The following is a 59408-nucleotide window of genomic DNA, read 5'->3' on the forward strand; positions in this document are numbered from 1 at the left end:
TGGACTTCATTTCCAATGAAGAATCCCGTGTATAAAGTCTAGTTGTGCATATTGTGGGCACACTGCACACAGACTGTTTTTGTGGAGTTTTGGTTTAAAGTCATTTTTCAGAAATTGTCATCTGGATTACTTCTACTATTGATGGAATTGTATTGAAACTAAATAGGAATGATCTGAGGCAAGCCTGGTTTAACATCATACAAGCTTTACAGTTGAATACCTTTTTCTACTGCTCTAAAAATCAGAACCATTCTGGTCAATAGGAACACACAAAAAACATCAAAGTGAATGTTTTTACTATGTTTTATTAATTATTGTATACAAACAATACATTTCTCCCTAAACATACAATCACTGTTAAAGTACACATTATATGTAAATATATAAAAACAGTCACACAAATTAGATTTGCTTGTATATAAATCAACAAAATATATTTTGAATCACTAACATACTCTCATACACTGTTTTTTTTTTGTTTTTTTTATTTTTTTTTAACTGAAATTATATTTCATTTTAAATACACTGCATAAATTAATTACATCTGTGAGAAATACTCTCGAATCCAAATAATATGCTGTAGTAAATGAAATGGCACTGAAATATCAGAAAACAACAAGTGAATGAAGTATTGCCATGCAATACAAAGTCCCCTACTGGAAGGCACCTAATTTTCTCTATTGCAGTATAACATAATGAACTGATATCTGTCAATGATGTATAAACAATATTGTACTATATATACAATATAATATAACAAAGCACTTGGATTAAAATTTGCATATATAAAAACGTACAGTTGTTTTCATTTGGAATTTTTTTTGGCCGATTATACAAAAAGTTATCATAAAAGTTATTTATAGTAACAACAAAGTGAAATTAATCCTTAAAAAAAAAAAAAAAAAATTCTATAAAATGTAAGTCCACAAGAAAATCTTTACCAGGTAGAGATAGATGAAAATACACCTAAATATTGGATGTTACATGCATGTTGTACCAAAGAAAAGTGGTCTCGATTTTACCCTACGGCCAGTAATAAAAAAGTTACAATGTAATCTATTTATAGTAACAACAAAGGGACGTAATTCTAAAAAAGTGTGCCTCATGGTGGTGAACATTTGTGCCAAATTACATCAAAATCTCTCCATGCATGAAGAAGAAATGCTCCGGACAAAGTCATTCTTGAATTTGACCTTTGACCTCTAAGTATGACCTTGACCTTAGACCTAGGAACCTGGTTCTGGCGCAAGACAATTTGTCTCATGGTGGTGAACATTTGTGCCAAGTTACATTAAAATCCCTCCATGCATAAAGAAGAAATGCTCCAGACAAAGTCATTCTTGAATTAAACCTTTGACCTCTAAGTATGACCTTGACCTTTGAGAAAGGGCTCCGGGATTTGTGCATGACATGTTGTCTCATCATGGAGAACATCTGTGCCAAGTAATATTGAAATCCCTTAATGAATGACAGAGTTATGGACCAGACATGAAACAGACCCTGTTCATGCCTTGTTAACATTTAACTACTAAGTGTGACCTTGACCTTTGAGCTAGGGGTCTGAAAGTTGTGCATGACACATCGTCTTATTATGACGTACAATTCTGCCAATTGATATTAAAATCCCTTCATGGATGAGAGAGTTATGGACCGATCAGGAAAAAAGCCCTGTTGACCTTTGACCTCCAATTGTGACCTTGACCTTTGAGTTAGGGGTGCGGGTTTTGCGCACGACATATCGTCACATCATGGGGAACATTTGTGTAAAGTAATATTAAAATCCCTTCATGGATGAAAGAGTTATGGACCGGACACGAAACAGACCCTGTTCATGCCATGTTAACATTTGACTACTAAGTGTGACCTTGACCTTTGAGCTAGGGGTCTGAAAGTTGTGCATGACACATCATCTTATTATGAGGTACAATTGTGCCAAGTGATATTAAGATCCCTTCATGGATGGGAGAGTTATGGACCGGACAGGAAAAAAGCCCTGCTGACCTTTGACCTCCAGTTGTGACCTTGACCTTTAAGCTAGGGGTCCGGGTTTTGCACATGACACGTCGTCTCATCATGGGGAACATTTGTGCCAAGTAATAATAAAATCCCTTCATGGATAAGAGAGTTATGGACCGGACACGAAATTGCGGACGGACGGAATGACAGAATGACGGAATGACGAAAAAACGCATTCCTATAGTCCCCGAAACTGGTTTTCAACCAGCAGGGGACTAATAAGCTCTAAAACACAGAATTTGTTAAACAATTCTCAGTTCTAGTAAAGAATATATATTGGGACTATTTGTATGTATTTTATTCTTGTGTTACTAGATGATTTCCAGAAACTGCTGCACAAGTCTCAAAAATAAATCATGAAGGAGAGTTTTGATTTAATATCACCATTTTCATGTAAATGCTTTCCTCTTTAGAGATTTCTGTATATAATTACAAAAGGAAGTGCACTATTTTCTTGTAAATGCTTATCCAATATCAGGAGGCTAGCAGGACTTGATCCTATACAAACATAAGTTCAGTAGCAAACTTCAGCACTAAACATTGTACTTCTACACAAAACAGTAGCATTTATTATCTATTAAACAATAACACAAAACTTACTTACTGAAAATGGTACAAGAATATTTTAGGTATATTTCAGATGTTAAGGTAGCTGAAGGCAATCTTTCTGCAAACCAGCCTGTCTATAAAAAATGAAAACTTCAAAATAAGCTATTTATTACACTTAAATGTTCACAAGAAGAGTGTACTGTAAAAGCCAAATTTACAGCAAAATTTCAAAATTTTCATTCTTTGCTCATGCTGTTTCTGTAATGTCTTCATTTATCCAAGCTTGTTTAATTCCTCGTTTCCAGGGAAATACCAGTAAGTGCCTTTCACATTCTTGGTCAGTCGCATCACATCGTCACAATAAGGGCCATCCTTCCCAGCGCCCACCATGTTGTCCAACATAAAGTTTAGGTTGTCCGGTGATGCGGAGTAGCCAATGAAGAAAAGGCCACAACCGTCATTCAATGTTCCAAACGGCATGGACTGTCTCACAATCTCAAACGGTTTCTTCTGCTGGAACCCATTACCTATTCAAATAGTTGAAAGTAATGGCTGTTTTCATTCAAGGTTATGGTACTAACTGAAAATGAAGTCTGTTCAGACAAAGTAGATATAATCAAATTCTTTCTCCAGGTATATTTGTTTGTTTGTTTGTTTTGGGTTTAATGCCGTTTTTCAACAGTATTTCAGTTATGTAACTGCGGGCAGTAAACCTAACCAGTGTTCCTGGATTCTGTACCAGTACAAACCTGTTCTCTGCAAGTAACTGCCAACTTCCCCTCATGAATCAGAGGTGGAGGATGAATGATATCAGACTTAATGTCTTTTATCAAATCATCACAGAGAACATACCCCCTGCCAGCAGATCATACACAAAACCCTGCGATCCGTAGATCTCCAGATGTAAGTGTAAATCTGTACAAGCTGATGGTCATTGTGACTAACATGCAGGGTTCAGCCTAGATTCGACAACTTTTTTTTTTTAATTCACTTTTAAACTTTAACACTTCAACAGTTTAAACAAAGTAAAGGCTCCTAAAAAATGTTAACGTAATGTTAACTGCTATCAAAGTGACAAGTGTGAACCAAACTCTGTACAACTTATAACACAAACGTAAAGAGACATTCACTAACTTACCTCCAGTCATTCTAGCAACGTGTGATGTGATAGATTTGCGTGAAATTTCTGTGCTATCGGACTTTAGTCTTCCCACCCATCCTTCTGTTACTTTATCTGTAAAATACACATTGAAATCTAAACAAGAAAGACTGTAACAGTAAGGACACTTTCTTTGTATGGGGTAATAAAGCGGACACGTTACACTATTTTAGAAGTATACTTGTCTCTTACTCTGCAACTGGACAGAATTTTTTCTGGATTCAAAGCCAATAATATTTTTATTACATGCAGGTACCTATTTAAGCTTATGGATAGCATAAGAAAATACCGAGGGTAATTAAATTCTTAGTGCGAGTAATTACACAACATACATGAAATATACAGGCCAATAGAAAAAATTCTTTACATTTAAGGATCCATGTATCTTAAAGGAGTTATAAAAAGAGCTGTCTGTAAGATAGCACACTCGACTTTTCTCAGTGCCTGACACAGGGTCAGAGTTATGGGGATTATTTCTCCTGGTGTAGACTTTGATTGTAAATAACTGTTATAAGTTTCAAAGCTTTGATAGTAACAGAAATATTTGACTTCATCAAAAAAGGGGCATAACTCTGTCAAAATTCAAACCAGAGTTATGAAGACTGTTTCCCCTGGTGTAGACTTTGATAGTAAATAACTATTTTAAGTTTCAAGTCAAAAGCTTTGATAGTAACAGAGATATTTGACTTTATCAAAACTTTTAACCAAAAAATTCTAAGTTAAAAAAGGGGCATAACTCTGTCAAAATTCAAATCAGAGTTATGGGGATTGTTTCACCTGGTGTAGACTAAGATAATAAATAACTAGGTATTTTAAGTTTCAAGTCAATAGCTTTGATAGTAACAGAGATATCTGACTTTATCAAAAACCAATGGCGACGCCGATGCCAGGGCGAGTGCAATGGCTCTACTTTTTCTTCGAAAAGTCGAGCTAAAAATAAGTATGTAGAACTCAGTGCACATACTCTAGTAAACATGCGCATACATGAATATAAATATACACCAAACATATAGGATCTTACTGTCAATTTGTATGCGATAGTCAGTACATGTGAACTTTTACTATCAATTTTACCTTAAATCATGCATATATACAGCATACAGAATAACTAATAAAAAAAAACTATTTCACCATCTTTATCAGAACCATGTGAATTTATTAATGAGAATAAAGGTGTTCCTACAAGAGTATGTTGTAATCGTCAACTGCTATTTTTCTCCTCTATTGTTTTTTTTCTGACAATGTTATTCATAAGTGATTAAAAATATAATGTATTATGTATACTGTGACCCTGACCTTTGACCAAATGGCCTTGAAAACAACAGGGGACATCTACTGATTACCAGCAACCTTCCTACAAAGACTGACAGCCAAAACATTCTTTAAATACTTAGTGGAAACAGATTTCAAGCTAGGCGACTCTGACACTGACCTTGACCTACAGAACAATAGGGGTCATCTACTGACACAGGAAATCCTCCTATGAAGTTTGATAGCTGTAGGCAAAACATTCTTAAGTTATTCGGAGGAAATTTATTTTCGGTTTTAACGTCACTGTGACCTTAATCTCTGACCTACTGACACCCAAAATGAGAGGGGTCACCTACTGACCATTTTCAGTCTAGAGGTCATCTACTGACCAAAGGCAGTCATCTTACTGTGAGACCAACTATTCTCCAGATATTGATCAGGAACCAAATGGTCTAGTGACAGACAGACAGACAAACACAGTAATCAGAACAGTGTAAAAGGGAAAATTAAATGTACTTATTTAGTCAGCACAGTAGGATTTATTGCTCATGGCCCCAGGTTTTGTTAGCTTCGTATGGAACCAGCAGGCCACAGATCTGCTCCTTTTTGAAGTAGTTTTATAACTAACGGGTAAAATCATATCCACAGGAAATATTACCTTTCTCACTTCCAATCACTTTCATATCATGAATCCATTTCTGTGTTATCTGTAAAAATCAGAATAAATGTGGATTCATTTAGAGCTGATTCATTTATGTTCACAATGTTAAGAAACACATTTCATATCTATTTCCCACTCTACACAGGACACCCTCCTGTCCAGAGTAAAAGTTAGGTATGGAGGGTTTTTTGGGGTTTTGTCAGTGAAAGATGTGCTACATTACACAAATAGTTATACAATTACCTAGCAACATGATTAATTTCAAATCCTTCTCTTGTTTAGGTACTGTATGAAAGAACACCATTTAAGTTTTTTATGGACATATGCTAACAAAATAATAAAGCATATTTTGGTAGTCATGGTAACAGGTAAGTGCTAATCTGAGATAATTTATCTGATCGGCAATTTTTGAATAATTTGTAATCTTTATTAATGTTAGTATTTGTTTGTTTTCGTATTTATATATGTGGTCAGATTTCGGGAACACAAAATTAGTTCAGTTTGGATCGACGAGTTTCCAGTCTTCAGTGGTTCCGGTTTAGAGAGATTTCCTCTGTAACAGTACTTAGGAACAAACATTTATACTGAAATATCTCTTCACTGATTACCATGCAGAGAGTTTAGCTCATATCAGTCATAACATCAGCCAATCTGTTGACTTGCTGCACATAGAAAACAGAAATTTTATATACATTTTCCTATGTATTCTGCTTTTTTCTCTCAAAATTATAGCAACATCCAATTGTCTTATATATCACTTTTTCAGAATTTGGCCAAAAAAGTAGTGCTGAGTGAGAAGTATGTTACACATACCACATAACTACCACCGGTTTCTTTTTCTACGGCAATTTTCTCTCGGCTTTCATCATCAGCAGCATTCTCTGTACCTGAATAATGAGTGAAATTTTTGAAGTTTATACGCTCTTTTAACTTAAACTTCATAACATTTTCAAACATCTAGCAGATATCATTCCAGAAATGCTATATAGTTTTGAATAGATTTTGAGAGAGTTTAATTAATTGGATATCTGTTCTTCATTACATTTTGGTAGATTTAATAATATGACTAGAAAATATTATTACAGGTAGATTTTAAATCTGAAAGGTAATATCCACTGGGCAGATATATTTACCATCAATAAATCCAGAAAGATCCCTGCCATTCTTGTAGACAAAGCTGTAGATATCCTCAAAGTTTTTTACACTGCCCTTTGGCATACCAGCAAGAAAAACCTGCGCCAACTCAAACAGTTTGCTAGGTGTGTTGCATTTAGCATGGATAAAAAGATCTCCAGCTGAAAGACAAAGTGATATCTTTATTGAGAATATAACCTCCTGTTGTAGGCCAAAACTCAATGTATCATAGAATCCACCATATCATAGAACCCAAGTTATCATAGATCTAAAGGTATCATAAACCCTACCAAATCATAGAACCTACCATATCATAGAACTCACCATATCATAAAACCCAAGGAATCATAGAACCCACCATATCATAGAACCCAAGTTATCACAGATCTAAAAGTATCATAAACCCCACCATATCATAGAACCCACCATATCACAGAACTCACCATATCATAAAACCCAAGGAATCATAGAACCCACCATATCATAGAGTTTAAGGTATCATAGAACCCAAGATATCATAACACCCACAATATCATAGTCTTAGGTATCACAGAACCCAAGATATCACTGAACCAACCATATCATAGAACCTACCATATCAAAAACCCAAGATATCACAGAACCCATCAAATCATAGAAACAAAATATTAAAGAACTCATAGTATCATAGAACCCAAGATATAATAGAACTAAAGGTATTATAGAACCCATATTTCACACAAAAGGGTCATGATGACCCTGGATTGCTCATCTGAGTAACATGAGCTACATGTTTCAAATGTCAGACTGACGCTAAAATATTAAAAAGTAGGTCAGCAGGTCAAATTCATGGTCACTAATGGACAGTGTTACCATCTGTGTGCAAAACTGTATATGTCATCCAAATTTCAAGGCTTTATCTTTAAACAAGAGGGCCATGATGGCCCTATATCGCTCACCTGTTATCACTACACTTGAGGACAACAAGGTCCTCAGAAAAAATATCTAAGTCCATTTAGGACAGGAACAACAACGGGATGAAATTTAACCAAAAAGAAAAAAATTCTTACAAGGTATAGATATGTCAAAATACACCTAAAAATTGGAGGTTCCATCCATGTTGTACCACAGAAAAGTGGTCTCGGTTTTTCCCTACGGCCAATAATAAAAAAGTTACTAAAAATAAGCTATTTATAGTAACGTAAAAGGGAAGTAATTAAAAAAAAATAAATATTGTAGGTGAACAAAAGAAGGATCTGCCAAATAAATCTGTTGACATAAATGAAATTTCAGATCAGTATCTTCATTAGTTATGGAGATATACCCATTTTAATTTGAAATAAAGGGAGGTAATTTGACATAAAATCAGTCCATAGTTATCTACCCTGATTGTCTCAGTCCAATTAATAACAATAATGAAATTTCAAATAAGTCCTATAAGTACTTACTGATATAAATCCATCTTGTTTACAATCAGGGGAGGTAATCAGATATAAAGTAACTATGGAACGTATGATTGGATCTGATTTGTCATGGAATCCAAGATTTATTGTTGTTGAAGATATTTTGGAAGTTTGTATCAAATAAAACAATAAATGAAGTCTCTATGTGGCTGCAAAAGCCAAAATAGCCAATTTTGGACCTTTCAGGGGACATAACTCCAGAACCCATGATGGAATCTGGCCAGTTGAAGAAAGGAAGCAAGATCTTGTGGTGATACAAGTTGTGTGCAGGTTTGGTTAAACTCAAATCATAAATGAACCTGCTATTGTGCAGACAAGGTCAAAATAGCTAATTTTGGCCCTTTCAGGGGACATAACTCTGGAACCCATTAAGGGATCTGGCCGGTTCAAGAAAAGAATGGAGATCTTATGGTGACATAAGTTTTGTGCAAGTCTGATTAAATTCAAATCATAAATGAAGCTGCTATTGTGCAGACAAGGTCAAAATAGCTAATTTTGGCGCTTTCAGGGGCCATCACTCTGGAACCCGTAATGGAATCTCGCCAGTTCAAGAAAGGAACCAAGATCTTATGGTGATACAAGTTGTGTGCAAGTTTGGTTAAAATAAAATCATAAATAAAGCTGCTATTGTGCAGACAAGGTCAAAACTGCTAATTTTGGCCCTTTCAGGGGCCATAACTCTGGAACCCATAATGGGATCTGGCCAGTTCAAGAAAGGAACCGTGATCTTATGGTGGTACAAGTTGTGTGCAAGTTTGGTTAAAATAAAATCATAAATGAAACCACTATCGTGCAGACAAGAAATTGTTGACGGACGCACTTTCCTACATATGGATACTTATGTGGCTACTCTTTTGTTCTCTCTATTGTTCTTTTAGCCACGTAAGGGAAAAATAGCCACATAAAAGCCTTACGGAATGAATGACATCAAAGAAAAAGTACAGTTACCTATTGTTCCTATAGCCACCTAAGTATGCAAATGTGAGCTCGGACAGATGCACGACGGATGAAGGGTGATCACAAAAGCTCACCTTGTCACTATGTGACAGGTGAGCTAAAAACAAGAAAGTATGTCAGTAGGTCAAGGTCACTAATTACTTGGGGTCATACACAAGTTTTCACCCCAGGGGCATAATTTGAATAATCTTGATAGAGAACCACTAGGCAATGCCACATACCAAATATCAAAAACATGAACTTTCAGACAAGAATATTTTTCCCTATATACAGGGTAAGTCTGTGTAAAACTTGGTACCCCCAGGGCAGGGCCTCTTTTCACCCCAAGGACATTATTTGAACAACTTTGGTAGAGGACCACTAGACAATGCAACACACCAAACATCAAAAACCTAGAGCTTGCAGTTTCAGACAAGAAGATTTTTGAAGTTTTTTTCCTATATAAGTCTATAGTATGTAAAACATGGGACCTCAAGGGCTGACTTCTTTTCACCCCAGGGGCACAATTTGAACAATCTTCAAAGAGGACCATTAGATGGTGTCGCATGCCAAATATCAAGGCTCTATGCCTTGCGGTTTTGGACGAGAAGTTTTTTTAAGTTTTTCCTTTCAGTTGCCTTGGCAACCAGAATTCTGTGTGGAATTCAATTCATTGAACAGCTTTTGAAGAGGACCACCCAAGGAATATCCAGGCCAAGTTTCATCAACTTCCACCTAATGGTTTCAGAGGAGATGTTGTTTAAAGGAACGTGTGGACGGATGCTGGACAGACGCCGGACGGTGAGCAATCACAATAGCTCACGCCCGAGCACTTTGTGCTCAGGTGAGCTAAAAACCCAATGTATCATACAGTTCACCATATCATAGAGCCTATGATATCATAAAACCCAAGACATCACAGAACCCAACGTATCATACAGTCCACCATATCATAGAGCCCATCATATCATAGAACCCAATATATCATAGAATCCACCATGCCAGATAACCCATCATATGACAGAACCCACCAAATCATAGTACTAAAGGAAACTAGTATACAATGACAAACTTTAAATGCAAATGACTTTTTCTAAGCATTTGATAATTTATACGCCACCTGAAAAAATCACAAAGAGTTCAATACAAAATTGGTCAGACATATATAAAGTAGGGCTGTCATCGATAGAAACGATATCGATGTATCAACGATATTTTTTGGTTGATCGATTATCGATTCCCATTTTAAAAAATCGATATTTTACGCAGAGAAAAAAAACTATATAGATAAACACTCAGACCCTCTAAAACAACTTCACTGCCTGCAAAAATGCGCCCTTAGTAACGGAAGTTGTCAATAAAGGTCATGTCTAAACTTATACCGTAGCAGTCTTTTCCAACTAGTCGGCACTACCTGTATGGGGAAATACATAAATACAAATAAAAAACATGAAAAGCAGACAATTAAACTAAAAATAACATTAACAAGAAGGTATATAGCATGTACATGAACAAATAGGTTGTTAGTCTAACTTAATAATCGATATATCGATGTATCGTCGATATCTGTCTTCCGATATATCGATATCGTCGATATGACAAAGACCCAATCAATGACAGCCCTAATATAAAGCAGCGGTAAGAAATATAAATGTAAAATGACATGAACAAGTGTAACAGCAAAGGGAATCTTGACACTTCATCGTCCCTTGAGACACTACATTTCTTACCTGAACTAGGCATCTCCCCAAGGTTCCCACGTCTATGTGCGTATGTGAAATCTTGCTTTACACGACCGCCTGCCTGAAATAACAGTTAACATTTTCACAACTTTTTCCCCCCATTTAGCTCTTGTAACTGTCACTTGGACAAACATCAATAAAACTGCTGTTCACAAATTATTACGAATGACCAATCTTTATCTCAACTTTAACACTGAAAACTTAAGGTTTGACAGCATGAATTTTGACTTAGACACAGGGGATAGGAAATACTATCCTTTCACAAAATCTTGTCTTATTCAATTACTTCAGTAATCAGTTTGATATAAAATTTACCTGTTTGTAAAAATTTGGGCTGAATCCAACCCCTGCCCAAATTTCGTCTTCTTCATCACGCATGCTTGGGTCTGTTACCTGGTCAACCATTTTCTGTAAGGTTTTTGCATAACTGGCAACCTGTTTGGGATTTGCACTTGGTTCCAACTCAATCCAAAGATACAGGGCGTGATTCTTACCTTGGGAAAACACCTAAAATAAAACAAGAGGTCCTGAAGGCTCTGTGACTCTCGCCTGACCTAATTCTTACCCCAGATAACCTTGTATCTATTTTGGCCAAGATTTCATAGAGAAAAAACATTTTGACCATGTTTTATGTAAATCATGTAGACCATTAACCAAATTTTTCAATGATTTGACCTAGTGAAGTTATTTTTAACCTCGGCTACCCCACTTCTGAACCCGACCTAGAATTTATAGGCAAACATTCTCACAAAGATTTATGATGATCAAGTTGGAAATTAGCCTCTACAGTGTTAACAACTTTTTTCTCTTATTTCACCTAATGACTACTTTTTTTCCAAGTGAACTGGTTACAAATTTATTCTAGATTTTAGACAGACAAACATTTTGAGCAAGTCCAATGAAGAACATGTAAAAAAATATGGCCTTTTACCATTTTTTTTCTATGATTTGACACTGTGACATAGCTTAAGGACAAACATTCTGAAAAAGACTGAGGATATTATCAAACAGAAAACATGGCCTCAAGAGAGGTGTTTTCTGTGATCTGACCTAATGTACTATTTTCTGAACTCAGGTAATCAAATTTTGAATTAGACCTAAAATTTTTACAAGAGATTCTTATAAATAACCAAAAATATTACGCAAAACTTTGAGAAGGTAGTAAACTCTTGCAACACTTTTGAAATAATGCAGAAATTTATATTCTTCTTGCATTTTTACCAATATCTATAACTTTTAATTTCACCCACTTTATCATTTTTCAGTGTCATATAGATCTATGCATTCTATGACAAAACTGGTGGAAATAAGCATGATGAAAAATTTCACCCGAACAGTGGGCAAGTAGCTTTATAACATAGTGGCCAAGTTTCTGACTTCTAGTAACCCAGTTTTAAACTTGACCAAAATTTCATAGCCAACAACATTCTATATATAGTTTTAATAAAATCAAACAGATCTCTATGATCTGACCTACTGACCTAGTCCTTGACCTGAAGTAACCCAGTTCTAAATAGTTCACATTACATAGAGATAAACACTCTGAAAAAGTGTCATAAAGATGAGGTAGAGAATGTAGCCTCCAGAATGTTAACAAGGTTTTTCTATAAAAAAGACCTAGTGTCCTAGTTCTTGGCTCCAGATGACCTAGTAACGAACCCGTCTGAGATTTTATTGAAGGTAATATTGTAACCAACATTCAATAAGATACAGCAAATATTGTGACCTCTAGAGTGTTAACAGTCAAATTATCGACCCCCGCATGACAGACACAGGGTAATCACAACAGCTCACCTTGAGCTTTTTGTGCTCAGGTGTACACACGAGAGCTGTCCGTAGGTCAGCACGCTCGACTTTTCTCAGTGCTTGACTTTGAATTAGAGCTTTGCCAGTAAAAACTTTAGCCAAAACGTTCTAAGTTAAAAAGGGGCATAACTCTGATAAAATTCAAATCAGGGTTTGTGGATTGTTTCTCCTGGTTTAGACTTTGATATTTTAAGTTTCAAGTCAATACCTTTGATAGTAACAGAGATATTTGACTTTATCAAAAACTTTCATAAACAGCGATGCTGGGGAGAGTGTGACAGCTTTACTTTTTCTTCAAAAAGTCAAGCTAAAACATTTAATGTTAATTATGTGAAACAAGAAATATTTCATCGTCTACATCACCATGCTTGCTAACGTCTGAGCACAAGGGGTCAATGCCCACAAACATACATTTACAACTTGCTCTGGTGTACATTGCTCGTTTACCCTTTAAGGCCTGAGTGTACTTATTTTTATTGAGAAACAGTTTCCTTAGCAGACAAAGTGCATTGCAGTCAGACACCAAAGTTTGTTCACAATAAACAATAGGTAGAACATGGTCTATTTTCAACCCTTATCATGCTGGACACAATTAATTCTGCCTTTGCGACCAGTGCAGATCAAGATCAGTTGATCTGCACTGTTCGCCATTCAGTCAGTATCATTTTGGTATGCATCCCTTTTAACAGCTAATGATACTGTCCAAATTGAAAGATGGACATGTTCATTATAGAAATTTAGCGGGGTAAGGGTTAAAGATAATCAGCAGATACTGCGACAGAAATATAAACAGATCTACAAGCACATGATAATTTTTCAATGAGTAATACAACTTACCGAAGGCTGGCTAGTGGGTCCACTGGCTGCAGACACCTGTGGGACAACACTGATCGCCTCGGTCAAATCAACCATTGTATCCCGGTTTACATATTTATAGAATCCGTAGGTACCAGCTCCAGCCACAAACGTGCCAAGAACCAAAGGTGCAGCTGACCTCTTCAGTCCTCCTGATTTGGTGGCAATCTGTCGGCTCTGAACTGAAATTTAAAGGAGAAATACATCAAGAGCTGTCTGTTGACTGCGCAATAGACTATTCAAAGAACTGATGTAGTTATGGGGTCAACAGATTATCTGAAATTTTCAGATATAAGTAATAGTTATAGTATGTGTGAGAGTGTGTTACCAGGATATATCAGAGCTAGGGGTACATCGAGGGTATTTTTCTCTGCACATATCGTCGAGGCCGGTAGGCCGAGACAGATATGTGAAGAGAAAAATAACGAGATGTACCCCTAGCTCTGATATATCCTGGTAACACACGAGCACTACATATTATAACTGTTTTATCGCATAGTTTATCATTAAAATTTATATATTATTTTCATTTAAATTTGTTTATTATTATTTTTACTATTTTGATTCCCTTTCTGCGCCTCGCTGACTGAAACACTAAAACTTCTGTTTTAGAAAATGTGTTCCCCAGATAAAAGTACCCAACAAATTTCTGCATTGGTTTTAAATAGGCCTATTTGCATTTCATTGGCCAGACATATTGTAAAACTTGTTGTTTTGTTTGTAAAAAAAAATCAAAGAAAAAGAAACATTTGAGAAATCTAAGAATTTCATATATTTCATGTATTTCTGAATTTGGCAATAACTATCAAGTTTTTGAAATATTCTAGTTTATTTATTCTTTTACTTTATAAATGTAGGTGTTTGTGACAATTCTTTCTCTGTGAACTGTAAATTGGAGCTAAAATCATCTTTTCTTTGAAAGGAAAAAATTATACTCCCTTGATAGGACCTCACTAGAGAAAAAGTGTTCCGATATATATCGGAACAGTTTTACTGTGCTGATATATATCGGAACACTTTTTTTCTTATGAAACTCCATAGAGATTTCCGTGTTGATATATATCGCAACAGTTTTGTAAGATATCAGCACAGTTTTGTAGTAATAATGTGTGTTACTATGTATAACATGCTGCAAAGATCAAAGGAAAATTGCCGCACTATGCGATAAGGAGGAAAATAGATTTCCTAAGACAAACAATGAACCTTTGTTCGAGAAACTGGATAACTCTTAGCTATATGGCAATGTGTAATGATGATATTATTTAAATGCAAAGCCATACAACAAACACAGACATCCCAGCTCTCCCGATCCGATCGGGATTCTCCCGATTCTGGTTGTAAAACCCGATCACCCCGATCAGAAGTCTCAATCTCCCGATTAAAAAACAACAAAAACAAAAAAAAAAAAATGAAATAATCCACTTCTTTGCGCCATTCTGATACTGTATCACTAGAGTACTGACGAGTCTGTAAACAACAGCTTTCGGATATTTTCGCACCTTATTCTACCCTTGCTGATTATTGTTTATTACACGATTTAACAAAGCCAGGTGTTGATTAATGTGTCACAATTGAAATTAAAATCCAGACATTAGATATCTAATTAAATTTAATCAAATTTAGATTAGAAATTATACCAGCTTTACCCTTTTCTGTAACTTTTTGAAATCGAAAGTAGATGGTCGCCGAGTCAACCTGCTGGGTTTTAAAAAACATTTCTCTTAAAATCATTTTGATAAGAGGAAATGTCATGGTAAATTTTAATATCACTTACTATCAAATGCTGTTAAACTGTCTTTGCATCATGACAATTTGTCAAACACATCCTTTTGACTGGAGATTTAGGCAAATCTACGAAAGTGTAACAATATCCGGACATTCAATTTTGGATAACAGGATTTTGATCAATAAAAGTATTTGAGCTAGGGGTTTTAAATACTGGTTGACAGGGATGAGAATCAAACAGTACATTTTCTATTGCTTGAACTTTTATTCTTTTAGCTATATACATTTTGTTTTTACAGTTCTAACAGCTGCACTGTTTGTCATGTAATATTCACCTGGGGAGTCTTCTTTCCAACAAAAGAAATAAAAGTGCAGGTTTAATTCTCAGTGGAGTTTTGAATTTAGACATAGTGCTTAAAGTGCCATAACTATTTAATTTTGCAAAGAAGGCTTCATGTATTATTGTTTCAAAACATTAAAAATGCATGAATAATAAGATATAGAAAAGTGAAATTTTTTTAAGACTGGTGATTTTATAAGGGCAAATAAGTTTATATTATCATTAGATTTGTTAAAAGCTTCGTTATTATGAACATAATTACCGCGGTATAAAATCTCCCACTTGAACACCTTAATCTCCCACTTTGGAAAGCAAAAACTCCCACTTGGCATTCAGAAAAAGTTGGGATGTCTGCAAACAGTTTAGACAAAATATGGAATGTTACGAGGAACTTAACTAATTTCTATGTTCAACAAGAGCTGTCTGTTAAGACAGCCAATGCTCGACTATTCAAATTGTTTTCCCAGAGGCAGGAATATTACCACAGATGTCAAAATATCTATAGTTTCAATCCAGTATTTGCATTAATTTTGGAGACAGAAAAATTACATGCAAAATAAGAACCAGGATTTTTTAAATACAAACATGACAAAAGGGGGCATATTTTGGCCAAAATGCATAACAGAGTTATGAGACTTGATGCTATAACCTAGTTTTACAACCCTGAAAACACATGTGAAGTTTCAATTCAACATCTGCATGACAGTTTCTTGCATGCAAAACTTTAACCAGTATCTGCATTAATTTTGGAGATAGAAAATTATATGCAAAATTAGAACCAGCATATTCTAAGTTCTAAAGGGGGCATAATTTGGCCAAAATACATGTCAGAGTTATGGGATTTGATGCTATAACTTAGTTGTTTATTTACCTCGAAGACATGTGAAGTTCCAAATCAATATCTGCATTAGTTTTGGAGATGGTAACTTGCATGCAAAACTTTAACCATGATTTTCTTAGTTCAAAAGGGGGATAATCTGGCCAAAATATATGTCACAGTTATGGGACTTGATCCCGTGAGGTTGCGTATAACCAAAAAAAGAGAAAAAATAAGGTTCAAATCTATGTTTGTATAAACATTAAATTGATATCTCAGACCCATCTTAATCCATTTAAGGATGTGGCCACATATACCGTATAATAGTTCAACAGTTGTTTGCATTTAAAAAAGCTAACTTTGTCAAATGCACGCTTCACTAAAATCTAATAGGATCGGCAGTGGTTACCTATGTTTGTTGAACACTGATTTGACAAAGTCGTTTTCAGGCAAAACTAGTTGGGTCACACGGCCCAATCCCACCAACTCACCAACATCTTCAAAGCCTTTAAGGTTAGATGCTAAAGAAAACATTGGGGAGAAAGTTCAGAGATTCCTACCAGGGATCAAACCCTGCACCTCATGGTCTGCACAAATGTAACCCTCCAACCATTTTGTCAAAGTGCTGATCCCACAGTTTGGCTGTTGGAATTTGGCTATTCCATGTGAGTGGGGAGAGGGGTGCAACATATGCTTTGGCACCCCCTCCTCCCACTTTTGTGTGTTTTTGTGTGTTTAACCTCTTTTACAACAATTTCAGTAGTATAAACCATGGTGTCTACTTGTAGCAGTGAGCACAATGTCCAACTTTTTAGTGCTGCCTCGCTGGAATATCACATCATAGACAAATGCCATGATATCCCACCCAGTCACATTATACTGACACAGGGCTGACTAGTCCTAAGTACTATCCTCTTAATGCAGAGCGCCAAGCCAGGTCCAAGCTACTAGTACCATTTTTTAAGACTTTGGACCTAAAGGACTGATTTTACTCAGAAACTAGAAGATGCTTTTGTAGAAAAGCGCATGTCTCCCCCAATGCATAGTAGTAATAGGCAAGAAGTCAATAGGGGACAGAAGCAAAAGTCCAAGAGACACCAATGGTTGGCAGCAACTGGGATCATCTACTCGGCATGTCCAATCATCCCAAGAAGTTTCAACATTCTGGCCCTAGTGGTCCTCAAGTTATGGACTGGAAACGGTTTTCCATGTGCTGGCCCCTGTGACCTTGACCTTTGATCGAGTGACCCCAAAACTAATAGGGGTCATCTACTTTGCATGTCCAATCATTCTATGAAGTTTTAAACATTCTGGGCCAAGTGGTTCTTAAGTTATTGATCAGATATTTTTTGCCATGTTCAGGCCCCTGTGACCTTTGATCAAGTGACCCCTAAATCAATAGGGGTCATCCACTCTGTAAGTCATATCACCCTATGAAGTTTGAAGGTTCTGGGTCAAATGGTTCTTAAGTTATTGATCAGAAACGGTTTTCCAATTTTTGGCCCCTGTGACCTTGAACTTTGATCAAGTGACTAAAAATCAATAGGGGTCATCTACTCTACATTTCCAATCATCCTATGAAGTTTCAACATTCTGGGTCAAGTGGTTCTCAAGTTATTGATCAGAAACGGTTTTCCATGTTCAGGCCTCTGTGACCTTGACCTTTGATTGAGAAACCCAAAAAATAATAGGGGTCATATACTTTGTAAGCCCTATCACCCATGAAGTTTGAAGGTTCTAGGTCAAATTGTTCTCCAGTTATTGATCGAAAATGATGTGTAGCAGGCAGATGACCCCTCTGACCTTGACCTTTGATGGAGTGACCCCAAAAAACAATAGGGGTCATCTACTCTGTAAGTCCTATCACCCTATTAAGTTTGAAGGTTCTAGGTCAAATGGTTCTAAAGTTATTGATCAGAAATGGATTTCCATGTTCTGCTCCCTGTGACCTTGACCTTTAATGGAGTGATCCCAAAATCAATAGGGGTCATCTACCCTGCAAGTCCAATCATGCTATGAACTTTCAACATTCTGGGTCAAGTGGTTCTGAAGTTATTGATCGGAAATGGTTTCCCATGGTCAGGCCCCTGTGACCTTGACCTTTAACAGAGTGAACCAAAAATCAATAGGGGTCATCTACTCTGCATGTCCAATCATCCTATGAAGTTTCAACGTTCTGGGTCAAGTGGTTCTCAAGTTATTGATTGGAAATGGTTTTCCGTGTTCAGGCCCCTGTGACCTTGACCTTTGATGGAGTGACCCCCAAAAATAAAAAGGGTCGCCTACTTCAAAAGCCCTACCTCCCTATGAAGTTTGAAGGTTCTAGGTCAAATTGTTCTCCAGTTATTGATCGAAAATGAAGTGTAGCAGGCAGATGACCCCTCTGACCTTGACCTTTGATGGAGTGACCCCAAAAAACAATAGGGGTCATCTACTCTGTAAGTCCTATCACCCTATTAAGTTTGAAGGTTCTGGGTCAAATGGTTCTAAAGATATTGATCAGAAATGGATTTCCATGTTCTGCTCCCTGTGACCTTGACCTTTAATGGAGTGATCCCAAAATCAATAGGGGTCATCTACCCTGCAAGTCCAATCATGCTATGAACGTTCAACATTCTGGGTCAAGTGGTTCTGAAGTTATTGATCGGAAATGGTTTCCCATGTTCAGGCCCCTGTGACCTTGACCTTTAACAGAGTGAAACAAAAATCAATAGGGGTCATCTACTCTGCATGTCCAATCATCCTATGAAGTTTCAACGTTCTGGGTCAAGTGGTTCTCAAGTTATTGATTGGAAATGGTTTTCCGTGTTCAGGCCCCTGTGACCTTGATCTTTGATGGAGTGACCCCCAAAAATAAAAAGGGTCGTCTACTTCAAAAGCCCTACCTCCCTATGAAGTCTGAAGGTTCTAGGTCAAATGTTTCTCCAGTTATCGATCGGAAATGAAGTGACTGCCTGACGGACAGTGCAAAAACAATACGTCTCCCCTAGTGCATAATAACAGTAGTTAAAAGAACTTGAGAGAGCATTTAGATAAACTGTTATAAGCCTGATTAGATCTTCTCTAGATGTCTATTAATACAGGAATAACGTTTGTGGTTTGTTTTTTTTTTGGTCCAGAAATGTTCGGGAAAATATCAAAGATTTAGCTGGATCAACCTGGTCATATTTTTTGTCCCAGGTCCGATACTCGTGCCTGTGATTTTAAAGGCTAAGTACTACGGACGCCCTAGTCCCACGCTGACTAAATAGCTACGCCACTGAGTGTTGCAAAAACAACTTGTCCTATTTTGTGACAGTTCTTCACCGGTCGATAAGTAGCTATATTTATTATCAAACAAAAAAGTAACTACTGTACATGAAAGCCAAACTCATATTCTATAAAAAGAAAGCACTGTCATGACTGAAACACTCACCACTGAGCCGAGAACGAACAGTTTGGAAGAGCCGAAATGATCCTCTAGCCGCCATGTTAAACCGGTATTATCAGTAGAGCGCGTCAGTGTCAGGGTCAGTCATATGATATATATAAGTTTCTATAAACACGAGGCGTCATGTGGGGGACTACAAGTTTATAAAACATACACAATAAAAATGGTAAAAAGACTTATTGAAACAATGAACGAATAACTAAAATCTGAATACGTAACGTTATGGAAACACGCAAATGTGCTTATAGAAATTAAGCGTTTTTCATTACAATTATTATGTTATGTTAACTTAATAACATATCAAAAATACAAAAAAAAATGAATATTGTATTATCCAATATGAGATTACACTAGAATGTGGTCGGTTTTAAATATGAATATAAAAATAATGATCATTTTAGATAGGATACGACGACCGCATCATTAGATCTTAAATGGCAGTAGTAGATTCTGTAACGCGCATACGGTGTTCACTCGAAGTCATTTTTCATTTCAAACTCCTGCAAAATAAAGTTCTAAAACGATCTCCGACTAGTCTGGTAATTTAAGCTGCATAATACCATATATAGGCATTTGGGCACATTTGTTTGCTCAATAATGAATTGATGCTATGTACATCTACATGATAAAAACACACCATACAAGAATAAATCAAGCGCCAATTTACTATATATGTTAATACAGTTCGTCGCAAAGGCAAGTTTTACTGTATATTCACAACTTTTGCATTTACTTAAATAAATGATCATGTCTTGACGGACTTGCCTTTGCAGTCAGGTTACATAAGGCTATTATAACGGCCAATTTTTGCTGAGTGATCAAAAAAACTTGATATTTACCTTCATCATACATTTTGAAAGGTAAGATAAAAGTTTGTGCAATTCATGGATTTGCGAGTTCTATCCATATAAATGCGCAAAAATGAATTCGATTCTTGAATAACCATAGAAACGTTAATACCACGAGGTGCAATTAACATGTGATTTTCTCAGAATGTATAAAATTTGGCAAGAACAGCTGAAAAAAATCAAAATGACAAAATGACATTGAATGAGTTTGTTTTACATGTAAGATCTTGCAGACTGTACATCCAATACTGAATTTTCACTGGTATAGCTAAATCTTTCGTGAAAGTATCATCGAGCAATGAAGCAAAAAAAGCTTTCATCTACCTTTGTGCTGTGCACTCAAGTTGAAACATCTAATCAAATTGATGTGTTTTGTGACGGTCTTTTTAAATGAAAAATTTAAGTAATTAACATCATTTGCATGATTTGATTTTCTTTCAATTTTGATACTAAAGTATGCTATTCTTCATCAGGATTATTAAATAATAAGTAATTAGCCTACAGATATTTTTTCTTCCATGTCATATTTTAAACATTTTATAATACACCTAATATGATATCTTAAATGCACCTCACAATGCTAAAAATATATTCCTCACACGAAAATGAAACGAATGCATTGATTGGTTACAAATAACTTTGGACAAAATGTCGACCGCAAGCTGCATCAAGTTTGGAGGGGAATACCCTAGCTGGAAAGCCCCTAGAATTCAGGTAAGCAGACGCTCGGATATTCAGTGTTGGTTTTCCCGCCGTTTTTATTGATTATGGCAAAACATGTTGTTTTTTACATTAACTGTTGAATATTTTTCAACAACCGGGAAGAAAAAATAAGTCTAGTATCTAGGTCAAGCTATCGGTTCGCCCAGCTGAAATAAATATTGCAACTAATTAGAAGAACTTGAGCTTGCAACTCCAATACTTAAAACAAATGTTTACGGAGTTCGTTTTACACAGAAAGGTGAAATGTTTTGAATCTTTGAGATGATCGAGTCGCGGGTCACCTGGGTATGCATGTGATTATAACAGGCGGTGAAAATTTTTATTATATTAATATAAAATTTCTAATAATAGGCCTATTTATATATACTAAAAATAACACTCCTTTCCGATAAGCCTATGTATACATGTTATTTATACTTGTATATGCACGTAAGTCAACATTAATTAACAAGCCCAATTCCCAAACAGGTAGATACAGCAATACCTGGAAATCTTGATAGTTTCGTATAATCTTTGTATTGTTATTGTACCTGTTGCACCAATGAAATGCAAGAAAAATGTGGCCATGATATGCAAACCAATCGGCAATCGTTGCACATTATGGAACCAAGGTCCAAAGAGTTTCGAATTAACGTTAGCAACAAATTTTGAATATCAGTCAGTTTTACTATTGCTTCTAAAATAGGATACAAAAAAGAAATGTATAAAAGCTCACTGAAACGACGAAATAAAGGTATGCAATTTTTATTACTTTTTTATTGATGCAGATTTTTTTAAATGTATAATTTCTTATATATATTTAAACGTAGTACTTTCAGGATCGTAAAAATTAACGCATGGAGTCCTGTGGAAACTTAAATAATAAACTTTTAAATCGCGTTTTGACACTTTATTTTAGGAGCAAAATAATCATTATTAATGTTTAGATTTATTAATTGTTGCAACAACAAGATAAAAAAAGAAAATGTACATTTTTCAAACGTATAGTTGCATATTTCAAGTGTTTGCATTTCATAATGTCAGGATAGGGGAATAACCTTGTTAAATATTGAATCATTTAATGGAAATGAAAATGGGATGGTCAGTGATACTCATGATGTTTATCACCAGATATTTGTCGACACGTCACAGCGACCGAAATTTTATACGTTTCCGATTAATATTTTTTTGCATGTTTATGTTTTCAGTAAATTACTGGAATATAAAAGTGAAATATACTCTAGTTTTTTTTACAGTGAAGAAAAATGTCAAGTAGTTTAATTTTACTAAATATTAAATACATTTATCACTGTTAAGAATAATAAAATGGGCGTAGTTTAAAGACGAAACATTTTTTTTTCTGTTTAACGTGTATTATCAAATGTTTTTACTCATGAACAACATATCGCATTATATGACTGTCATCATAGTATTTTGTTAAAGTGCGTAACTTTTACCTTGTTATTAATTTCAAACTTTTCTCATATATTAACTTTTTTTTCAAATTTGTTCTGTAACCATACCGTGTATTATTCCATGTTCGGCAATGAACATATTGTATTTTTTTTCTAATAAAATATCTTGAATTCTCGAATCTCAATATTTTTACTTGTAGCCATGCCACCCGTGGAAATGCTGCATCTGGTATTCACTAGGTGAAAGTAATTTTGATCTTACACTGAAACAATTTCTGTTTATTCGTTGCATAGTAGCCAGCAAAACCATTCATTGTTTTAACTTGAAAAAATCATTTGTAGACCTGTATGTTATACGAGGGGCTGACAATCATGTCTGAGCTATCTATCATTCTTTCTTTTAACATTACCGGCAGTCCTGTTAAAAATGATACCAAGAATAGTATTCAAAAAAATCTTTGCTAATTACAACTTTTTAGTATAAAGATATATATGATGAGTTTAGAAATTAGGAGATGACCTCTCCGGACCAATGCAGAAGTCCGGTTTTCAGAAATTTAAATGGCTTTACACAGAGTTATCATGACGAGATTTTATAGTTATATGTATTACGTTCACGGTTCTGTAGTCCGCTATTTAAGAAATCTCCATGGCATCCCTCTCTGATATGATAATTTAAAAATGAAAATAGAATTAACAGTTTTACACAGTATTCTTTTGTTATTTAAAAAATCACATAAAACCAAACTTTAAGGCGAATATTTCTTTAAAAATATCATTGCGTTATGAATAGACAGGCTCCCATAAATACTAGTAAAAAGGGTTTAAATACTAGAGACTATTATTGAGTTTCCCCCGTTCGAAGAACTGCATATTACAAAAAACTGTTATTCATGTTAATACACATTTTCAGAAAAAGACAGTATTTATGAATAGTATTTAAAATGTTCAAACCACCAAATTTGTATATATTTATATCATGTATTTATATATTATATCATGTTGTTATACCATGTAATTTTCATGCCTTTAAACTGATAGAAAATAAAGGCATCTGTCTGTCTGTCTGCCTGTCAGTAACGAAACATGCATCTTGTGAAGATCACTTTTTTGAATAAAATCTTAATTGAGAATATCTATCCTTTTTATACGAAGAAAAAGTTTGTCATAAACAACATAATTATGTGTTATGCATGGCTGTATGACTGTGTTCGGGGTGCTCTGTGCTTCCGGGAAATCTACCCTTACATTTTATCTTTTTTTTCAGGGAAAACACATGTATAACATGTGATTCCCTTTTAGTTGTATGGTTTTATGTAAACATAATTTTAGATAACCAATAGCCTCATGCTATTTTTTTATTTAGAATGGTTTTGTATTAATTTTGATATCGTCATCTTATGTTGTATTTTGTATAAAAATAAACTATGAGTTGGTGGTTTAAACAGTATTTATTGTCATAATTGCAACAAATATATAAACATAAAGGATTTAGTTGGAAGCTATAAGCTTTTTAAGAAGCTCTCTCCCTATACATAATGCAGTTTCAAAACTATGAATTGAGATGAGTGCGAGAACTAAGGGCATCCTTTATATATTTTTATCATCTTAATTTTAGTGCCCTTGTTTAGTACGTTATTTCATCAGTTTTTAATTAAGTTCAGTAAAATATTTATGTACAAGTTGCAGACACCTTTTATTCAGAATAGAACAGTTGAAGTTGTTATACTTTTCACCTATCATAAATGTATATAATCAATTTCGGAGGATGAATCAGGCATGTATTACAGCATGCTATGTAAATATTGCATTTATTAATAGCTTAAAATAATCAGTAACTGAGCATTCAAAGATTTTTTTCTTTTTCCATAACTTTTCTTACCATTTTAAAACCAGTTTATTTGCAATATATATCCTATTTTTATGACGTCTCTTTACTTTTATTGCCATTTTTAATCATTATGTGTTTTCGTGAAATATTGTATTGTACATGATCTAGAAGCTTTTTTACATTTTGTCCTTATACTGGGAATGCCTTCCACACTATTTTCTTTATTGCATATATTACCGTATTTGTTTATTTCATCGGCTGTAATTTTACACAAATAGTTCTTTATCAGGATTAGTATTTATCAAGTACTGAGCGTGGAGATCAGGGGCGAAAGTTGCTGAGTTCAGGGGCCAGTCTCAAAACCCTGGCATCTGATTGAACGCTTCTGAGCACAGTCCAGAAATTGTCCTTTTCAGTTTCAGTTTCAGTTTAGTTTAGTTTATTTCTACATCCAATGACAGGGTTGTATTCTGAGTTTGGTCTAATAACCATACTGCGAGACCGGTCTCTGTACCTGCGATATCATGAACAGTTATGTTAGTCAAAATACTGCAAGACTCCAAACTCAGTTTCATTTTGGATCTGAACAAGATGAATACATGTAATTATGAATAAAAATCTTTACCAAAAAAAAAATATATATAAAATAAATGGTCGAGTAATTGATATTTCGCAATTCTGATCTGAACTAGATGAATAATTATGAATAAAAATCTTTACCGAAGAAAATATATATATAAAATAAACGGTCAAGTAATTGATAATTCGCAAAACTGATTTAAAATATAAACTGTCTTTTGATAAATATATCATTTGCAGTATCAATGTAGACAAGAGTCATTCCTTGAATAAATTTGAATGATATTTCCGGAAAGTTTTTTTTTTTTAATTTTAACATAAAAAAGTATTAGTGTTTGAAATTATTTTTTGTCCAATGGCATTGCAGTATTTTTCAAATTTTCGGAAAATCAACGTTTACTTCCAGTCGTTTATTAACCCGGTAAGTCACATACTGTAGGCGGAGTTGAATTTGTAAACAAAAAATAATTTCAAACACTAAACAGGTTAGTGTTTATTAGTAAGCATTTATCAAATTAAATTGGTCTCTGGGCGCACCAATTTAGTTTGATAAATGTTTACTAACAATGGCCTAGCTCCACTTTACAACAAAATATATTTACTTTCCGTTGAGACACTCAAGCTATAATGTACATATTTACCCTATTCTGTATTCTGGCTCCACTATTTGGAATGTCCTACCTTATTACATTAAAATGTATCTTCAGTTCAAGCTGATGTGAGTATTAAATATAATTTAATATGGTGTTTGTATATTTACCACAACTCTAAATTATTCTTCATTAAGTGTACGCATGCTGTACACTATTAAACCCATGTAAAACAATAGGTGCGATTTAATGTTGGCGGTCTGTTTTCGTGTATGTAATTAAATATAAATTTATGTATTCATATATTTATTTGCGTTTTATGAAGGCCTGATGGAAGATTGATTTTGTCAAATGCATTTTCCTCTTTAGATGAAGACTTACGATTTATTTCGTCAATTTAATTATGCCCAATAGTTGCCGCTTTGTCCGTCCGCCCGTCCGTCAGTCCGGACGCACGAATGAACATTTGTTGGGTACTGAGAAAATATGTAACGGTAAATTCTATTCATTCCGTGGTGTTTACTGGGTACTTTGTGTCGCTTGTTGGGTACTTTTTTAACAAAAAAAAAAAATACCAAATAAAGGTCCATCCGCAGAAACGTCCGTCCTTCCGTCCGTCACACTTCATTTCCGGTCAATTACTAGAGAACCATTAGCCCTGCAACCTTCAAACTTCATAGGATGGCAGGGCTTATAGAGTTGACGACCCCTATTGATTTTAGTGTCACTCTGTTAAAAGATCAAGGTCACAGGGGCCTGAACATGGAAAACCATTTCCGATCAATAACTTGAGAACCATTTGACCCAGAACGTTGAACTTTATAGGATGATTGGACATGCAGAGTAAATGACCTCTATTGATTTTGGGGTCACTCTATTAAAGGGCAAGGTCACAGCGGACAGAAAATGGAAATACCTTACCGGTCAGTAACTTGAGTACCATTTGACCTAGAACCTCCAAACTTCATAGGATGGCAGGGCTTATGTAGTAGATGACTCCTTTTGATTTTGGGACCACTTTGGTAAAGGTCAAGGTCACAGGGGCCTGAACATGGAAAACCATTTCCGATCAAAAACTTGAGAAGCACTTGACCAGGAATATTGAAACTTCATAGGATGATTGGACATGCAGAGAAGATGACCCTTATTGATTTTGGGGTCAGTATTAAAGCTCAAGGTCACAGCGGACAGAACATTTCCATTTCCGGTCAGTAACTTGACAACCATTTGACATTGAACCTTAAACTTCATAGGGTGATATGACTTACAGAATAGATTAACCCTATTGTTTTTGAGGTCACTCCATCAAAGGTCAAGGTCACAGGGGCCATACGTCTGTCACACTTCATTTTCAGTCAATAATTGGAGAACCATTTTGACATACATATTTCAAACTTCATGGAGTGTTAGGGTTTACAGAGAAGTTGACACCTATAACTTTTGTGGTTACTAGATCAAAGGTCAAGGTCACAGGGGTCTTAACATGGAAAACCGTTTCCAGTTCATAACACGAGAACCACTGAGCCCAGAATGTTGAAACTTGTGGGATGATTGGACATGCCAAGTAGATGATCCTTATTGCAGCCAACCATCAGTGTCTCTTTGACTTTCGCTCCTGTCCCCTACTGACTTCCTGCCTATACGACTATGCATTGGGGGAAAAATGCGCTTTTCTACAAAAACATCTTCTAGCTTTTTTTATTATACAAAATAAGGCTTGTCCAGAGCATTACTTGAAAAGTATTAATGGCATTTCATTGAAACTTTACAAAATCATATAGGCTCTTGACTTGAAGTGCAGTGTCAAACAACCATAACTCTACCTTTCCTAGTTTTTGAATTATCTTCCTTTATTCAATATTCTTCTTTTTATTATCTCCATTTTTTGTTTCTAATACGTTATTCCTCATATTGGGAAAAGCACATTCATCGGGGAGCATCATTCGGTTTTATCGATTCCTTGTTATCGTTATTATTATCATAATCCTTTTTATCATCAGATTACAACAAAGATGCTTGCAGTTTTATTGGACAACAACGTATTTGGAATACCTTTGCACTACTTTGCACAGCGGAGAGATACAATGCACTACTTTCCTATTTGGAAGGACGTCATTACAGAACTGAAGAGGCTATACATGTGACGTACTTCTATTGTACAGACAAATTAACATTGGATCATACATAATAACAGCAGCTTTAAAAGTGCATTTCGAAGTTAAATGTTAAACTTGCGTGGACTTTTTGTGTTCGAATCCCAGTCAGAAAATGAGAGAAAACCCTTAAATGTATATATCAGCAAAATGTGGCTTATCTATCTGACTTTTAACTGAGTTCCAGTTAGTACAAATAATAGAAGTATTTAGGAACAACATGATCAAATTATAAAATAAGCCATTCCGATAAGACGAATGGGCTTAGATTTTAAGATTTTAGAACCACTGTAGGCATAAAGACGAACAACAGTATGGTATAACTTCACGAGTTTCATTCCATCACAAAAATGGTTGATTTTGTAAATTTTACAAAGTGTTATTATATAGATATTTATATCACGTTGTTTTTTGTTAAATTCCGGATTTTACCAGTTTGATGTTCTCTAGCTTATTTAGTAAATTAAAAAAAATCACTCATACCATATATGTTCGCCAAACTGCGAAGTTCCGTTGCACACAAGACGTCATGATCTTAAAAATAAGAGTATGGTTAGAAAAGAAATTTCGCTGCCTATTTAGAAATAGTTTTAAGGTATTAGGTCCCTAATAGTAATGTTTACAAAATGGCATTTGCTTGGTATATTCTTAAAGGTGACCGTGTTTCGCACTGTTTTGCAATTTTTAAACAATATTTACCGTGCCGTTTTTTATAAATTTTGTATAACTTATGGTATCTCCTCAAGCTCAAGTAGAGACAAATTTCAAAGTGATGACCACTATCCAAAACGTTTGCAGAGAACGCATTTTACCATTAATTTTAATAAAAGAAACATCAAGCTATTGGTAAACAATTATGAAACACAAAATAAAAATGTCAGTATCATTTTTCCTAGGGTGCCTCAAGTAAACGGATTTAATGAGACAGAATTCTTACTTCAACATTGAAAAAATAAGGTCGAATCCCGTGTTTCTGTTTTGAATTTTGCCTACTTCATTAAAAAATAACCCTGGGGCAGACGTAAAACCTACCTAAATTTCTTCCACGATATATAATCTAAAGAGTGAAAGCAAAATAGAGAACTTTTACCGCATGTAACTCAATATTTTTAAAGATGTAAAGATGTGTAACTCTACCCCTTCTGTTTAAGTAGTAAATTCACTTTGAATAGCAAGAAATCGCTTATCAAATTATTTTTTTCCCAGTTTTGTACAATAAATCAATTATAAGTCTTGAAGGAAGTAAAAACTTACTAGAAAAAAAGGAAAATAAGCGAAAAAATTTGGTCCCATTAGGGCTTGAACCTACCCCCCCCCCCCCCCACCCCCCACCTCGAGAATTGCAGTAAAAGTAGGTTTATGGTAAGAATTGAAAAGGAGGTATTCTATTACGCTTCTAATACCTTAAGGCTAGGTTTTGTTTCAATTTCATTGTCGATGTTGTAGAACAAATGAGAGAGAGAGAGAATTGTAACTCAGTTTTGGAACGAGTACAGTACTTTACGGTACTGTATTGTAGTGTCATAAAACATTTTGCAATGTTTATAAATTTCAGATGCATTTTACAAGAGCAAAATGTTATCAATATAATTTACATTCTTAACAAATTGGCGAAATAGATAAATCTGGCTAAATTTCTTATTAGCTTACCTGAGCACAAAGTGCTCAGTGTGAGCTATTGTGATCGCTCACAGTCTGTCCGTCCACTTTCCTTTAAACAAGATCTCCCCTGAAACCATTCGATGGAAGTTGATTAAAATTGGCCTGGATGTTCCTTGGATTGTCCCCTTCAAAAGTTGTCCAAAGAATTGTATTCCACACAGAACTCTGGTCGCCACGGCAACCGAAAGGAAAAACTTAAAAAATCTCCTTTTCCAAATTATGCCCCTGGGATGAAAAGAGGACCCGCCCCGGGGGTCCCATGTTTTACATAGAATTATATAGGAAAAAAAAATCTTCTTGTCTGAAACCATAAGGCCTTTGATATTTGGTAGGTAACATTGCCTTGTAGTCCTCTATTAAATTGTTCAAATTATTACCGTGGGGTAAAAAGAGGCCCCGCCCCGGGGGTCCCAAGTTTTACATAGACTTATATAGGAACAAACTTTAAAAATCTTCTTGCCTGAAACTGCTAGCCCTAGACTAGGCTTTTTTATGTTTGGTATGTTGACTTGCCTAGTTGACCTGTACCAAAATTGTTCAAATTATGTCCCTGGGTGAAAAGAGGCCCTGCCTTTGGGGTCCCAAGTTTTACATAGACTTATAGGGGAAAAAACTTTAAAAATCTTCTTGTCTGAAAGTTCAAGACCTAGGCCTTTGATATTTGCATGTTGCCGGGCTACTTTCATGTAATATGCCTGACCTGACACATTTCTATAAATAGTGCACAAAAACTTCACTCAATTCTCAAGAGCGGACGCAGTGGTCCAGTGGTAACTCTGTTTGACTACGAAACCAGGGGTCCTGAGTTCGAGCCCCCGCTCCTACAACTAAAACTTACTGACACTGGGATAAGAGTCCCGTGTATGGGTGTTTTACGCCTGATACGTTAAAGAACAATGGCGTCTTCTATACCTTGCACTATCCTCCTACTAGCATTACGAACAGTCGTCTAAAGAAGTCGCCCATATGGTTTGTTTTATTACAGTCTGCACAACAATCACATCAGCATAGCGCTAAATTTCGAGTTAGTAACTAGAATTTAAAAAAAAAGTTATCATGAGTACCAAGAGTTTAGATAATATCATATATAGTATTAAACCCTCACGATAACACAAACGATAACATGTTCGATAATTATGATTTTTCTTCATTAAAACGTTTCAATACAGAAAAATAAATTGTGTAACATTACAGTATGCCTCTATCATTGGCAACATTTTTAAGTTCAGCGATGCATGAAACCATAATAATCAAACAATAATATAAACTTGCTGTCGTTTAAATTATCATGCAAGTGCGACTGAGAATCGGGAGCGTTTGTGGGAGTACTGCTATACAACTGCAGGGACTAACGATATATTATAATCCTTTTTAGCTCGACTATTCGAAGAATAAGTAGAGCTATCCTACTCACCACGGCGTCGGCGTCGGCGTCACACCTTGGGTTAAGTTTTTCGTACCAGTCCACATTTTGACAAAGTCTTTTGAGATAAAGCTTTGAAACTTTCAACACTTGTTTACCATCATCATGGCCAGTTATAGGCAAGAGCACATAACTCCATCAAGGATTTTGCCTGAATTATGGCCCCTTTTGACTTAGAAATCATGGTTAAGTTTTTCGTACCAGTTCATATTTTGACAAAGTCTTTTGAGATAAAGCTTTGAAACTTTCAACACTTGTTTACCATCACCATATCCAGTTATAGGCAAGAGTACATAGCTCCATCAAGGATTTTGGCTGAATTATGCCCCCTTTTGACTTAGAAATCATGGTTAAGTTTTTCGTACCAGTTCATATTTTGACAAAGTCTTTTGAGATAAAGCTTTGAAACTTTCAACACTTGTTTACTATCACCATGTCCAGTTATAGGCAAGAGCACATAACTCCATCAAGGATTTTGCCTGAATTATGGCCCTTCTTGACTTAGAAATCTAGGTTAATATTTCGTACCAGTTCATATTTTGACAAAGTCTTTTGAGATAAAGCTTTGAAACTTTCAACACCTGTTTACCATCACCATGTCCAGTTATAGGCAAGAGTACATAACTCCATCAAGGATTTTGGCTGAATTATGGCCCCTTTTGACTTAGAAATCATGGTTAAGTTTTTCGTACCAGTTCATATTTTGACAAAGTCTTTTGAGATAAAGCTTTGAAACTTTCAACACTTGTTTACCATCACCATGTCCAGTTATAGGCAAGAATACATAACACCATCAAGGATTTTGGCTGAATTATGGCCCCTTTTGACTTAGAAATCATGGTTAAGTTCTTCGTACCAGTTCATATTTTGACAAAGTCTTTTGAGATAAAGCTTTGAAACTTTCATCACTTGTTTACCATCACCATGTCCAGTTATAGGCAAGAGCACATAACTCCATCAAGGATTTTGCCTGAATTATGGCCCTTTTTGACTTAGAAATCTAGGTTAATATTTCGTACCAGTTCATATTTTGACAAAGTCTTTTGAGATAAAGCTTTGAAACTTTCAACACTTGTTTACCATCACCATGTCCAGTTATAGGCAAGAATACATAACTCCATCAAGGATTTTGGCTGAATTATGGCCCCTTTTGACTTAGAAATCATGGTTAAGTTCTTCGTACCAGTCCATATTTTGACAAAGTCTTTTGAGATAAAGCTTTGAAACTTTTCAACACTTGTTTACCATCACCATGTCCAGTTATAGGCAAGAGCACATAACTCCATCAGATTTTGCCTGAATTATGGCCCATTTTTGACTTAGAAATCTAGGTAATATTTCGTACCAGTTCATATTTTGACAAAGTCTTTTGAGATAAAGCTTTGAAACTTTCAACACCTGTTTACCATCACCATGTCCAGTTATAGGCAAGAGTACATAACTCCATCAAGGCTTTTGGCTGAATTATGGCCCCTTTTGACTTAGAAATCTTGGTTAAGGTTTTCGCACCAGTTCTTATTTTTTGTAAAGTGTTTGACAGATGGCTTTGAAACTTTTATCACTTGTTTAGTAGAATAGTCTCTATCTGTAGGAAAGAGAACATAACTCTGTCATCTATTTTGGCTGAATTATGGCCCATTTTGGACTTTGGAATTAGTTCTGTTTTCATACAAGCCCATGATTTGTCAAAACTATTTGACATATGGCTTTTAAACTTTGAACACTTGTTTATCATTATGATTTCCATCTGTAGGCAAGAGTACATAACTATTTTGACTGAATTATGGCCCTTTTTGAACTTTGAAATTGGCTCATATATTGCCATTTAGTGCAAGACATATCGAAATCAAAGTAATACAGGAACATTGTTTGTCTGATCTATTTATTTCTTTTGTCTGAATATCCGTGGAAATATTTTGACCCCATTCTTCAATCAATTCTTCGAATAGTCGAGCGCGCTGTCATCAGACAGCTCTTGTTTTAATTCGTGTTGTTTTTGAATGCCCTTTGTACAATTATATGTACACTTTTATTGGTAGATGCATTACAAGAGAAAACTATGTTTGATTTTGTGTATAGTCTTATAAAGGCAATATGTCCTTAATATAAGGCACGTGCATTTTTAGGATGAATACTAATAAAGCGGGGGGGGGGGGGGGGCGGTTTTTGCATTTTCCTGCTTTTTTAGGCGAGAAAAATGCTGTTTGCAGTTCAATGGCGTTATTTGTTTACTTTTTGACCTAACAGAGGACATATTTTGCAGTGGTAAGTGTGTTTATTATATATAAATTTTCAAACGATAACGCCCAATTGGTGGCAATATAATTTATCTTCACTCGGCTTTTAGTCTTACATGTTTATCGTTGTTTGATAAAAAGTTATTGAAGGTACAGTGCCAGTTTACAGTGACGAAAAAGTCGTAGCCGTGCATGAAAATGTAATTCCTGTACAAAACGAACTCTTTACGGTATGTTTATTGATTTGTACATATACATAAATTTATACTCTAATTCAAGATTATTATCTGCTAGTTCTAAAACCTCCCGTTGCAAAAATATTTTGGTACAAGCAACATTTTGTTGTTTGATGTTGTATACACGACAGTTTTGTTGTTTGATTGTTCTACCGAGAGGTCATCTGTAAGTTTTTCAATCCAATATAAAGATTGGCAGTAAGAAATATTTAAAAGTGATATATTTATAATACTAAATGTAATGTGATTCTCACCGATACTAGTGAAAGCAACAAAAATATTATGCATGTTCTAGACTTTTCATTTTTAATTCCTCATATTGAAGATCAGTTAACTACTGTCGCCTAGGGAAGCAGACATATAAAAAGTTTTGATGACACCCATCTACAGCCGTTATATGTCATGTTTCTAGGTACCATATAAAAGAAATTAAAAGACAATTACGTATTCCTTATTTCCATCAAAAAAGTTTGACTTCGATGAGGAACATTTAATCTAGTTTTTATGTTCATTTTTAATTTTGAATTTTTAGTATATATTTTTTATTTAAAGTGAAAAATTTCTGTTACTGTGATAGCTTTTCACTTGAAACTTAAAATAGTTATTCATTATCAAAGTCTATACAAGGAGAAACCATCTGAAATTTGACACAGTTATGCCCATTTTTAACTTCGATGTTTTGTTTAAATTTTTGATAAAGTCAAATATCTCTCATACTCTGAAAGTTCTTTACTTGAAACTTAAAACAGTAATTTACTACTACACCAGGAGAAAAAGTTCCAATTACTCTGATTTGAATTTTGATACAGTATGCCCGTTTTATTTATTTTTTGTTAATGTTTTATAACGTTCTTACTGGCAAAGATCTAATTAAGAGTCAAGCACTGAGAAAAGTCGAGTGTGCTGTCTTACGGACAGCTCAACAACATGACATAACTCTATCCTTCTTATTTATTTAATTATCTTCCTTTATTTGAAATCTGTCCATATTCGTGTCGATTCGAGCTTATGAATGAAATTTAAAACCAAACTGTCACTTATGATAAGTTTCACGTAATACTGGTTCAAGTGAAAATGTGCGACGCACTAACTATTACTCAACCTTACTTTTTGAGTTATGTCCCTTTAGTAAGTTTTACTGTCCAATGCATGACACTACAACTGACGTAGAGAATTTATGCAGATAGTTTACAATGACAGAGGACATTGAGATGAAGTGCAGCGTACAATGACATAACTTTTACAACACTTTTTTTAAGGATATCTCCCTATATTACTTTCTTTTATATAGGGCATAAGTCTCTAAATATACAGACTATATATAAGTTATATGTACCTTAAAATATTTTTTTATACGCCAGTTTTGATAAAAACGGGACGTATAATGAAATGCATTTATCCGTCCATCTGTCCGTCCTTCAACATTGTCTGTAAGTAATAAAGTGTAATTGGTGTAGCTTTCAAATTTGAAATTTCGACTAAGCAACACTTTAGAAGGATCGTGTATGTTTTTGTGTTCAGTCGATCAAAGGTCAAAGACATATTGACATCGAGACAACGTGCAGAGTGCAAGTTTTGGAAGGCTGGTTTCAAGGTTAAGGCCACAGTTAAAGGTCAAAGTTCATATTCATGATATGCACAAGTCCGTTAATTACAAATGATAGAAAGAACCTAAATAAAATTGCAGATTACTTTGAGGACAAAGGTACAATGCACCATCTCTAAAGAAATGTCAAAATTATATATCCTGCCATCCAACATCACATTTGATTTCTTTACTTACTCAAACAAAATACTTCTAAAAACGGAAGGAAACATATTTAAAAACACATTCATGGGATTAAGAATTAAAAAGGAAACATTTAATGAAATTAATTTGTAATTTTGAAACTTACATTATTTTGATAATCTGCAGCAAAAGTCCGTTAATTATGTGATAATCCGGTCTGGTAATGAATATGATGGTGAACTAAATGCAATGAAACGTTGGTATGTTTGTGACTCGCTTGACTTTCAGTCCAGATGTCCAGGGTTCAAATACCAGCAGTCAATCACTTGACATTTATGAGATGCTCTTTAGAGTAGACCACCTAGGTATGAGGTGTGTATTGGTTCTTCCAATAGTGCTACGTGTGTATTGATGTTGTAGACTAAGAACATTATTGACTTAAAAAGAGCCAAGTTCAGTAAGCCAGAAATGTCTGTTTCTAAACTATTACCGAGACTTTCTCCGCTCTGTCTCTCTAGTCAGATCGCTCTATGTCTGTACTGAAAGAGGATGAATTTGGCACCCGGAGTGCCTACCTCTGTATGTAAACTTGTTTATAATGGACGTATGCTGAGTTAACCTATTAATCTAATACTAAAGATAATATAATAACAGTCAAAATAACGAAAAGGAGGAAGAGGAAGAAGGATGCAATGTTGCGTGTTGGCTGAATAGTAAGATCTAAAATGATTGAACGCATCAGTGTCATTTACAGGCAAATAATTGTCCCTAGGTAGGACCGCAAGACTTATGTAGGTTCATTAAACACGAAAAAAATATATGTTTCATTATACCAGTATGAAGATATGCTATTAATGCACAGTGAATAATATTTGTGTTGATATAATTAGAATTAAATCAAACAGCTGTTCAATCTGAACATTTTTATAAACTGACATTTTTATGTTGTTAATTGTACATATATATTTTAGGAAAACACATATATATTTCTGGTATATATATCACTTTTAAATATTTCTAGTTGCCAATCTTTGTATTGGATTAAAAACTTGAAGAGGACATCTCGGTAGAACAATCAAACAACAAAACTGTCGTGTATACAACATCAAACAACAAAATGTTGCTTGTACCAAAATATTTTTGCAATGGGAGGCTTTAGCAGTAGCAGATAAAAATCTTAAATTAGAGTATAAATTTATGTATATGTACAAATCAATAAACATCCCGTAAAGAGTTCGTTTTGTACAGGAATTACATTCTCATGCACGGCTACGATTTTTTCGTCATTATAAACTGGCACTGTACCTTCAATAACTTTTTATCAAACAACGATAAACATGTAAGACAAAAAGCTGAGTGAAGATAATTTATATTGCCACCAACGGGGCGTTATCGTTTAAAAAATTGTATATAATAAACACACTTGCCACTGCAAAATATGTCCTCTGTTAGGTCAAAAGGTAGACAAATAACGCCATTTTGAACTGCAAACAGCATTCAGCAGCAAAATGCAAAATACGTCCACCCCCTGATAAAGGCTCGTCCGTTATTTTGAAAACATTTGTGTATCATACAATCAGCACACAAGTTCCTTTTTGTGTATTTGGTATCTATGAAATAGGTTTAGTCCGATGTGTTGAAACCAGTTCAGAACTATAGGATGGCGTTTTCCTATCCGTTCCGTCCACACTTGGTAATTCAGTTACTAACCCGATTCGAGTTACTAAATAAAACGCACTTGGCACTAATGCTTTCCGTAAAAGGTTTCGTCATAGAAAACACAAACAGTGATTTATTATGACGAATTTTGCAAGGTAGGATCAACATGGGCTTCGGACTGACAAAATCACTCAAGCGAATTACAGCATCCCAAGATTTATACAGAACATGTCACAAATGTGTAAAGAATCGTTAATCGACTTTTATTGTTGGTGTTCGCTGCAACGCGTAAAATTGAAGTTTTTAATTCGGTATACACTTGTCATGGGAATATCACACTGGGTGGCTTTATTAGGTCCCACACGCCCGTAAATATTAGTCCTGCCATATGTAGTATAATGTACATTGTTAGTGTTAACTCTTTGTTTGTTTTGCGCTTAACGCCGCTTTTCAACAGTACTTTATTTTCTGAAGGTTACATACTGTGTGTACAAATACAAGTATCGTACAACTTATTTCTAGTATGGCTATCATTAGTTTTGTACAGAGTGCAGAACAGAGTATAATTCATTTTTTTGTAATATCTTGAGTATTGATTTAGAAAGCACAAGAGATTGGTTATTTAAAAATTTACAGTTTGTTGAATGTGACGGATACTTTGGAATATCTGCTATTAACTTGCTATATACATGCACGTCACCATTTGAATGTCCGTATCTATATCGATAACAAAACTCATCTGTCACATCTTCAGACCGTTGGACAGCAATCGAATGTTTTATTTATTTATTTTTTACTTGAATTTTAGTAAAGTGTACTGGTAATTCCTGGCCGTCAGATTACGGATACCATAAACTAGCCAAACTGCGGACCGTAAACTGTTGACCTATCAACTGTCGCCGTCCACCTACCAACAGTCACAATTCGGGTGTTTACTTTGCTCGATTACACAGTAAGAAATCGGAATCACACACTCAGACGTTGACAAGCAACGACAATCTACTTTGTTAAAGCTATTGTTTAATGTAATAGTATGTCAAGCATTAAACTGTAAATTCTCGGCTATAATTAGTCGAACTAACTTCGTCCCCGTGTGAAAGAAATAATGTTAAAGACATGCGAAAATTATTGAAGTGGATATAATAGAACCTGTGCTCTGAAAACAAGAAACCCTATCACAATCACAGGCAGGTCCAGTGTTTATTTTTTTTGTTATATCAAAATTCCTTTTTTCAAACAAAATACTTTTTGTATGTTAGTCAAATGCAAAAAAAACGATGACAAAATCGATTTTTTTTCATTGATTACAAATAAAAGTTTTTGTGTGAAAAAAGGATTTATGATTTAAACAAAAAAAAAAAAACAAAAAAAAAAAAAAAAAACAAAAAAAAAAAAACACCAAAACGACACGGCCTGTGGAATTGCCAGGACTGCTTTCATAATAACAAACAATGCATTTGTGATGTATACATATCTATAACTAAGTATTCATAACGTTATTAAATTTGAGCAATGAGCTAAGTCGGTGCTTAGACAAGTAGGGGTTGCTGTTTTGAGCATAGGTCAATTCATCAAGGCAATATAGCGAGTTGACGCCGCATAAGTCAGAATCGACTTTGAAGAGACACAATGTACAGTTGGGCGACGAATATTTTAAATTCCTTTATACTTATAAACATATATGTCAAATATTGTTGGATTTATACTTTTATCCCTAGCAAATTGCTGGTACAGATTTTCAGCTAGGTCGATTAAGGCGGGAGAGGAAGTATCTTGCCAAAAGACACACCACAGCGGCTCCAGCAATAAAATCGATGTGAAAGCGGGCAGCATAAACCACTTGGCCAAAATACTTCCAAACTTTTCAAGCATATTTGCAGGATGATAAGAACTTAAATTCCACCTCGATATTAACTCGCATACAGAATGCATCTACATGTCTCTGGTACATTTGCTATTTTGGTTCGAGAGGTGACTCTATGTAAGTGTTTAGGCAAATATGGAGGCTTTTCCTATAGCAATGAAAGTGATACCTCAGAATTCACGATGTACTGGAAGACAACGAATTAGTATCATGCAACCTATAAAGAAAAAAGAAATTGACCAAACATCCATATATAGCTATTCACTTCTAAAAGCTCACATAAGCGAACAAAGCAAATGATGAATTTGAAAAATGTGACTCTTCGAAAATGATTAGGTTAAATGGAGCATCATTACCTAATAACTAACAAAGGCTGAATGGCTGAGTCGGTAATGATTGATGTACTGACAGTATAGTCTACAGTTTCAGTTTGTTTTTAGTTTTTTTTCTTAAAATTTCATAACACAGTCGATATTTACCAAAATATATAATCCGATACGATTACACTTTCTCCAGTTGAACAATATATTTTACACATGTGATGATACGAAGACATTTAGCAGCAATTGGCATATCGACATTGAAGTTTACGTTAAATTACCTCTTATTAAATTTTTCATAAAAAAGTTGTTCATTTCGCCAAACATAGTACGATAACTTTCGATTTCAAAACTACAAGAAAATACAATTTAATGTTTCGCCGATTTGTTATTTCTCGAAAATAAGAATTAAATTATTTTTAATATCTGTAGTAACTAACAAACAGTAGAGTTTTCTTCGATAATTTATCCGTTTACTGACTGCAAAATTCATGGTTGTGTAGAAACACGCAAAGTTTATAGAAATCATACGATGCGTGTATACGTTCATGTGGGAGAATTAAGGCTGATCGGGATCGCTATGTACCTAACGCATCCAGATGATTCAATTGTTTTAAAAATGCACTGTGTGCATTTCTGTAATTTATATACGTTTAGAAATTATTAGACATGCGTTTGCATTATTTCTATACGTAATTTCGTAATACGCATCTATCTGGAGCCTGTGGAACTATTTTTGTCTTCGCTGGATGTTACGCAAGCTTTGTAAGCCTGCGCAATTCATAAATGCACATTTATGCTTAAGATACATTCGAGATTGCACAATACAAGTCATAATATGACAGATTACATTGTTAATTGGTCAAGCAAAGGGAATTCACGAACTAATTTCATTCTTGCAGTGAACTTTGAAGTTTGAGAAATCTAATGGAACACATCGCTTCAACTGTGTTATTGGTCCATTAGAAATCGGATGCAAGGACTCGTCAAAACGATTAATCGTTTAGCCGACTCAAAATGAAACCACAGAATAGTCATTCTTTATTTTAAATAAGGAGGCAATAAATTAGAAGCAGGCAACATAAAAACAGAGAACTTCCCTACATGGAGATGTAAATGAATTTTGACTAACCTTCCATATACAGATATTCACTTCTAAAGAGCTCATAAGCAAACAAGGCAAAGGCTGAATTTGAAAGAGGTCATTCAATAGAAATGAAAAGGCTAAAATTGAGGCTCTTCCTACAGCATTGAAAATGATATCTCAAAATTCTAATTCTTGATATAAAAGAAGGCAATGAATTAGTATCATGCAATCTGTATAGAGAAAAGAAATTGACCAAATTTCTATATTTAGCTATTCACTTCTAACAGGTCACATAAGCAAACATAGCAAAGGCTAACTTGAAAGAGGTCCCTCTTTGGAAATGATCAGGCCAAAATAGTGGCTCTTCCTATAACAATGAAAATGATACTTCAATATTTAATCTCTCGATATAAAGGGGGATAATGTATAAATATCATGTAACCCATAAAGAGAAATGGAATCAACCAAACTTCCAAACATAGCTATTCACTTTTAAATAGCTTGCATACTCCTAAGCAAATAAAGTAAAGGCTGAATTTCAAAGGTGAATGTATGGAAGTGATTAGGCTAAAATGGAAGCTCTTCCCACAGGAATAAGAATGATATCTCAGAATTTTAATTCTTAAACTTGGCCTTGGAATCATCAAGATTAACATTCTGATCAAGTTTCTTGGCCTAGAGATCATTAGGATAAATATTCTGTGCAAGTTTGTATCAAATCAAAGCATAAGTGAAACCTCTATATGGCTGGAAGGACCTAAATAGAAAATTTGACCCTTTCAGAGGCAGTAATTCTAGAACCAATGAAGGAATTTAGCCGGTTTTCGAAATGAGCCGAGATCTTATTGTGACTTAAGTTGTGTGAAAATGTGGTTAAAATCAGATGTAAAATGTCACTTCTATCGTGTTTACAAGGTAAAAATAAACAAATTTTGGCTCTTTCAGGGGTCAATTAGGGGCCGTAACTCTGAAACTTATCATTGGATCTGACAGATTCATCATGGGATACAAGATCTATTGTTGTTAAAGATATCTTGCAAGTTTGTATTAAATCAAACCATAAATGAAGTCTCCATATGGCTGCATGAGCCAAAATAGCAAATCTTGGCCCTTTAAGGGCCCATACCTTTGGAACCCATGATGGGATCTGGCCAGTTGTCAAAAAGAACCGAGATATTGTGCCAATATAAGCTGTGTGCATGTTTGATAAAAATCAATTGCAAAATGTGGTCTCTAACGCGTTCACAAGCCAAAGTAGCAAATTTTGACCCTTTAAGGGGCCATAACTCTGGAACCCATGATGGGATCTGGCCAGTTTTCGAAAGGAACTGAGATATTATGCCAATATAAGTTGTGTGTAAGTTTGGTTAAACTCAATTACAAAACGTGGTTTCTATCATGTTCACAAGAAATTGTCAACAGACAGATGAATGGATGATCACAAAAGCTCACCCTGTCTCTATGTGACAGGTGACCTAACAAGAACTGTCACAGCAGACAGCGCGCTCCACTTTTTTGGTGCTGGATAGTGAAACTAGGCACAGCTGAAGAAACTGGAGCTGTCACTAGAGTGTTTAATGACTCCAATAAGAATGAAGGTATTGGACAATAGCTTGAGTCTGTGTCAAAAGTATTATAATAAGAGAGATAAAGAACATTAAATAAGTATAATTCTAAGCAAACAGAGGGATAATTTATGAAATATTGGTGCAAGAGTGATTTTTGCACATTGTGTCATATGATGTGCGTGACAATGTGGAATAACAACTTCAAGTTTGAATCAAATCCATTTAGCAATAACTGAAATATAGTGAAAATGCATCAAAATTAATCTAAAAGTCCAAGTAAAAGGGATGCATATTTCATGAAATATTGGTAACAGAGTTATGGACCTTGTGTCATATGATGTGGGTAATAAGGTGGAACAACTATTTCAAATTTGAATCAAATCCATTTAGTAATAAATAAGATAGAGTGAAAATACATCAAAACTTAAACCTGAAATTCTAAGTAAAAAGGGGGGATAATTCAAGAAATTTTGGTGCAAGAGTTATGACCCTTGTGTCATATGATGTGAGTGATGATGTTGAATAACCATTTTAAGTTTGAATCAAATTCATTTAGTAATAACTGAGATAGAGTGAAAGTGCGTCAAAATTTTAACCTGAAATTCTAAGTAAATGGGGGCATATTTCATGAAATATTGGTATCACAGTTATGGACCTTGAGTAATATGATGTGGTTGATAAGATGGAACGACTATCTTAAGTTTGAATCAAATCCTTTTAGTAATAACTGAGATAGAGTGAAAGTGCATCCAAACTTTAACCTGAAATGTTTAAGTAAAAGGTGGGGGGTGATAATTCATGAATTATTGGTGTGAGAGTTATGGCCCTTGTGATGTGGGTGATGATGAGGAATAACTAAAGTTTGAAACAAATCCATGAAGTAATTACAGAGATAAAGTGAAAGTGCATCATAACTTTAACCAAAGTGGGGATGCGGAAGGACGCCGGCACTGAGTTGAGTAGGACAGCTCTCCATACTTCCTATAGTCAATCTAAAAAGTGATGGCAAAAAAACACATAATGAGCAGATATTCAATAGGTGTTGTGCAAAAAGCAACAGTTTAACCTTTGGTCTGCTGCTGGCAAGTGATTCTGCCTTTGCAACCAAGGCAGACCAAGATCAGTCTGCACGCCCATGCAGGCTGATCATGGTCTGCACTGCTTGCTGTTCTGACAGTAAATTTTCAGTGAACACCCCTTTGAATAATAAATGGTATTGCCCAAATTGAATGATGGACCAGTCCATTTTAGAAATTTAGCAGGGTAACGGCTAAAGACATAAAACATAGGCATTATTTTGTTTCCCTGTTTACTCATTTAACATATACATAAAACACTTACAATACAAAATTCAATACATATAAAGTAAAATAATTATATATTAACAAAATGTACAATACCATTTTGTCATATGATTTACGTAAATAACACTATCATCACACTTTCATAGAAATGAAGTAATTAATTTGGTCCTTAAATGGTAGTTGATTTTGACTGCAAATTTTTAATTTTTCAAGGAAAATTCAATTAAAAATTCAAAGAACATGTACTTGATTTACTATTAAGCAGATCAGGCCTTGTAAAAAAGATCATTACACAGATTTTAATAATGAAATAAAACCTTATGCTATATGATGGTCATTTGTATAGTAAACACTTTTTCAGGCACTTTTCTATAACCCTTTTTACCAAAAAAGCAACCTTATCTATATATTTATGTAAAGAGAACAAATCAGAATTTTCTTTTCACTTTTTATGTTTGACAATCTGCAATTTCTCTATGATTTGGGCATTTCCTGACTGGTATGGAAATTCATGGCATTGCAACACTGGAAATACAATACAGAGAGGTTGTAGTAGCATGGAAAATGTTTATAATAATGTCAAGATGAGTCCACAACCTTTATTCCATCATGTCATTTAAAATTAACACCTTAGAGTTTAGTTTTTTATTAAAATGAATTTTGATCATACAATTTTCTAAACTAATTACAGTAAATTTAACTTATGACAAAAAAAAAATGAAAACAGACAAAAAGACAAATTGTCACCAACCAACAGGAGGAAAAGTGTTGATTTGTGATAAATGATGTTAAACTTTCTGCTTCAACTGAAATTATAAACTTACCACATTTTACCTCATGTTTAAATACCGACCCCATCTGTCCAATGAAACCAAGCTGGAACAATGTTATAATTACATTGATACAGAAAGTACCACTGTACCATAGAATAGTAACCACTTCAGGTATGCCAAAAGCATTTAGTAAGTGTACAATATTTACTTAACCTGTACTGGCAAGATGATAATGCATGTTTAGGTGAGCCAATCATCTCTAAAGGTATGCTGTCAATACCACATTTAATGAGTTATTAACTAAACTACCTAATCTTCCAGTTATTTAAACAATGAACATCATGCCAATGGCAAGTAATTTTGCACACTTCTGAATACTGGCGTGGGTTACAGGCCTCTGTACAATTTTGTTACTATTTATAGAAAGGTATAAAGTAAAACACACATCATTCATTCCAAAACAATTCAACAACATTCATTTATAAACCAAAAATCTGTTTGACTTTCCAAAAATAATGATCACATTTCGAAGGGTCTGGCCTCCAGGTTTATATCAGAATATAATAACTTCTAAAACATTTTGAAAAACTGAGGTAAGAGCCATTATCCGGTGTCAAGATATACGCTTATGATATACAGCTAATTTTTTTCTTTTTACGTTACAGTTCAGAAATGGGACAAACACTTTTGAGTACTATCTATATATTTTAGAGATTTCCTGTGTTTTACAATACAGCGTACTTAATAACATTATTTTCACTTTCGATTACAATTATTAACTAATGAAATTACATTCAAAGTTTCCATAGAAAATTACATAAATCTGGAAGCATGTCCATTTAAAACTGTAAATGTTAGTCTATGTTTTTGCTATAATATCACAAGAGACAACAAAAGTTTTTTTCACTTGGCTTCCTTCACAATACAAAATATGACCTATTAAAACTGAAATGAATGTTCTGTGAACTCTTGGCTATGTTGTGGAATTCTATCGACTAGTCTAAATACATCCATCCCGGGAATGTTGTACATTTTATTTTGGAACCTCCTGAAAATAAATAATAAAACATAAATTTTGTTTGTTCTTAAAAGTGTGAATTTAATATCATAATAAACTAAATGTAAGCTACCAGAAGTCATATAAATAGAAAAACTTAAGTTATTTGTCATTGATATCATATGATATAACTTTAAAATCTTATAAGCAAAATATACTGGTAAGTTGCTTAACATCATATAAACTTAAGTTACTCAACATCGTATGAACAAATTAACTTAAGCTTAGAAGCAGTCCAAGAAATTGGGGATAGGGTGCCACAATCTATGCTTCACAAATATTGTTACCTTAAACAAAACAGTAACAGTGATACAAAGGTACTATTAACCTCTATCATATCATAATATATTACAACTCCATATTATGACCAAACATGTTATTAAAGCTGCTTTAGTATGTCTTAATATGGACACGCGTTTTTCATTTTGCAGGTTAATTTCAAGCGGTTTCCTGACATAGCCTTCTCTCAAATGTGAACAAGAGCTGTCACTAATGGTGACAAATGCCCCCGCAGCACCTTGACCTTTGACCTGGTGACCTTTACCTTTGACCTGGTGACCCCAAAGTCAATAGGGGTCGTGTACTCAATAAGTACTATTAGCATGTGAAGTTTGAAGGTCCTGGGTGCAGTGGTATGAGTATAGTGCCTTCATGCAAAAAGTTAATATTGGCCCTGTGACCTTGACCTTTGACCTGGTGACCCCAAAGTCAGTAGGGGTCGTGTACTCAATAAGTACTATCAGCATGTGAAGTTTGAAGGTCCTGGGTGCAGTGATTCGCGAGTAAAGTGCCTTCATGCAAAAAGTTAATATTGGCCCTGTGACCTTGACCTTTGACCTGGTGACCCCAAAGTCAGTAGTGGTCGTGTACTCAATAAGTATTATCAGCATGTGAAGTTTGAAAGTCCTGGGTGCAGTGGTTCGCAAGTTAAGTGCCTTCATGCAAAAAGTTAACATTGGCCCCTGTGACCTTGATCTTTGACCTGGTGACCCCAAAGTCAGTAGGGTTTGTGTACTCAATAAGTACTAACAGCATGTGAAGTTTGAAGGTCCTGGGTGCAGTGGTTCGCGAGTAAAGTGCTTTCATGCAAAAAGTTAACGTTGTAACAAACTAACGAACGAACTAACAAACGGATGGACAGTTGAAAACTAATATGCCTCCCTTCAGGGGCATAAGAACACATTCCCACAATTTATGAAAAAGCAAATCTAAACAGTTTATGTTGTTTGATATACTACTTGTGCCTATGTCAGATGTGAAAATGTTTTATCTTGTGTTAACTATATTTTCCACTTTCACAATTTCAGTAGATGTACATTGATCAGCACTATCTATAGAATAAACTAACAGCACCATTTTCAGTCTAGCTCAGTGCAAAACATGGCATGCTATAACTGTCAGGTTCTAGGATCAAACTTTACTACAGCAATTAAGACCCTAGATCACTAACATAAGATTCAAAGCTTGCTTGTACAGTTTAAGTTTTGCAAGAGGATCTCACTCGGAAAACATTTGCGAAACTATTTTGAAATAGTCCCAGAGATGGGAATGGCGATGATGACCTAAGAGACAATATAAAGAAACACAACACTTGGGGATGGGGCACAAGGAGGCAATCATAAGGGACTTAAAGGGAGGGGGAGTAATGTTGGATGTGGGGATTGATAGATAATAACTGAGATAAAGTGAAAGTGTATTAAAACTTTTACCTGAATTTATGAGTGAAATGGTGGATAATTCATGAAATATTACTGTTACAGTTATGGCCCTGGTGTCGTATGATGAGGTAATAACAGGAATAAATCTTTTAAATCTGAAGCAAATCCATCATTAACAGCAGGAATAAAGTGAAAGTTCATAAAAACTTTAAACAAGGTGTGTACACAGACGCCAATGCTGTGGTGAGTAATATAGCTCTCCATATATTAATACTGAAAAATTTCATCGATTTAAACATACTGAAACATGTTCTGGATCTATCCCCATCCACTCATATTGCATAACTCGTATCAAATTGCTTTCCAATTGTGGCCCAACCAGTGGATTCAGTTGAAACAAGAATGCACAAAGCCAACTGCAAAAGAAAGAAAAGTTATTTATGCATCTAAGAACCTTACATGCCTGCCTGTGTAAGACAAGGTTTTCTGCTCCAGAGGGGGAGTGTGGAATGTAAAATCTAGCATTAGCAAGGTGTTTTATCTATACTATTCCCTGGGCTAGGAAAACACATACCATACACAGACAGATATGCAGGATAAATATTTGGAGATTTTCCTGGTGTTATGTTTATAGTTTGAGATGGCATAGTAGTACTAGTACTATCTGAAGTCTATTAACTGCAAAGTATTTCCCTAGGGAAAGACAGGAATATCCATCCCTGGCACATGATCAGACATATATATTCTTTCACCGCTTGGTAGTAAAAAGAAAAAGTTTATCCACAACATTGATATTATAGTATGTCAATACATTAAGATACAATCAACTCTTCAGTTATTGAATGCAATGAAAATGCAACTTTTGAATAAACTTAATTATATGATCATTCAATTTGCAATTTACATACAAAAATATATATCTGGTAAGTAGGCATGCCAGTGTAAAGTAAAGCATTATGGTGTTTCTGACTGAACTGGTGATATTCCAAGCCTGCATGAATATATAAATATTAAATGTTGCATTCTGAAATTTTGACATTCGTACATAATATAGAAACATAGCATTCTAACGCAGATACTATAAAAAGAACTATTAGAGAAGGCAGTACACTTGTCCTTTTCCATGCTGGGTATATGACATGGGAGATGTATTTTCAAAGTTAGAGTGAAACTGCATTAACCCTTAACCTGCTGGCGGCAAGTGATTCTGCCTTTGCGACCAGTGCAGACCAAGATCAGCCTGCACATCCGTGCAGTCTGATCATGGTCTGCACTGTTCGCTATTCAGTCAGTAAATTTTTAGTAAACATCCCTTCAAATGATAAATGGTACTGCCCAAATTGGAAGATGGACCAGTCCATTATAGAAATTTAGCATGGTAAGGGTTAAAACTAGCCAGCAGATTTAAGTAAACAAAAGCTGGCAATAGGATAGTACACTCAACTGTTTGAAAATGTTTACAGATCTATGATAATCACTTTCATTTTCACTTCTCTATCTGTAAACATTTTCAAATATTATCAACATTATGAGATATGTTTAAGAAGTACAGTGAAATTAGGTGGCATGTCATAAACACTATTATAAAATCTGATGCCAGCCACCTTGATTTTTAAGGTACCCAACCATAAATCATAAGATGTCTGCTCTTTACTACGACCAATCCTTATGTGAGGTCTATAGAGACCTTGGTTAAGAAGATATTTGTTTTGTTTGTTTTGGATTTAACGCCGTTTTTCAACAGTATTTCAGTCATGTAATGGTGGGCAGTTAACTTACCAGTGTTCCTGGATTCTGTACCAGTACAAACCTGTTCTCTGCAAGTAACTGCCAACTTCCCCACATGAATTATCAGAGGTGGAAGACTAACAATTTAAAACACAATGTCTTTTATCAAATTGTCACGGAGAACATATGCCCCGCCCTGGGAGCGAACTTGCGACCCCACGATCCGTAGACCGACGCTGTCCCTACTGGGCTAAGTGGGCAGGCATAAGAAGATATAGTGACATTGAGATATAGTGACACTGAGAAGCTTGCCATAAAATTTTAACCAGCACTATCACAATATTTTGAACCCAATGACCTTGACCTTTCGCATTACAGACTGTAAAATGCCAGATGTTTGCCTCTTAGCAAGACAAACCATTATCATAACCCTGACAACAACACGGACAGTAGCTATGAAGATATAGTCAAAGTATGAATCTTGCCATAATCACTTGAATCAGTATGCAACAGCAAAACCAATGGTGACACCGACTCCAGTGTAAATACAATAGCCCTCATTACCCCTCTCATCATCACTGAATAATTGCATGTAGTTTCAATCCATTCCTACATGTAGTTTATGAGATACCAGCTTAAATGTACAAAAGCTCAAACAAAACTTGCTAAGTCAAAAAGCGGCATGACTTTGTAAAATAGAGTTATGTTTCAATCTGTTCCTATTTCTAGTATTAGTGAGTACTAAGAAACCAGCTAAACAAATAGAAAATCAAGACTGATGCCAGCACAGACACCAATGGATGAACGAGTGAGTGCAATAGCTCTACATATTGTTTGAACAGTCGACCTAGATGATATACTTACAACAAGTAGCAGCAGGCAGCTGTCATTATGAACATAATCTGTACAATTCTGAAATACATAAAAACACATTTTTAGTAAATATAATCACCAGTGATTCACATTATGATTATTATCATTGTTATAAAACGTGTGTACTTCTGCATGTTGGTTATGAGATTGATCTACCACCTACTATTCTTAAGTTGACTGGAGAGACACAAAATATTAACTTGATTTAAGATATAAATACTTATTTACTTTTTGATTCTGGACAAAATTTTATAAAAGAATATGCACTGACTAAAATTAAGAAATTTTGTGAAAATTAACAATTAGCAGACCACGTAACTGGTTATACCTTTTAGGATGTCATATAACTGTTGTCTTATTTAATTTAAGGGAGGTGTAACTGCCATGACGTTTTGATATGATTGACTGCAATTGCAGTGATTCAAGTATATATCAAAGGTAGAAATGTAACATTAACAGAGAGTAATTAATGCAGCAACTGCATTTTAAGCTCAATATTTCAGAGCCAAGCTAGTAAGACAGTAATGACCTATAATCAGTTTTCTTGCAAGAAACAACTTGTGACTGTTGCATTCAGTATTTGTTTATAGGAAAACTTTTGGTGCAATGACATTTAAAGTGTTGCTGTTTAAATATGTAAATATTTTGTTATTGAATTTGTTAGGTCAATAATGAAATTAGTAGTATATAAGTATCTTGAAAGAGAGCAATCTTGCCCCATTGCACTGAAGTGAATATATATGGTCAAAAATCAAGCATGTTTTTATGAATAGTACTGAAGATTTTTTTCTTCATATTATACAGAACAATCTATAATTGTGATTGCTAATATTCTTAACTTCTCAAGGTTCAATATTACTCCCAAATATGAACCTCAGATTTCGTAGTTTGAAAATTTACCTTTACCATAGCCTTACTGGTTCGGCTTATCAGGATGGCTTATTTTATCATCTGATATTTTATAGTTGTCATCCCTCTAAGCCTTACCAGTATCTGCATTTTATACTGTTAGGAAAGGAAGACATTAAAAATAAAAAAAGTAATAAAATACTAGTCAGACTTACTTGATCTAATAAAACTGAATAAATCAAATATCAATATTCGTGTAGATACTTCAAATGAGTTAAATATAACATATGCTTTTAAATAAGAGACGTTAAATCTTCGTCAGATGTGATATCTACCTTTACACTGGTTTTAGTACACAGCAGACCACCCATGACACTTAAATTAAAGTAACAAAACACAATATATACCTTTAAAAACTATCAGCGGGGCAATTGCATGTTTTAATGTGAACATAAATTCATAATCTGCGATGTTATCATAACTGAATTGCGATGCAATTATTGCATTGTACATAAACAAGAACACATTCCCAATGGATTTCATTGGGGATTTCCTAAAAGAAATATGTAGAGTAAGTTTGGACATGACAGGACAGTGACAATCAGAAGTTACTATTCTGTCCCCAACTGTCCTGTTATTTGGACAGCCTTTATCACTGTTCTGATTTCTGAATGTCTGAAGAATGTTTCAATACCCACTGGTCAGAAAGGCAACATGGCATCATAAGGTTAAAAGTTTGGTTTATATAAATAAATAAAAAACTGGTGCTACAGCTGATTTTTATAAGGAAGTAAGGAAGTGTGTAGGGGTACAGATCCATACCTCTAGAATCTAGAATTCATTCATCAAGAGTTCTATACTCATTTTAACAGGGGTGTGGAAATCCCAATATTTTTTACTTGTCCACGGACAAATGAGACGTAAACAGGGCCCGCCCTGGCCAATAACTGTTTGTAGCCAAATAAAGAAAAAGCTGTTAAAATCGTACAAAAGTAAGTTTAAAATTGCAAAATAGATCATCAAATAATTTGTAGGCAAATTGATTTTTTTAGCCAAAGTGGCATTTTATTAGCCATTAGCTACTACGGCTAATGGCAGCGCAAGCCCTGATAAAAATCCACTTGCCCGCAGTCAAAATTCACCTGTCCGAATTTTCAATAAAACCTGCATTAAACTGCCAATTATTCTTCATTTTGGGCAAGTGTTTTTATGATCTACAGGTAAAAACAAAAGCAAATATAATTCAGTGTATTACTGTAACTGTGACAAACAAGAGGGCCATGATGGCCCTATATTGCTCACCTGTTATCACTGCACTTGAGGACAAGAAGGTCCTCAGTAAAAATATTTAAGTCCAAAGGACAGGAACAACAAAGGGAAAAAATTTAACCAAAAAGAAAAAACAATTCTTACAAGGTACAGATATGTCCAAATGCACCTAAAAATTGGAGGTACCATCCATGTTGTACCACAGAAAAGTGGTCTCGGTTTTTCCCTACGGCCAATAATAAACAAGATGAACATTCTGACTAATTTTCATGAAGATCCATTGAAAAATATGGCCTCTAGGGAGGTCACAAGGTTTTTCTATTTTTAGACCTAATGACCTAGTTTTTGACCGCATGTGACCCACTTTCAAACTTGACCTAGATATCATCAAGGTGAACATTCTGACCAATTTTCATGAAGATCCATTGAAAAATATGGCTTCTAGAGAGGTCACTAGGTTTTTCTATTTTTATACCTAATGACCTAGTTTTTGACCGCACGTGACCCACTTTCGAACTTGATCTAGATATCATCAAGGTGAACATTCAGACCAACTTTCATGAAGATCCATTGAAAAATATGGTCTCTAGAGTGGTCACAAGGTTTTTCTATTTTTAGACCTAATGACCTAGTTTTTGACCGCATGTGACCCAGTTTCAAACTTGACCTAGATATCATCAAGGTGAACATTCTGACCAATTTTCATGAAGATCCATTGAAAAATATGGCCCCTAGGGAGGTCACAAGATTTTTCTATTTTTAGACCTACTGACCTAGTTTTTGACCGCACTTGACCCAGTTTCGAACTTGATCTAGATATCATCAAGATGAACATTCTGACCAATTCTTATGAAGATCCATTCACAAGTATGGCCTCCAGAGAGGTCTTAAGGTTTTTCTATTTTTAGACCTACTGACCTAGTTTTTGACTGCACATGACCCAGTTTCAAACTTGACCTAGATATCATCAAGATGAACATTCAGACCAACTTTCATACAGATCCCATGAAAAATATGGCCTCTAGGGAGGTCACAAGGTTTTTCTATTATTTGACCTACTGACCTAGTTTTTGATGGCATGTGACCCAGTTTCAAACTTGACCTAGATATCATCAAGGTGAACATTCTGACCAATTTTCATGAAGATCTTGTGAAATATATGGCCTGTAGAGAGGTCACAAGGTTTTTCTATTTTTAGAACTACTGACCTAGTTTTTGACTGCACATGACCCAGTTTCGAACTTGACCTAGACTTCATCAAGGTGAACATTCTGACCAATTTTCATAAAGATCCCATGAAAAATGTGACCTCTAGAGTGGTCACAAGCAAAAGTTTATGTAGGTACGCACTGACGGACGGACGGACGGACGACGGACGCTGCGCGATCACAAAAGCTCACCTTGTCACTTTGTGACAGGTGAGCTAAAAAAAGCTGTCAACACTTCTGCCTGTATACAAGGCTGAAGTCGCATCCACGAGGCTGGGGAACATTCAACAGATTCAGTATCACAAAAATGCCATGCCTAAACATTGCCCATGCATAGCCAGCTGAATTTAGATACTCAAGACTCTTGAAATGATGTGACTCGTTTAGAATCGTACCCGGCCGGGTTTCTCTGTGCTTATGATTTTTGTTTTTATCTGACTATTGATTCGATTCCTTATTGAACAAATTTGTCCAAAGGTTTTTGCGAGAACTGTTTAAGTCTCCAGTTTCTATTCATAGAGTTACCATGTGAAAAAATCACGTGAGACTGAGACCAAGAGCCAATCTGAACCTGGGAAAAAAGATGCTAAATTTAGCCGCAAGTGTACGTTTTTTCCAAAAACGAGGCCCTCGGTGGGTAAAAGATGGATTTGGTAGAAAAGATTATTTTTTTCACATCCATAAACTTCAAGCAACTGAGTTACTTATTTACCGTAGTTTTGCTTTTTGCGTAACTTTTACCTGAAAATGTATTTCTGTACAGACAAACTTGAATGAAAAAATGCACTTGTCTGCCGGCAAAAAGTCCCGAGTCGGCCATAGGAATTTCACACCCCTGTTAAATCTTGAATTAATCAGCATGGAACAGTATTTTTTATTTGGAGTTTTTTTTTTTTTTTATTTTGGAAGGAAATGTAAATAATCTGGCGAACGCTTGTATCTCTAACCCATTTTCATTAGAGTCTTAGTTGAACATCGATTAAATCTCATTTTCTATCAATTTAAAGATGCAAACAAACCACAATATCTGGAAAAAGGAGGTCCGTACCCCAATACAACTCCTAACAGGCTTGTCTAGAGGGGATCCATACTCCTAGACACTTTGACTGGCACCCTTCAAACTGGTGCCAGTGGTGGGCTTTAAATCTTACGCGACTTCAATTAACTTCTAGTACTGAACCTTTTTACTATCTGGTCACGGCACTTCTTAATTGCAGCTCATTTTCAGCTCAAAGATATCATAATAGGAAGTGGCTATTCTTACGGTCCCGTAGGAATAGCCTCGCAGGCTATTCTTACGGCTCTCCCGTAAGAATAGTGAAAAGCCCGGAGATGTCTATTCCTACGGCAGTTTTGTATTACAATACATTGTACTGAAGTAACTGATAATATTTTCAAACGAGTTTAGAAATGACATGTAATCACATTTGGTCATTGTGTTACAAATAAAATGTTAGGTCTGAACTGATGCAAACATGTCAAGCTGATGTGTGATAAACATGTTTAGAGTGATAACTGTTGAACTTGTAAAAAATTTGCATGTATATACATGAAACATAGATCAATAATTCTCTTAACTGGTTAAGTTGAAAATACTTGGTCAATATTTTTAGTGTTTCAATATATATTAATAAAGGTATGTATTTACATCTATATCTGTACAACCAACGATCGTTTTCCGATTCATTTAGAGGATAAATTTCAGTTAAATAAGTATTTTACACTTACGATAAATTTGTTGTATTAAAATTGTTTGTTTATGTAACAAATGGAAGTAATAAAATGTGTTATACTAGGGGAAATCACTTCTCTTTTTGTCTTCTCTGGATTTCCTTACAGTACCGGAAAAGTAAAGAAGTTGGGTGAAATTTTATCAGTCAAATTAATTCAGTATGATGTGTAACACAAAACTGCCGTAGGAATAACCACCTGCGTACTTTTCATGATTCGTAATCTTGAGAGAGCCGTAGGAATAGACACCTGCGGGATTTTCACTATTCTTACGTGAGAGCCATAAGAATAGCCTGTGAGGCTTTTCCTGCGGGACCGTAAAAATAGCCACTTCCATCATTTATACAGGGCTCCAGATAATTTTTTTGGCCTATGAGCATTTTCTCATCATAATTCTTGCGAATGAGTAAAATGGTAAAATCTGAAACTGACAAGGGGTAATTTTACTCCTGAATATTTGTAAATGAGAAAAAAAAAACAGAAATAAGTTGTATATCATATTTATTATTTATTGGGTGTAACACCCATGAATTTGTTTGCAGTTCAGTTTCAATTCAGCATTCAAGTTTTTGCTTCTTTTTCTCCATTGGCTTGCTTTGGCTTCACACTCACTACCAAATCCAATATATTATTTAATATACCTTTAACGATGTTTTGGGTATCATTTTTGTTGGTTTAAAGAATGCGTAGCACGTCTGTTCACTTCAAACATTCTTAGAAAGAGTCATGTTGTTGTTTACTCCACACCGGAAGTTGATATTTTAAATGGACACCGCTTTAAAATACTCTACCTTACCATCAATATTAATTCCCAACTGGTTTATTTACACACGCATTGAGTGTATATGGTTTAACCGAGGTTTACAGAGTACCATTCAATGCCTGTATACGTTCAATGTGGCACAATGAATGCCGATCGTGCACCATTATGTAAAGCATCCAGACGATTCAGATTTTGTTTACTGGTACTGATGATAAACCCGGACAGATGATAAAGTTGACCACCTTGGAAATATTTGATTGCAAGCGGTTATTTATAAAATTGAACACACCATCTTATAGTTTCCATTTACAACACCAACTGGTGTAAATAAAAACAAAATTGGTAAATATTCTGTATAAATAAATGACTTATATTTATCTGTATAAAAATATTTATCCAAAATTACTGGGGAAGAGGGTGTTTTTTGCGCATGCTCACTGTCGCCACATGGAGGCCTGACATTGGGTCACTTTTCATTACTTGATCAGGAATGACTGTTGCAGCTTTTTGGAGAAAGTTTCAATATAATACTATGAAGAAAATTTTGTAAATGACAAAGTGTTCGAATTTATCATCAGTCAACCTGCTTACAGTCCCCATTTTACTAACCCCTTTCAGGGCCTCACTTCGTGTTAGTTTGATAACTAAAAATAAATTTGAATTATGTAAAGTTTTCAGCAAATGTTAAGCTTTATTTTGATATCAACCATTGATTACAAATTGCAGAAATAAAAAAGTTACAGGTAAAAAACCTCATTTTGTGTTCGGGTTTATCATCAGTACCAGTACGCTTGTAAAAAGTCATTGCATGCGGTTCTGTAATTTCATGTAGAGTCATTTTACCTATGCTCGACCAGCCAAGTGCTCGAGCACTATTTATAAATGTACATGTTTATTGAAATAAACCTTTGAACTCTCGGTTTTTATTCATTTATTTCCTTCCCAGCATCCTTGTACGACATCTTACATATTTGATCTAGATCTTTAAGGGGCTTGTTTGTTTACAGACGACAGCTTCTTTGCATCTGTCAAAATACTTACCCTGAATCTCCTCTTGAAAATGATGCGTCTTTCCCGAATTCTTTAAGAAAAGTACTGGAACAATGTATTTTATAGTCTTCTAACCTTTATTGATAATTTAACATAAGCTTATATCTGTAAACTATCGACTTGAAAGTAAAATTTAAGATGTAAAGAAACACGCCCACCTCTCGACAGGCCAAAACAAAAATGGCGCCTTCATTAGTTGCGTCATGTAGACGCTTGAGATAAAAAGATTCACCGCGCCATAAGACTAGTTGGATAAAATAATTATGGACATTTGACATTTTGAAGTTTTTCGGTTTGTTTATTGTTAAAATAGTTTGATTTCTTGTTAAATTACTTCATGGATACTGCAGACACACCATTTACCAATGTTCCTTAAGCCTGCTGTTCAGGTAGGTGTTTCTATCTCTTGTTTGAAAGTCTGAAACTTATTAGTTTTCAAATCTGAAAACAAAACTAGAAAATATGAAGTTTTGACTCTTAGAATATTTGTTTGTTTGATTTTATGATTACCTCTAAAAAAAGAAATCGGTCTGGTCGAGCATTAATAGGAAAATGTCACTTTAAAATTTAGTGTTTTACACCCTATAGTAAGAACCGCGCCCTATTTTATCCTGATCAATGTCAGCCAAACGCTTGGGTGGAAATTTACCAATAAAAGTAGGTCAATTCAGAAACTAAACGTTTTCCACAACCTTGTCAGTTTTTAATTTGTTCCGAGAAAAATACATGTAAATCTGGTCGAGCATAGGTAAAACGAGTCTACGTTTTTATATGCTAAAAAATTAGCAGACATGCGTATATGCATTATTTCAAAGCGTAATTTACGCTAATACGCATCTTATCTGGAGCCCTGTTTATAGCGAGCTCGAGAATCGAGCTTTACGGTAACGCAAGTATACTTGCACACTTGGTGATGGATTTGAAAAGTTTCGTCGGAAGTTTTTAAAAAGCGCACCCTAGCGGATAGGTGCTCACAGGAAATACTTCTTTCCGGAGTGAATACAGAACTTCATTCAATTGCTAAAAAATATTCATCCCTCAACAATAATGAAAGAATGATTTCCAGTTGTTTGAAAACAAATATTGTTTTCATTTAAAAGATCAAGCATCGGCCAGAAAATGGAAAAAAAATGTCATTAATAAGCAGAAAGAAACGGGAACGCTGAAATGACGTCACCGTGACACCGGCTTCCCATAAATTTTGCAACGTATGATATTCACTGTTACAGGTATGGTGACACTAAATGTAGACTTTTTCAAGTGAATAGGTTCTCTCTTGTGACTAGTGAATAGTTTCTTTGTGACAAATAAATGATGCATAATATTTTTAGCTAAATCCGATTTCTTTGAGCTCGCTTTGAGGCTTTGCCTTATTTCATATTAAAAAATCCGCAAACTTGACACATCATGCACATCTTACCCTTTGCTTGGAGATCGTCCCATACAGAACTGGACGAGCAATGGACATACAACTCCAATAAAACCCCAAAAGATCGTTACAACAACTAAAGCCGTGTCAGCTCGAGTACCCATTTTCTGTCACAAATCGTAAAATAGTGCTAATAAATAAAAATGTTATATATTTTTTTCCGGAAGTGAAAATCAAATCATATGATCGATCCTTAAGGCGCTTATGCTTATTTGTTTTTAAAAGCGCTTGATATATCGAGATCATAAGACCTGAAAAAATTCCCGTTACCGTCGAATAATGTACGGAAGACATTTGTGGCATATATATGTTATTTTATTTGCGCTCAACATATATATAAGGAACAGTTTCCAACAATTGTGACAATTCGCCGGTCAAGTGATGCGACAAATTTGTGACTTCAGTAATCGCTCAGAAGACAATTTCGAACTCCCCCCAAATAAATTTTCAGCTTCAAGCCGATCTGCAAATATTCCCTGTGTTCATCAGCAATCAGATAACCTACAAAATAATAATAATAATAATAATAAAAAAACATTCAAAACAAAGATCAGAATTTCGAGAAAAACAAATATATTGGAAACTGACAATTTTCTCAATGTTGTGAAGCCAAATGACTCGAACAGCTATTAAACAACACTTTCGGCCACATTTATTAAAATTTTTATTTATAAAGCATGAGGTTGCTTTTGGAACGGCATTGTTTTTTATTTTGTTTTTTCTACACATTTAATGGTTTATAAACTTCAATAGTGTTATTTTGTTGACAAAAAAATAGTCCACGATGGAAGATCAAAGATAATAATATTAAATATTGGTGTATCACTTAAGTAAATTTTAAGATACGCAAAGTTTTTATTTTTCAAACTTGGCCGCCAATTTGATGACGCCATAGATCACACTGGCCATATAGCTTTTGCAGAAGCGGTGGTCCCAACGCCGCGGCGGTGGAGGATTCGTCGCAGAAGAGGTGGAGAAATATGGCCGACTGACTACATTTATGCTGTCATCGGTATGTTTTCTAATGCCATTTTCACGTTTGACTGAAAACAACCAGTGAGACAGGAGCCCACACGTGTACTCTTCCAACCAGAAGCACTTGTCCGGTGCAATTCTTTGTCATTAATGTAAACACTTCTGTACAGTTTGACGAGGGACTGCCGTTTTTGTAGAATTCCCATTAATAATGGTAAAATCTTGTACAAAACGACCCCTGAGCACGTTTGCAGCAAATCGTAAGTACGGCCCTGTCAAGCAAAAACTATTTCTTCGTAATAGGTGAATTTTCATTACAGGCATATGAAAAAAATCGACCAAAAATGATTCCAACGCAGTGTGCGGTGGGTACAATTGCAACGCATTACGGTGGATCTTGTTTCTTTAATATTCGGTATGGACTTTTAACTTATGTAAACAGCATTTTCCTGGGATTTTGATTGGGGTAGGTCCATGAAACCACTTAATTTGACATCAGACAGCAACAGAAACTTAATGTTTAGTAATAATATACTGTTGATTTGCACTTCCGTTCTGTTGGATGCACACACGAAAAGCTTTATTTTAAACCATAATTATTTTACTAAATCATCTGCCAAATAATAACGCAATGTTCTTTCGTACTAAATACACCTCAATTACGATTATTGATATTAAAGTATGAAGGTTTTCTTCATTTTCCCTTTCCCTTATTATATACAAAATATCAACTGAAAATACCGATTGTTTGATTAAATGCTTACCACATGCGACTTTTACACCATAGAACAGACCAACTTATCTAATATACATACTGAGAGGGTTTCTGCTGTCCCTTTTTTGGTTTTGGCCACACAATATCGAAGTCGGGTTCGCATTCGGGTGGGGGCGGGGGAGTATTCTCCAACACACTGCACATGCTGCAACCATTTGTCATTTTTATAGATTTTTAAATCATGTTTTCGCATATTTAAG

At 34.9% G+C, this 59408-nt stretch overlaps 2 protein-coding genes and 1 long non-coding RNA gene across 3 annotated transcripts; 1 reads left to right on the forward strand and 2 right to left on the reverse strand.

The window, feature by feature from the left end:
* Nucleotides 1-285: 285 nt before the first annotated feature.
* LOC123546404 (dye-decolorizing peroxidase YfeX-like) lies at nucleotides 286-20008 on the reverse strand. Its single transcript, XM_045332650.2, has 9 exons — nucleotides 19849-20008; nucleotides 13534-13733; nucleotides 11206-11397; nucleotides 10879-10951; nucleotides 6770-6931; nucleotides 6450-6523; nucleotides 5634-5682; nucleotides 3704-3799; nucleotides 286-3092 (listed from the first exon to the last, which is right to left on the reverse strand). The coding sequence occupies exons 1-9, from the start codon at nucleotides 19901-19903 to the stop codon at nucleotides 2839-2841; spliced, it is 1155 nt and encodes a 384-aa protein (XP_045188585.2). The 5' UTR covers nucleotides 19904-20008; the 3' UTR covers nucleotides 286-2838.
* A 1423-nt stretch (nucleotides 20009-21431) lies between these two features.
* Nucleotides 21432-28461, forward strand: LOC123546405 (uncharacterized). The gene is made up of 2 exons (XR_006685488.2): nucleotides 21432-22167; nucleotides 27829-28461. It is a non-coding gene; the product is annotated as an uncharacterized LOC123546405 (long non-coding RNA).
* Nucleotides 28462-43058: 14597 nt separating this feature from the next.
* On the reverse strand, nucleotides 43059-57666 carry LOC123546406 (V-type proton ATPase subunit e 1-like). The gene is made up of 4 exons (XM_045332652.2): nucleotides 57450-57666; nucleotides 49151-49198; nucleotides 46860-46974; nucleotides 43059-44891 (listed from the first exon to the last, which is right to left on the reverse strand). The coding sequence occupies exons 1-4, from the start codon at nucleotides 57560-57562 to the stop codon at nucleotides 44877-44879; spliced, it is 291 nt and encodes a 96-aa protein (XP_045188587.1). The 5' UTR covers nucleotides 57563-57666; the 3' UTR covers nucleotides 43059-44876.
* Between the last annotated feature and the right edge of the window lie 1742 nt (nucleotides 57667-59408).

This window comes from Mercenaria mercenaria, chromosome 9 (assembly GCF_021730395.1).
Source record: "Mercenaria mercenaria strain notata chromosome 9, MADL_Memer_1, whole genome shotgun sequence".
In the NCBI taxonomy this organism is placed as follows: Eukaryota; Metazoa; Mollusca; class Bivalvia; order Venerida; family Veneridae; genus Mercenaria; species Mercenaria mercenaria.

Coding starts and splice junctions, on each gene's coding strand:
- LOC123546404 (XM_045332650.2), bottom strand. CDS start 19,903: ATGGCGGCTAGAGGATCATTTCGGCTCTTCCAAACTGTTCGTTCTCGG. Junction 13,734..19,848: donor TGTTCGTTCTCGGCTCAGTG/GTGAGTGTTTCA, acceptor TTTAAATTTCAG/TTCAGAGCCGACAGATTGCC. Junction 11,398..13,533: donor GACCCACTAGCCAGCCTTCG/GTAAGTTGTATT, acceptor GTTTTATTTTAG/GTGTTTTCCCAAGGTAAGAA.
- LOC123546406 (XM_045332652.2), bottom strand. CDS start 57,562: ATGGGTACTCGAGCTGACACGGCTTTAGTTGTTGTAACGATCTTTTGG. Junction 49,199..57,449: donor GGACGATCTCCAAGCAAAGG/GTAAGATGTGCA, acceptor TATGTATTTCAG/AATTGTACAGATTATGTTCA. Junction 46,975..49,150: donor GCTGCCTGCTGCTACTTGTT/GTAAGTATATCA, acceptor TTTCTTTTGCAG/TTGGCTTTGTGCATTCTTGT.